The following is a 72,089-nucleotide window of genomic DNA, read 5'->3' as shown; positions in this document are numbered from 1 at the left end:
AATATTGAAATCCCCTCCGACCAAGAGTATGTCTGTGCCAGTGAGGGAGTCAAGAAAAAGCCCTAGATCCTCCAGTGTCCTTGAGGTTGCTGCAACTCCAACCGGTCTAGAGTATATATTTACCAGTCTCAGACCCGCCCCATTGGGCCAACGCAAGACGACACATAGGATATCCAGAGAGTTAGTTTCTACCACCTCGGCGGTGCAACCTAAATGAGAAGCAATCCATATTGATAGGCCACCAGACGGGCGACCCTTCCCACCCCATCTAGCTGGAATATCAAAAATAGCAAAACCGGGGTGGCTAAGATTTTCTCTAGACCACGTCTCTTGGAACATGCATATATCATGTTCTTTAATAAAGGTTTCCCAATCAGTATTACCTAACTTGTTGGGAAGCCCAGCCACATTCCATGACATAATCTCTAAAGCCCCCATAGTTCTAGTTACAGGCATAGAAGCCTCATGCGGGGTAGTTTCTTCTAACCTTAGGGGAGCACAGACCTCCCGTGCGCTTTGTACGTTGCGTGAGGACCCCTGTAGAACAAACACAGCGTGAGACGGCGCAGAACAATAAAAACAAACAATAATCAGGGATCAAATGATATGGATCAAATTAATACAAAAATAATTTGTCTTTTATAAATTTCAAAAATGATCCTGTGGTAGCCATAGGTAGTGATAGGCATGGAGATATGCCCAAATGGCGGTTGGCATGCTCCGCCGCCCAAATCGCAGTGCTTCATGTGAATGTATGGCACCCAAATCGCAGAAGCTACCGCCTGGCCCCAGCGGTGTGTCACCAGCACTCCCCTCTACACAAGTGCGTAGTGATAGGCATGGAGACATGCCCAAATGGAGGTTGGCATGCTCCGCCGCCCAAATCGCGATAGCGCCCACCTGGCTTCTGCGGTGTGTCACCGCCATGGAGCATGCCCTTACAGCCAATAGGAACCTTAATCGCGGTGGCATGATGCAATTTTGAAAATCGCAATAGGCGTGTTCCACCACCGCGGAGCCAGTCAATGGATGCTATTGAAAGATGCACTGTCGCGTTAGCGCACACCAGGCCCCAGCGGTGTGTCACCGCCATGGAGCATGCCCTTACAGCCAATGGGAACCTTGATTGCGGTGGCATGATGAATTTTTGAAAATCGCGGTAGGCGTGCTCCACCACCGCGGAGGCGGTCATTGGATGCATTTGAAAGAGGCAGACCTGGACTACCAATTGCTGCAGCTTGGCACCTTTGAAATGACCTCACGGGCTATATATGTGTGGGAGGGAGCCTCACATTGCCACTGCTCCCAGAGCCTGCTGCCAGAGACCCCTCACCTGCTGCTGCCTCCATGGACTGCTGCCAGTGACCACCCACCTGCTGCTGCCTCCAGGGACTGCTGCCAGTGACCACCCACCTGCTACTGCCTCTAGGGACTGCTGCCAGAGACCCCTCACCTGCTGCTGCCTCCAGGGACTGCTGCCAGAGACCCCTCACTTGCTGCTGCCTCCAGGGACTGCTGCCAGAGACCCCTCACCTGCTGCTGCCTCCAGGGACAGCTGCCAGAGACCCTTCACCTGCTGCTGCCTCCAGGGACTGCTGCCAGGGACCACCCACCTGCTGCTGCCTCCAGGGACTGCTGCCAGAGACCCCTCACCACCCAATTCCACCGCTGTTGGCTCATGTCCACAGTGATGGCAAGGACAAAGAAGATCCGTCCCAGTCCCTTCACGAGCAAGGAGCTCGAGGTCCTGGTGGACGAGGTGCTGACACAGTATCCAAGGCTATGTGGTGCCCCAAATGTCGTGGTATGTCCTCAACAGTTGGGGGGAGTGCAAGGGGAGCACACATGTAGTTAGACTGATGAAGTATGTGCCTGAGAGTGTGGGGTAGTGTCATGCACTGCCTAACATGCTGTCTCCAGGGGGAAGGTGTGTGTACCCAATGCCACAGGTTTCCCTGCCTGCACATGTATGTATGAGTGACCTGTGTTGTGTTGTCAGCCATACAGTGACGCAGAAAGTTGTTCATGCAGGAGTCAGAACAGTGATTGCTTGGCTGAATGGCTGTGTGTGCCCCTGTTGTCCATCTCAGTGTGAGCCCAGGCGGCCTGCACAGTCCCCGCCCACAAAGACAAGGACACATCACTTCACTTACAGAGTATTACATCAGTCTTTTCTCATTGCACTCCAGCTATCAGCCATCTCAGCACTGTAGATTGCACACGAATGGCCTTGTGATGCGGATTTTTGATTTGTGAGATCATGTCCCTCAATGTGACATCCATGACATAGTTATCTATTCACAGGGAAGGGACATTGAGGGCTGCGCAGACTTGGACACAGTGAGTCTACTCCCAAACACAGGTTGATATGTGATGTATGTGCTGCTCAACCTAAAAATGGACTGGAGATGTGGGCAGGCTACATACGGGATTCAGTGCTGGCATCCTGCATGTGTGTGAGATGTGCAGGGACTGTGATCCCCCTCACACCTGCATGCATTTACATCAGCTTTTCCCATGAGATGTATTCTTGTCTCTGTTAGACATATCTTTGGATTTGTGATGAGTTTGTATCTTGCTGCTGTACTGAGAGATGTAGGCACATAACACTGTGTCACTGATCATTTACCCCTCTTGTCTCCCATGCCTGCAGCTCGAGGTGCACCAGCGTAAGGCCGTGTGGAGGTCCATTGCGGCCAAGGTGCAAGCTCTGGGTGTCTCAAACCGACGGCGCACCCACTGCCGGCTGGCAAAGAACGTGGCAGAGATAACCTTGGTGCTGCTTCCTCGCACTGGGCGTTTGGCACGGCGCAGCATGACACCACTAATGGGCTGCATCTTGGCATTGACAGAGCCTGAGCTGGATGCACGTTTGAAGGAGCATCCGCAGCAAGCCAGGGGTGAGAATTTGGGGAGGGTGACTTTGGCTGGGAGTGGCTGCATGTGTACAGAGTCTGTGCCAGCGCTGGCCTATGTGATGTTGGTAGTGTGATGCAGTGGCATGTAAGTGGCTGCTGGGCTAGGTGCAGGTGTTACGCATTTGCCCTACCTGTACTTACAAAGGTAATTTGAGTACTGTGCATTCCCATTGCATTCTGAGTCGTGGTCTTCAGGTATCATCTGCATTTGGGTAGTCTGGGGAATCCCATGGGAGGGAACGGCAGTGTGCCCGATCTGAGTGTGCCTTCATCAATGCGTCCATTGCATGCACTCAGATTTGGGAGGCCTAGACATCTGACAGCAATGTGCACCATGACAAGTAGTGTGCCCCCATCATGTCCCTAGGTGTGCTCAGATCTATTTGTGTGTCTGGTTGAACGGAGCCACTAGCAGGGTGTTGTGCTGTGTGGTCATCACATGGCTCACTTATGCCTGAATTTCCAGTTTCCACGCACTGTTTGAGTCAATATAGTGAGTTAGCACAATGTGATTGCACAGGGTGGTGTGCAACATGTAGATTTAGTCATCTTTTGTTATGTAAATGTAAATGTAAATGTATGCGTCTTGTAAAGCGCACTGCTGCCCTGAGGCGTCCTGGCGCTGTAGACCGCTGGGGAACCCGTCCTGGCTATCCCTGTGAGATGGTCCCTCCTGGGTATCTCCAAGGTGAAACCAGGCATCCCCAGCGAATGTGGGGGGCTGTTGTGGAGATGAGGCAAGCTAATGCCCAGAGTTGCCGAGTGTGATCCCTGGTTAGAGTAGGCACGGAGGTGAGAATTATCGAGTCCGCTGGCCCTGGTCCACGACCTTGCTGCGTCGGGAATTGAACCCTGGTCCCGGGCCGTCCTCTGCTTCTGGGTCTGCTGCCTCTAACCAGTGAGCCACACCACTCCATAATGCTGTTATGCATTGCTTGCATATGTTTGTTCTGTTGCTGCCACTGAACTGACCCTACATCTCTCTCTCTCATGCAACATCTCCTGTGGTCACGGAGGGACAGGACACGGACACCTGCACAACAGCTGCACAGGAGCCCAGTGACAAAGATGTCACCAGCACCTCAGAGGGGGACAGGAGTCTGCTGGAGGAATCCCAGCCTGAGACGGAAAGTACCACATCATCCGATGCCAGCAGGAATGCATCCATGTTGGCGGGCACAGGGAACGGGGACTTTGCATCATCTTCCATCACACAGCAGCCAGTGCCCACCCTTCCAGCCACTTCCTCTGGTGCTGTTTGTGTTCGCCTCAGTAAGAGGGAAAGACTGTCCTTCACCCTGGGCACTGCTGCCCCTGCCCCTGTCCCCCTTGCGGCCATCAGTGCTGAGTCTGTGGACCTTTTGCACCAGCTGTGTGTAGGCCAGAGAGCTCTCCTCAATTCCTTCATTGACCACGACAAAAAATTGGCCCAGGTGGTTGCTTTCATGGAGGGCATACATTCAGACGTGGGTGGGCTGCACCGGACTGTCCAGGCTTTGTCCTCCACAGTGACATCAGCCCTTCAACAGGCACATACTCACAGTCCAGCTCTGGTCCCTGTGTCCACCCCCCTGGCACCGGCTACGTCTGACGATAGTGACCACAGTCCACATACTTCAAAGTCATGATACAGCACACGAAGCACAGAGCAGCAACAACCCAAGCGGCCACGGGCGCGGACACCATCCACACAGAAGACCACAGCCACCCCAGAGGGAAAGGACAAAAGCCCGTCAGGTGACACCAGGGGCACAAATGCTAAGAAGCAGACCTCAGGCTTACATGCATCAGTGCCATCCCCATCGAAGGACTCTCCTGTCCCTAAAGCATCTCGCAAAGAGAAGCATACAGTTTCTGTGCCCACCGAGAAGGTGGTGCATGCCAAGGGTACACCTAGGAAGGACTCCAACCACCTCGACTCCCATTCCAAGCCCAGTGAAGCAGGGGAAGGACGGCACTAAAGGGTAACCCCTAGTAAACAGGGGATGGAGGGGCAAAGGCGAAGCCAGGCAAAGCGTTCTGCTGGATCCAGCACATCACCAGAGAGAGTGCCAGCATCTGCACCTGATGCAGCGTTGGTGGTGAGTGTGCCTGTTGTGTCCATACCACTTCCCATTGATCCAAAGTCAAGCAAGCCAGTTAGGATCCCCAAGAAGTGGAAAGGCACCCTTCCACAATCTCCCAGCCACACCGTGTCTCCCGTCTGCATGACTCCGCCTCCACGTACCACTACACCACCTGGTTCAAGCAGCCTTCCGGCTTGCCAAGCCACTGATAGCTCTACCTCATCTGGGCCGCTCTCTTCCCGGTCAAGTGCCCCGACAGTCCCAGAGACACAGCCAGCTCCCAGTCCGCTTGACAGCCAAGTCTGAGTGGTAGTCATCCTCACACACCTGTCTCTCACACAGGTGGGCCTGTACTGCACATTGTTACCCCCTGACTGTGTTGCTGTCCATGGAAAGGTACAGTCGCACACATTCCCTGTGCAGCCTCTCCTGGACATACTCTGCACTTCATTTTTGCCACTGGCCTTGTTGCTCTTTGCTGTGTTCAAGTATTCCCTGTGCAGCTTTTCCTGGACATACCCTGCACTTCGGCTGTGCCACTGGCCTTGTTGCTCTTTGCTGTGTTGAAGTATTCCCCGTGCAGCTTCTCCTGGACATACCCTGCACTTCGTGTTTGCCACTGGCCTTGTTGCTCTTTGCTGTGTTCAAGTATTCCCCATGCAGCTTCTCCTGGACATACCCTGCACTTCGTGTTTGCCACTGGCCTTGTTGCTCTTTGCTGTGTTCAAGTATTTCCTGTGCAGCTTCTTATGGACATACTCTGCACTTTGCCCTGGCCACTAGCCTTGTTGTTCACTGCTGTTTTGCCCTTTCCTGTGCAGCTTCACATGGACATACTCTGCACTTTGCCCTGCCCACTTACCTTGTTGTTACCTGCTGTGTGCCCCCTGCCTGTGCAGCTTTGAATGGACATATTCTGCACCCTGGACTGGCCACTGGCCTTGCTGTTTTGCTCTTGCCTGTGCAGCTTCTCATGGACATACCAGAGTATCTGCACTTTGCCCTGGCCACTGGCCTTGTTGTTCACTGCTGTTTTGCCCTTGCCTGTGCAGCTTCTCATGGACATACTCTGCACTTTGCCCTGCCCACTGGCCTTGGTGTTCACTGTTGTGTGCCCCTTGCTTGTGCAGTTTCTCATGGACATACTCTGCACTTTGCCCTGGCCACTGGACTTGTTGTTCACTGCTGTTTTGCCCTTGCCTGTGCAGCTTCTCATGGACATACTCTGCACTTTGCCCTGGCCACTGACCTTCTCATTCACTGCGGTGTGCCCCTTGACTGCGCAGCTTTGTATGTACATACTGTGCACCCTGGACTGGCCACTGGCCTTGCTGTTTTGCCCTTGCCTGTGCAGCTTCTCATGGACATACTCTGCACTTTGCCCTGGCCACTGGCCTTGTTGTTCACTGCTGTTTTGCCCTTGCCTGTGCAGCTTCTCATGGACATACTCTGCACTTTGCCCTGGCCACTGACCTTCTCATTCACTGCGGTGTGCCCCTTGACTGCGCAGCTTTGTATGTACATACTCTGCACCCTGGACTGGCCACTGGCCTTGCTGTTTTGCCCTTGCCTGTGCAGTTTCTCATGGACATACTCTGCATTTTGCCCTGGCCACTGGCCTTCTCATTCACTGCGGTGTGCCCCTTGACTGCGCAGCTTTGTATGTACATACTCTGCACCCTGGACTGGCCACTGGCCTTGCTATTTTGCCCTTGCCTGTGCAGCTTCTCATGGACATACTCTGCACTTTGCCCTGGCCACTGGCCTTGTTGTTCACTGCTGTTTTGCCCTTGCCTGTGCAGCTTCTCATTGACATACTCTGCACTTTGCCATGGCCACTGACCTTCTCATTCACTGCGGTGTGCCCCTTGACTGCGCAGCTTTGTATGTACATACTCTGCACCCTGGACTGGCCACTGGCCTTGCTGTTTTGCCCTTGCCTGTGCAGCTTCTCATGGACATACTCTGCACTTTGCCCTGGCCACTGACCTTCTCATTCACTGCGGTGTGCCCCTTGACTGCGCAGCTTTGTATGTACATACTCTGCACCCTGGACTGGCCACTGGCCTTGCTGTTTTGCCCTTGCCTGTGCATCTTCTCATGGACATACTCTGCACTTTACCCTGGCCACTGGCCTTGTTCACCGCTGTTTTGCCCTTGCCTTTGCAGCTTCTCATGGACATACTCTGCACTTTGCCCTGGCCACTGGCCTTGTTGTTCACTGCTGTGTGCCCCTTGCCTGTGCAGCTTTGCATGGACATACTCTGCACCCTGGACTGGCCACTGGCCTTGCTGTTTTGCCCTTGCCTGTGCATCTTCTCATGGACATACTCTGCACTTTACCCTGGCCACTGGCCTTGTTCACCGCTGTTTTGCCCTTGCCTGTGCAGCTTCACATGGACATACTCTGCACTTTGCCCTGCCCACTGGCCTTGTTGTTCACTGCTGTGTGCCCCTTGCCTGTGCAGCTTCGCATGGACATACTCTACACCCTGGACTGGCCACTGGCCTTGCTGTTTTGCCCTTGCCTGTGCAGCTTCTCATGGACATACTCTGCACCCTGGACTGGTCACTGACCTTGCTGTTTTGCCCTTGCCTGTGCAGCTTCACATGGACATACTCTGCACTTTGCCCTGCTCACTGGCCTTGTTGTTCACTGCTGTGTGCCCCTTGCCTGTGCAGCTTCGCATGGACATACTCTGCACTTTGCCCTGGTCAATGGCCTTGTTGCTCACTGCTGATTTGCCCTTGCCTGTGCCACTTCTCATGGACATACTCTGCATTTTGTGCCTTGCTCTTCACTTCTCAAGGTGCCTATCTGTGCAAAATGTGAATAAAGACAGTTGCTCCTGTTGTCTATTTTGTCAGTGTCCTTACTGAATAAAGTGCTTTTGCTGTGTGTAAATGGTTTACTGTGCCACATGGTCTGTGTGGCACTTCAACATAGCCAATGTCTTGGCTCACTTACTCATTTTTTTCAGGGGTGACAGGGACTTCAGTTCTTCTTGACCCAGATATTTGTGGGGGCAATGATGTCAATTTCGAATGGTTAGCAGTAGTCATTTTCTTAATTAGTTCATGTTGGCTCTATTGTACACCTGTCAGGTTGGGGGGCACTGCCAGCACAGAGTGGGATTCTATCCACAGGATTGCAGGCAGGCTGGCCAGGGTCATCATATACGTGTATTCTTCCTTTATGTGTGCCCAGTGGTGTATGTGTGTGGTCATCTTGTGATGGCCAGTCATTCTAGTCCCATGGCTTACTTTCAATGTGTGCTCTTGGAAGGTCAGGAAGTGTGCAGTGTGAAGGAGGTGAGTTTGTCGGGAGTGTTGATGTGTGCATGCCCCTGCATTGTCAACTAAACACGTGTCACCCAGGAGTTGTATGCCTGTTGTTTTGATTGTTCAGCCCTGTCCATGTGGTTGTATGCACATGTGTGAGTTGTATGTGGTGCAATGTGCAGTGTGTTGGTGTGTCCTTGCAGTTCTGACTGACTCCTACTTTTTGTTTTTGTCACTTGTGAGTATGCAGAGTGTGTGACTGGCAAGTCAGTGTTGTGTTTTGTTGGACATCCATGTGTCTTGTTACTGTTTGTGGAGACTGTGCAAACCTGCTGCTCCACATTGCCATTGTGGTTGTGTTTTCTCATGCATTGCTGTCACATGGTGCCTTTTTGCCTCCAGTATGGCATGTTGTGTGCGGTGCCATACCATCCCCTATCTGTGCTTCAGCAGCCTACCCATTGTGAGTCAGCACTCCCTCTGTTTGTGTATGGTACACTCCTGCCATGTCCTCTACTGACATGCAGTACACTTCACTTTGATGTCAGCTGTCCCCTTGGTTTACAGGTGTGTGTGCCTCCCCATCACTTCATTTGTGACACTGTGCTGTGAGGTGCAGTTCTTTGGCCAGGATCAATGTGTCACTCAGGGCATTTCCCCAATGGGTTATATGTGCTGTTCTTGTGCTGTTTGGCAGTCATGGTTGCTCATATGCAGTTCAACTGTGTGTGCTGCCCAGTTCTCTGGTCAAGTTGTTTCCACCTTTCTGTCCCAGACTTGTGCATCTGTTGGTGTTGTGTTGAATGTATGTGTGTTAGCTGTGGTACTGCTTCACTTCCTGGGTGTGCTGTTGTCTTTGTGCTATGCTGATTGGTGTTGTGTGGGTTAATGTTATATCACTCATGTCTGTGTGTGGCGGTGTGCTTGGTGTCCACACACTGCTTGTTGTGCATGCAGTACTGTATGTGTATGTTGCCTTGTCATTGACTGGTGTGCATCCCCTGATGTCCTTCTGTGTTTGCTATGGTATTTTTTTGCCGGTGCATCTGTTGTTTGTTTGATGTGGCTGTGTTGTTCTGTGATTGTGCACTTCTTGTCTGTGTTGTGGTATGTTATCTATGCACTGTTCCTGGCTGATGAGGTTGTGCACTCCTGTTGTGTCTGTGCTCCCATTGCATTTCCACAGTTTAGCTGCACAGGGCATGTCTGTTCTTGTTGTGGTTCTGTGTGTGTTTATGTTGGGTTATGTGTTTGTCTGTTGTTTTTGTGCAGACATTTGTTCTGGCATCCTTATGTGTGTGATGTTTGTGGCTACTCCAGGGTGTGTGATTGTTTGTCTATGTATTGACTGGCAAGTATTGCCTGACTTCAGTGCGTTTGACACTGGTGTTGTGTGCTGCTGGTGTGAGGGGGGTATGTGTGTGGATTCCTACTTATGTTTGGCAGTCATGGAGTGTGTCAATGGGCCCTGTGTGTTGTGCTGCTGACATACTCCTGTGAAGTAGTTGTATACATGTGTGGTTGTTCACACTTTGACTTCAGGGCCTTCCTTTCATCCTTGTACCTATACATGGTTTGCCTTGCTATCTCCCTGTGTTGTTGCACTGAGCAGTCTGTTGTTTGACTTCACTAACTGTGTAGGAGAGTAGGATCTGCTTCACATGTTTACCCCCACTTTTTGCTGGTGTTTCACTGTTTTTCGACTTTAGTGTGGCTGGGACCTGGCTAATCAGGGCCCCAGCCTAGCTGCTTCCTCTCTAAAATGATTCCATGTACTTTAGGTACTGTTCAGAATGGATCTGAGGTGCCCTTATAAGTCCTTAGTATATGGTATTCTATGTACCCAGGGCATAGGCACCCCAGAGGCCTACCAGGGGCTGAAGCATGTATTATGCCACCCCTGGAAAGCTACTGCAGCCTGGGTCAGGTGGTGTTTGCACCCCTTACTGAGATATAGGTTTACTATATCTCACCCTATATACACACATATAAACCTATAAGTCTGTCCTATGGCAGGCCTTATCAATCCTGAAGGCAGAGTGCTTGGTTCTTATGTGAGAGGGTGCCCCTGCATGAGCAGAGCCCCTCTGCAGAGTTCGGAAACCCTTCTCGGATGTTGTTTGTAGTCCAGCCTGACCATATACTCTTAAGTGGATTATAACCAAACGGTAAATGCTAACTTTGGACTGGCTGCACGGAAACATGTCGTGTTTGGTGGCAAACACGTTGGAATCATCCCCCCACACCAGTAACTGGTGTGGGAGTATGATCCCACCCTTCTAGAGGGAGAGACATGACAGCACTGATATACCCAGTAGAAACTTAATAGAGCCCTGGCATCACAAAATGGATGCTGCAGTCACAGACACAGGTCTGGCCTCCTGCTGCTGACCAAAACTCCGGCAGCGGAGGCCTGAACAATAGGTTTCCTGTCACAGGGAGGTGTAACCACCTCCCAGACAGGCTTATGTGTATTGGGGCTGGGTGGGACCCCAGAGTATGACCAACCCCCTACCTTAGTATAAGTATGGGACCCCTGTCCTTAGGACTTTAGATTACCCGGACGAAACTCTGAAGCTGAATCCTGGACTTTCGACGCTCTGTTCAAGACCAGAGGACTGAAGAAATCTCCCTTGGGGTCAAGGAGTGACTCCCCTGCATGGCAGGCACCAATGAAGGAATTTGGCAGTCTGCATCTCCGAAGCTCCCGCCAGACTCCAAAGTATTTGCAGCCCAGGAAGAGGATTTCCAGACATCTCAGAGGCCGATCCAAGTCCCCAGCAAAGCTGAGACCCGCAGCCCTCGTGAGTAGCGTGGAACCGGAACTCCTGGTCACCATGCATTTCTTCAAGTGCATTGACTTCTCGATGTCTCTTGAAGTCGTGCTTGGGCTGACTTGTAGATCCCACCTCGAGCACTGAATCCACTGAAGATTGTCGGCCTGGTCATTCCGAGTGACCCGTGGGCCGCCATTTAGTGTTTTGTCTTGAGGTCCCTTTGCGATCCCTGGTCCGTTGACTGGTGGGTCCCTGAGGGTGCAATTTTGTATTTCCTTGGGCTTTCCTGGTTGCTCCAGATGTGCCCCGACTCCCTACCAAGTGGTAAGTCCCACAGACCTTGCTGGTCTGCACTGAAGCATCTTTTTAGTTTCTGCGTGGGTTGCTGTTGCCAAGGCTTGTTGTGTCCAATCCGGACACCGACGCTCCAACACTCGAGGGACAGCTCGAATCCAGCTCCTGGTGGTCCTCGACACCTCCTGATCCTCGTGGCTGAAGAGTCAAGCTTCACATCTGTCACCTGAAATCACCTGACATCGGTGGGCATCTGCCTTCCTGGTCACTGGCAAGTGACCCAGACTCTGTCCCCTCTGCTTTCAATTTCTTCTCATCTTCGATCCAGGCTTGGATCTCTTTGGACACTTCGCATCTTCACGGCAGCAGCCATTCTTCGCCAGCTCCCACTGAAATCGACGATGCGACCCGACACCAAAAGACACCTATGCAGCCGGCTTCCCTGGGTGAGGTAACTTGAGTATAGGGGTGGGCGGAATTTGCGAAATTCACTTTTGCAAATTATTGCGAAAATGTTAAAAATCTCCGCAAACACGCGGAAATATCGCGAAGACGCAGAAGTTTTTTTCCCACCCGTTCGTGGTATTCTCTGCGTGGTCGCGGTTCGCCAACTTACCCATGCGGTTGCTCACGGGCGCGGCCATCTTGTTTTCACTTGTCTCGCGGTGCATGATCGCGAGAAGAAAGACGTGATCGCGCGACGAATTACGTTACTGCGGGCGCGAACTGTCGCGAGACAGCGCAAATGGCTACCAACAATCCAACATCTTGTGGAGAACGAGACCGGATCGGGAAAACTTGTCGGCGAACGCGGGGATTCAGGTAAGGCGATCGCGCGCACACGAGAATGTATAATTTTACAGCGCGAGCAAGCAAAAAATTTCCGGTAAAATGCGGATTGCGGAAATTTTGACATTTTCGCGCTCTCCGCGGAACACGAAAATGTCAAATTATCGCAATTTCCGTGAGCGGAACGGAATTTTAGCCCAGGCCTACTTGAGTACTCCAGTGCTCCCATGGGTGTTAGCCCTAGAACTTCCTAAGTCCAAAAGGGTTGGGTGCTGACTCATTTCTAAGTGTCCCTAATCTTTAAAAATCTAACTGCGACTTTCCCCATAGAACCTAACGGGAGCTCGCGGCTATATTCACACACTGCACACGGCCCCTGTGGGTCCCCTGTATCACTATCTTGGGTGGTTCCTTGGGGTCCCAGCGATTCTACAGGCTCTAGGCCTTGTGTCTAGTTAAGTCGTGGTTCTTATACCACTATTTTAGTATATGGCTTGGCTCGCCCCTAGGGCCTGACGTGTATTTGTGCTATTTTACTGTGATTATTGAAGTGTAACTTATGTGTTTTGACTTCTAGTCTCAAAAAGAGACTAGGAGGGTGTGTTTAGTAATAAATACATATATTTTATATATATACCTGGTGTGGATATCTTTCATGTAGTGACTCAAGAGTTTATAGACTGGTAAAACAAGCTGCTTTACATTCATTCAAGACTTAGCCTGAAGGCTGCTCTCCATAGCTACCACTAGGATAGCTTTCAATAAAGGTTGTCTTTAACCTATAACCAATAAGGGGTTGTTTGGACTGATACAAGGTGCCCACTATAACTAGTGGACAGCATATATCAGGCCAACTTCTCACATTGGTGTGCAGCGTGTGGGATTCCAGCTTGCTATTGTTTTACCAGATAATCTCAATTGAGTAACTAACTGAAAATCACTAAAGGTACCCTAGGTACATATAACAGAAGCTTTAGAATACAGTAAGTTCTACTGAACTTAGAGTTGTGTGTTAAGGGATAGCACACCCTTTCTTCAACTCAAGAGAGTTTAGTAGGCCACACTAGAGTAGGTAGTGCAATACACCACACCACACTAGTAATGTCTTCAAGGCCAGGAACCAGTAGGTCCTTGCCAGAAGCCAATGGGCTTCAAGATTCCCAGTATGATAGACTCCCATTAATGGACCTGAGAGCATTATGTACAACTAGGAAACTGAAGACAGGCAGAAGTCCATCCACCCAGCCTCTCATAGAGGTACTCAGGCTGGATGACCTTATCAGATCGTTAGGATCTGAAGGTCTAGGCAGAGTGGGTGGGACAGCACCTGAGGAAAGGCCAGGGGATGTAATTCCCCATGACCTGACCTCTGAGGCTGGCCAGGCAGATGACAATGATCTGGACCTGGAAAATCCGGCTCCCCTAGACAGTGATGGAGAGGACCATAATGGACCCCTCTTTGTCCAGTGGCGGCTGGTTATAACGGGCGAAAGGGCCCTCCCTAGCATCCGAGAGAAAAGAGAGATTAATGTACAACACGAAGCAGCTTTAAATAAAGTGCTCTCTGCTTCGTGTTAACTAACTCTGTAACACAGATTCTGTTGCTTACTTGCTTATTTGCTTTAATAATGAAAATGAAAGTACTGAGGAGCGAGCCGAGAATGACGTCCTCGTCCACATGTGCTGGCTGGGGCGACGGCTTTCGCTCGCCCTTGAGGCACACACGAGGAGAGAGTGATGTAGCATGGTAGGAGTGGCCGGTAGAAGCGGAATGGTTAACCTTTGTATAGGGCGCTTATGCTGTGGCCCAGGCATTTTCAGCAGAGTGCCATTGAAATAAATGGTTAGGGGCAGGGCTAACCTACATCGAGGAAGCGAAGTGGGTGGCAACAACTGAAGGAATCCCTTCATGTTTGTACTGCCGTTTAACATCCTGATTGGATGTTGGAAGCTGGGGGAGTGGGCTGTGGAGGAGTTCGTCTAGGCAGCTCCGATTTCATTTTCGGGATAATCATTGGCTGCTTTAGCGTCTATAGTCAGTGAACGCAGAGCCAGAGGAAATGGGCATGTCCACGGGACTCGTGCATATTCACCAATCACTGCACGGCTTTATTGTGAAACCGTGCAGTGACTGGTTATCTGAGCCTTTCTCTCTCCCCCTCCCCTGTGCGTGCGTAGGTATACGCCATTACACATGACAACAGGGAGTGTGGAGAGAGAGAGAGCCGAGGGGCCTGAGCTCGCCGTCGTGATGACCCCTTCCCTGATTCAATGCCAGGCCTAGCACACAACCAGGCCTCACACACAACTTCATTAAGTTGCCCTTGGCTGGGCAATGTGCGTTGAAGATTCGGATCAGGATCGAGAAACGTGACGTCACGTGAGTAGATGTCGCATCATGTTGGGTCGCTACGGGGCTCTCCATTTTTTTACCCTCCGTGTGTAATAGACCAAACCTTAGATCCGCAATAGTACCAGTCACAATCTCTTTGAAATTAAATCAAAGGCAGTGACTGGTTGTGTACAGTACAACCCGTCACTTCATTTAACATAACTTCAATGAGACTCTCTTTTCGTGGAGCGCTTTACAGGCGCGCCAGTTACCAGGACACACCAGCAGTGACGGGTTGTACTGTACAACCCGTCATCACTGCCTTTGCTGTAACTTCAGAGACTCGTTTTTCTTGGAGCGCTTTACATGAGTACCAGTTACCAGGACATTTTACATTTTCTGGTAACTGGTGCTCATGTAAAGCGCTGCAAATTTGCGCCATAATAAAACCGAAAAACGAGTCTCTTTAAAGTTACATCAACGGCAGTGATGACAGGTTATACAGTACAACGTGTCACTGCATTTAATTTAACTTAAAAGAGACTCGTTTTTCAGTTCCAATATAGCGTGAACTTGGAGTGTTTTACATGAGCGCCAGTTACCAGGACCTATTATATGTCCTGGTAACTGGTGCTCATGTAAAACACTCCAAGTTTGCGCTATATAAACCTGAAAAACGAGTCTCTGAAGTTACATCAAAGGCAGTGACCGGTTGTTCTATTGCAGACTTAAGGTTTTGGACATATTTGAATCACAGGATGTTGAGCCGACTTGAGGCTCGAACCTGCTTTCTCAGCTCTAAAGTCAGTAGCTCTAGCCTTACTACACAACCTCGCCCACAAGAATGGAAGCATTTGCAATATATCATATGAAAAAAGTCATAGTAGTTGTTTATTTATCTTATGCAATTGATAGCCATTGACAAAGCCAATAGTCCTGTCTTGGTGTATGTAGGTGTAATGTTACTTGTGTTATAGATCTGGACGAATGGACAGAAGCAGCAAAATACCAGTGGGGCACACACTATGCTAAGCACAGAGTTTTAACTTAACTGTCTTAAGCCATGTCCTTCATTACAGCGGCAATGCCCCTATGCTCTCATACCCACTGTTCATCCCACTTAAAGCCCTGTGTGTCACTGAAAGAAAATGAAAGTGGGCACTCTCAGGGAGGCAGAGAGGGGAACCAATAAAAAAACTAATTTTTCAACATGTAACCAGGTCGTTCGGACTCGCTCGCTGTGGTGCACGCAAACACAAATTTTACGCCCCACTGCTTTCAAATTTCACCAGCCGCCACTGTCTTTGTCCCTCCTGGGAGAGTTGGTGGTGGGCCAAGAAGGTCAAGATCTTCCTCCAGGGAGTCTAACCATTCTAACTCATCTGTAGGGACCTTAATCTCCTCTCATAGGAGGGAAACCTCTCAGGAGAGAAGGGAGAGACTGCTTAAGTATGAGGAAGTTCTGATTGAAATCAGAAGAAAGCAGGTAGCCCTAGATAGGGAAGCCTTAGTGCTCTACAGAGCTAGAAAAAAGGTGGGACTAGAGTCCCATGGTGGCAGCAACATCCCTAGAGATAGGGAAAGGTCTTATGACCATAGAAACCTGAATAAGATTGCCCCTCCCTACCAGAGTGGGGATGACATCCACAAATGGATAACTGCACTGGAAAGGGTCTGTAAAGTACAGAGGGTCCCTCAGGAGCAGTGGGCAGCAATCTTATGGCTCTCCTTTGCAGACAAAGGTAGAGATAAACTCCTCACTGTTAAAGAAGAGGAGTCAGTTGATTACAACAGTCTGAAGAGTGCCTTAATTGATTGGTTTGGCCTAACCACTGAGCAATACAGGTTAAAGTTCAGGGATACCCAAAAGGCACAGACTCAGGACTGGGTGGACTTTGTAGATTGTGCTACTAAGGCTATGGAAGGTTGGTTACTTGGCAGTAAAGTGCATGACTTTCAAGGATTGTACAAGTTGATTATGAGGGAGCAGATCCTTAATAATTGTCAGAATCAGCTGTTGCACCAGTACCTGGTAGACTCAGATCTGACCTCTCCCCAAGAATTGGGAAAGAAGGCAGACAAGTGGGTCAGAACCAGGGTGAGGCAGAAGGTACAGAATAAAGGTGGTGAACCCAAGAATCAAGATCCTAAAAACTCTGATAAGGGTGGGGAGAAAGGTAAAGACAAGAAATCTTCTTCAGGTGGGGATTCACAGTCTACCAAGGGAAAAGGCCAAAAGAAACCATGGTGCAAGAATTGTAAACAGAAAACTCACTGGACCAGTGATTTCACCAAGTCCAAAGAATCTACTTCAGCCACCATTGCCACTAAGGCAACTGTTCCCCCTAGTACAGCTACAATTGGTGGTGGTAATGTTCAGAATAAGGGTGTAGTAGGGTTGACCCTGGGTTCTGAGATGGACTCTGGCCTAGTCAGAGTTCCAACTCAGGCTGTGTTAGTCTGGGATGGGGGCATGGATATATCCCCCTTTGTGAGTCCCAGTAATCTGGGCAAATACAGACAACAGCCTTTAATAAATGGAATAGAGGCTTTGGCATTCAGGGACACAGGTGTAAGTGTCACAATGAAGACAAAAGATCTTGTGGATCCTGGGCAGATTATACTTGGTGAAATGTACCAAGTGACCAATGCTAGCAATGTCAGAACAAACCATTCTCTGGCAGTTGTTAACTTCTCCTTGGGAGGGGTAACTGGCCTTAAGAATGTTGTGGTAAGTGCAGACCTACCAGTACAGTGCTTGCTTGGCAATGATCAGGAAACTTCAGCCTGGGCTGAAGTGGAGCTCAGGACGCATGCAGAAATGTTAGGGATCCCTGCTCATGTCTTTGCTGTGACCAGGTCACAGGCCAAAATGTCTAAAACTGAACAGGCCCTGGATTCTGGAATATTGGACCAGGTGCCTCCCAAAAGGAGGAGCAGTAGGGTTAAGACAGTGCCTTCCCACCTGAATCAGAATGCAGATCGGTCTCCTCAGGGAGATGATCTTGAGCCTGAAGAAGAAACTGTCCCAGAGGAGCTTGAACCTGACCAGGTTGAGTTCTGGGGGACAGGGGGCCCTTCTCGGTTTTATCTGAACCAGGAGCAGAAAACTTGCCCTTCTCTTGAACCCCTCAGAAAGCAAGCTGCTGATGAGGCTGCTGGGAATGCTAGTGGCACCCATAAAGTTTATTGGGATGATGGACTCCTTTATTCAGAGTGTAGAGACCCCAAGCCTGGTGCATCCAGGAGGTTGGTTATACCTCCGAAGTTTAGGGGCTTCCTATTGACATGAGCCCATGATATTCCCCTAGCAGGACTCCTGGGCCAGAACAAGACTTGGGCCAGAATTGTTCCTCACTTTCACTGGCCCCAAATGTCTGAAGACACTAAGGAGTTTTGTCGCTCCTGTGTTACCTGCCAAGCCAGTGGAAAGGCAGGTGGAACAACAAAGGCCCCCCTGATACCACTACCTGTGGTGGGGGTTCCCTTTGAGAGGGTTGGGATTGACATTGTTGGTCCCATGGATCCTCAAACAGCATCAGGGCACAGTTTTATACTGGTGGTGGCGGACCATGCCACCAGGTAGCCAGAAACAATTCCCCTAAGGACCACTACAGCACCTGTGGTGGCAAGAGCTCTCTTGGGTGTATTCTCAAGAAGAGTAGGCTTTCCTAAGGAGGTAGTATCTGACAGGGATGCAAACTTAATGTCTAGTTACTTGACTGCTATGGGGAAGGAGTGTGGCGTGAACTACAAGTTTACCACACCCTATCAGCCACAATGCAATGGTTTAGTTGAAAGGTTCAACAAAACCTTAAAGGGCATGATTAAAGGACTCCCAGAAAAGTTTAGGCGAAGATGTGACTTACTCTTGCATACAAGGAGGTGCCTCAAAAGGGGGTTGGTTACAGCCCTTTTGAACTTTTGTTTGGTCACCCTATCAGTGGTCCATTGTGTCTGGTTAAGGAAGGATGGGAGTTACCTCTCAAGCCCCCCAAACAGGACATAGTGGACTATGTACTTGGTCTACGCTCCAGGATGGCTGAATATATGAAAAGGGCAACCAAAACCATTGAGGCTAGCCAGGAATTACAAATAACCTGGCATGACCAAAAGGCTGTACTGACTGTCTACCAGCCAGGACAGAAAGTGTGGGTGTTGGAGCCTGTGTCCCCAGCAGCCCTCCAGGACAAATGGAGTGGCCCCCATACAATTGTTGAGCAGAAAGGGGCGGTCACCTATTTGGTAGACCTTGGAACCCCTAGGAGTCCCCACAGGGTACTTCATGTCAACAGACTAAAACCATATGTTGACAGGGCAGACATGGGCTTGCTCATGGCTACTGATGAAGGACAGGAGGAAGAGAGTGACCCACTCCCTGACCTGCTTTCTCAGAACCCTGATGATGGGTCAGTTGATTGGCAGGCAGCCTCACTGCCCAGCAGCAAACTGACTGCATAAAACTTCTCAGCCAGTTCAGATATATGTTTTCTCTGACTCCAAGTCACACCACCTGGTGCACTCATGAAGTGGACACTGGGGACAGTCTGCCTGTGAAGAATAAGATCTACAGGCAACTTGATCATGTCAGGGACTGTATAAGGACAGAAGTCCAAAGAGGTTGGATCTGGGTGTGATTGAACCCTCCGTTAGCCCTTAGGCTAGTCCAGTAGTCCTGGTGCCTAAACCTCACACCACAGATGGCAAGAGAGAGATGAGGTTTTGTGTAGACTACAGGGGCCTCAATGCAGTCACTAGGGCTGATAGATACCCATCTCATCCCCAGGGCAGATGAACTAATAGACACTTTGGCCTCAGCCAAGTTTCTAAGCACATTTGACCTGACAGCTGGCTACTGACAGATCAGACTCGCAGATGATGCAAAGCCAAAGACAGCATTTTCTACCCCTAGTGGGCACTATCAATTTGTGGTAATGCCCTTTGGTTTGAAGAATGCACCTGCCACTTTCCAAAGGTCGGTGAATCAAGTCCTTACAGGCCTGGAAGACTTTAGTGCAGCATATCTAGATGATATTGCTGTCTTTAGCTCCACCTCGGAGGATCACTTGGTCCACCTGAGGAATGTTTTGGAGGCCCTGCAAAAAGCAGGCCTCACTATCAAGGCCACTAAGTGCCATAGGGCAGAGTCAGGTTGTGTACCTGGGCTACCTTGTAGGTGGAGGCCAGGTTCAACCATTGCAGAGCAAAATCCAGACCATGATGGACTGGATTGCTCCAAATACCCAGGCTCAGGTGAGAGTCTTCTTAGGCCTGACTGGGTACTATAGAAGATTTGTCAAGGGGTATGGATCAATAGTGACACCCCTGAATGACTTAACTTCTAAGAAAATGCCCAAAAAGGTTCAGTGGACAGCTAGCTGTCAAAAGGCATTTGATGACCTGAAGCAGGCCATGGGCACTGCTCCCATTCTGCAAAGTCCTGATTACTCCAAAAAGTTCATTGTCCAAACAGATGCATCTGAGTTGGGGGTAGGGGCTGTACACAGTCACAGTTGAATGGTGAAGGTCAGGATCAACCAGTAGCTTTCATAAGCAAAAGGTTGACCCCCTGAGAGAAACGTTGGTCAGACATTGAGAGGGAGGCCTTTGCTGTGGTTTGGGCTCTTAAGAAGTTGAGGCCATACTTATTTGGTACTCACTTCATTGTTCAGACAGACCATAAGCCCCTCTTATGGCTAAAACAGATGAAGGGTGAAAATCCCAAACTGCTCAGGTGGTCCATTTCCCTACAGGGGATGGACTTTACAGCGGAACATAGACCTGGGAGTAACCATGCCAATGCAGATGGACTCTCCAGATATTTCCTCTTAGAACATGAAGACTCAACTGGTCAAGGTTAGTTTAATGTCCCTGCGTTTGGGGGGGGGGGGGGGGGTTGTGTAGGAGAGTAGGATCTGCTTCACATGTTTACCCCCACTTTTTGCTGGTGTTTCACTGTTTTTCGACTTTAGTCTGGCTGGGACCCTGCTAATCAGGGCCCCAGCCTAGCTGCTTCCTCTCTACAATGATTCCATGTACTTTAGGTACAGTTCAGATTGGATCTGAGGTGCCCTCATAAGTCCCTAGTATATGGTATACTATGTACCCAAGGCATAGGTACCCCAGTGGCCTACCAGGGGCTGAAGTATGTATTATGCCTCCCCTGGAAAGCCACCCAAAATGACACCACAGGTCTGCTACTGCCGCCTGGGTAAGGTCATGCACCCCTTACTGAGATATAGGTTCACTATATCTCACCCTATATAGACACATATAAACCTATAAATCACTCCTATGACAGGCCTTATCAATTCTGAAGGCAGAGTGCTTGGTTCTTATGTGAGAGGGTGCCCCTGCATGAGCAGAGGCCCTCTGCAGCGTTCGGAGACCCTTCTCGGATGCTGTTTGTACTGCAGCCTGACCATTTACTCTTAAGTGCATTATAACCAAACAATAAATGCTAACTTTGGACTGGCTGCACGGAAACATGTTGTGTTTGGTTTCAAACACCTTGGAATCATACCCCCACAACAGTAACTGGTGTGGGAGTATGATCCCACCCTTCTAGAGGGAGAGACATGACAGCACTGGTATACACGGTAGAAACCAAATAGAGCCCTGGCATCACAAAATGGATACTGCAGCCACAGACATGGGTCTGGCCTCCTGCTGCTGACCGAAACTCCGGCAGGGGAGGCCTGGACAATAGGTTTCCTGTCACAGGGAGGTGTAACCACCTCTCAGACAGGCTTATGTGTATTGGGGCTGGGTGGGAGCACTCTCTGAGTGCTTTGAAGTCCTGCACTGGGGGCACATTTGGTGTCCCTGTGCATTGTCCAGCTCAAACCGGTTTCATGGGCTTCCAGCCCCTGCTCTTGTGTGAAACTGGACAAAGGAAATGGGTGTAGCTACCCCTCTTCCCAAACCCTCCCATAGGTGGGTCCCCAGAGTATGTCCAACCCCCTACCTTAGTATAAGTATGGGAACCCTGTACTTAGGACTTTAGATTACCCTGGATGAAACTCTGAAGCTGAATCCTGGACCTTCGACGCTCTGTTCAAGACCAGAGGACTGAAGAAATCTCCCTTGGGGTCAAGGAGTTACTCCCCTGCTTGGCAGGCACCAACGAAGCAATTTCCTGTCTGCATCTCCGAAGCTCCCGCTGGACTCCGAAGTATTTGCAGCCCAGGAAGAGGATTTCCAGACATCTCAGAGTCCCCAGCAAAGCTGAGACCCGCAGTCCTCGTGAGTAGCGTGGAACCGGAACTCCTGGTCAACGGGCATTTCTGCACGTGCATTGACTTCTCGACGTCTCTTGAAGTCGTGCTTGGGCTGACTTGTAGACCCTACCTCGAGCACTGAATCCACTGAAGATTTTCCGCCTGGTCGTTCTGAGTGACCCATGGGCCACCAATTTGTGTTTCGTCTCGAGGTCCCTTCGCGATCCCTTGTCCGTTGACTGGTGCGTCCTTGAGGGGGCACCTTTGTATTTCCTTGGGCTTTCCTGTTTGCTCCAGATGTGCCCCAACTCCCTACCAAGTGGTAAGACCCACAGACCTTGCTGGTCTGCACCGAAGCATCTTTCTCGTCTCTGCGTGGGTTGCTGTTGCCAAGGCTTGTTGTGTCCAATCCGGGCACCGATGCTGCAGCACTCGACATCCTTTGTGGCACAGCTTGAGTCCAGCTCCTGGTCATCCTTGATGCCTCCTGGTCCTCGTGGCTGAAGAGTCAAGCTTCACCTCTTTCACCTGAAATCACCCGACATCGGTGGGCATCTGCTCATCGCCTTCCTAGTCACTGGCAAGTGACCCAGACTCTGTCCCCTCTGCTTTCAGGTTCTTCTCATGTTCGATCCAGGCTTGGATCTCTTCAGACACTTCGCATCTTCACAGCAGCAGCACTTCTTTGCCAGCTCCCATTGAAATCGACGTCGCGACCCGACATCAAAAGACACCTATGCATCCGGATTCCCTGGGTGAGGTAACTCGAGTACTCCAGTGCTCCCATGGGTGCTAGCCCTAGAACTTCCTAAGTCCAAAAGGGTTTGGTCCTGACTCATTTCTAAGTGTCCCTAATCTTTAAAAATCTAACCTCGACTTTCCCCAACGAAGCTAACGGGAGCTCGCGGCTATGTTCAGTAAAGTGGCATGGTGAATGGTGAAAAAACGGAGGTCTTGATACTGGGGAAAGACAAAGAGCTCTGGAGCCCACAACACTGGCCCACAGAAATGGGTGCAGTACCGCAGCCTTCCCATCATGTCCGCAACCTTGGCTTTATTATTGACGATTCACTATCTATGCGTCACCAAGCTACGAAGGTTACTGCAACATGTTTCACCATTCGGAAGTAGCTGAGAAAAATTGTGTGGATGCTTCCTAGCCCGATTCAGAGAACCGTAGTCCAGGCTCTTGTTACATCTAGACTGGACTACGGCAACATCCTCTATCTTGGAGCTAATGAAGATGTCATACGAAAGCTACAGAGAGTACACAACTCCGCGGCCAGATTGCTTTGCCGAACTCCCAGAACAGCTTCTATTTCCACCTCTTTGAGAGACCTTCATTGGTTAAGAGTTGAAAATCGTATTAAGTTTAAAGCTCTGAACTACATGTTCAGAATTAAGCATGGCATGGCTCCCATGTATGTGCAAAATTTAGTCCATCTTTATCTGCCTTCTTGTACTCTCAGATCCACCACTCAGGCAAAATTTCAATTGTCAAAGATCAGACTATCCCGCATGGGTGGGCGTTCTTTCTCCTATTTGGGCCCTGTTCTGTGGAATGCTCGTCCGCTGTCACTTCACACTGAGATGAATGGTAAACTTTTTCGTAAGTCTCTTAAAACTTGGCTTTTTAATCAGTAAGTTCTACTCCCCTATCTTCTGTAGCTTCCGCTGGGCGCCGGGAAACCCTTTTGGGTAGCTGTCGCGCCAAGATATAATTAAATAACATAACATAACATAACACACTGCACACGGCCCCTGTGGGTCCCCTGTGTCACTATCCTGGGTGGTTCCTTGGGGTCCCAGCGATTCTACAGGCTCTAGGCCTTGTGTCTAGTTAAGTCGTGGTTCTTATACCACTATTTTAGTATATGGTTTGGCTCGCCCCTAGGGCCTGACGTGTATTTGTGCTATTTTACTGTGATTATTGAAGTGTAACTTATGTGTTTGGACCTCTAGTCTCAAAAAGAGACTAGAAGGGTGTGTATAGTAATAAATACATATATTTTATATATATACCTGGTGTGGATATCTTTCATTTAGTGACTCAAGAGATTATAGACTGGTAAACCAAGCTGCTTTACATTCCTTCAAGACTTAGCCTGAAGGCTGCTCTCCATAGGTACCACTAGGATAGCTTTCAATAAAGGTTGTCTTTAACCTATAACCAATAAGGGGTTGTTTGGACTGATACAAGGTGCCCACTATAACTAGTGGACAGCATATATCGGGCCAAATTCTCACAAACTGTACCAGCCATGTGTGCTTTGATGGTCTAAGGGTGTTGTTCTCTGTTCCTTGTCTTGATGCGATGCACACATGCTTGTTGTTTGTCTCCATGGCCTTCCATTTGTGTGCACCCCACTTTGGCTTTCCTATTTGTTGTGCCCCATTTCTGTTGGCATGTGGTGTGTGTATATGTCTGTGTGTCAGTATGGGGTATGTCTGTGTGACTTGGCAGGCTGTGTGTCCAGTAGGATGTTTGTTCCTTGTATGTGTGTGTGTTCATTTGGTGCTTGTACTCATTTTTATGGCCCTGAGTGTGGTGGTGTTGTGGTGTGTGTGTTTCCCTGGCCCTGTGCTACTGTGCTGTGTGTTCCTCTGCAGCCACTCCTGCAGTGGCTGTCTCCCTGGTTGTTCGTTGTGTGGTGCAGGGTGTGGATTCGCCTGGCTTGTTGTGCATGGTGGTGCACAGGAGGAGCACATGGCATGTACCTTCAAGGGGTGTGCTAGTGTGTGGGTGGGTGGAGGTGTGGCCCTGTGCTCATGGTGCCCTGCCCATGCCTGGCGCTGGCCCTGTCTTCTGCATTGTGCGCATGTTTTCCATTGTCTTCACTGCTGCGGTGATGTGACCGGGACATTGCTGCATGGTCGCAGAAGATGTGTGTCCAGGATGCGGAGGGGTGACTTGGTGGCAGGTGGGTGATGTGTGGGTGCCCATGTGGATGTGTTCCTGTTCCCACCAGGGTGTCTGATGTGGATTTAGAGCCTGTGTCAGCCCATGTGTTGTGTGTTGTGGTTGTGTTATTGCGTACCTGCGGCGGCGTCTGCGGTGGTCCATGAGTTGTTGGTGATGTAGCAGGTACAACACCGGAAAAACATGTTGAGCTGGATCCATGGCGGTCGGGACCGGGTGGTGTGGACCGGGACTCTGGTTTCGCGCTCCGCTGTTGAGCTTCCGCCGTCTCTGGTTAGGCAGTTTCTCAGCTGTGGTGCGACTGGTTGTTTGGGGCATCCTAATTTGTGGAGCGGGGCGGACATTGGCTCCCACCGCCACGGTTGTGGGCGCATTTTGATGACGATTCGCGTCGCACTGCGGCAGACGGCAAATGGGCTATGTTTGGCCATACCAATATGGCGGGGTGGGTTCCGCTGCTCTCGGGCGGTAAAATGCATTTTTCCGCACCGCCAGCACCGCCATCCTAATAGACCCCTAAGTGTTCACCATAGGTTTCGCTTATAGGTTTCTCAGAGACACTGAAATCCACTACTCTCTAATAAAAAAAGAGATCTCAGCTTTCTGGTTGGCTATAAAGAAATTTAGGAGTTACCTACGGGGCCGACATTTTGGTCTGAAAATGAATCATGAGCCTCTGGTCGCAATCCTCAGTGGTAGCAATTCCAAAACCAGTACACCAAGGCTGGCAAGATTTAGGCTGCTCCAATTCCATTCCGATGTGCATTAGATATCAGGGGGAGGAAATATGAGAGCAGATTATCTATCAAGGTTTTCCATTAAATAAAAGGTTGTGGACAGTGATAACTAAGAAGATGAGCGTTGTTTAATTGCGGCTGTTGGGAAATGTTGGTCCGTTTTTGGAAAAAGAATGGACAAACACCACCAGCAGTGATGCAGTGTTCAATACGGAAGGCAGGTATATATTGGAAGGTTGGCCTAGAGACGAAGCAGTGAGGATGATCATGCAACCTTATTGCAAAATCTCTGAAGAGTTGAATATAGAAGATGGTTTAATCATGAGGTTGGACAAACTAGTGTCTCCAGAGAGTCTTAGAAACCTGATTTAAAATAACAACTGTATCAAGGACACTCAGGGCCCGATTCACAAAGGTAAACTGAGACTGAAGTCTAGCTTTGACTTCCGGTATTCACAAAGGGCATTTACGAGCCGTAAAGTAAGACTTTTGTCTCAATTAAACTTAAGTTTTGTTCTTCACATACATCTGGACACATCCAATATAATCAGTCTAAATTATAGACGTGCCGTAAGCTCCTTGGAGACGCAGGTGGAGAGATGGCTTCGTCTCCCACTGTCGATGGTGGGCAGGATTGCCATTCTCAAAATGATAGTGCTTCCTAAATGTTTATATCTTTTTAATAATATTCCCATTCCCCTCACTCAGTCCTTTTTTTTGCAGTTACGGCAACATCTTTTAAGATTGATCTGGGGTGGTAAGCCCCCTCGGTTAACTGGCAGATTTTGACTCTCCCATGTTAAAGGGGAGGTCTCTGCATTCACGATTTATATTAATATTATTTAGCTGCTCAGTGCAGTTATGCCTACGCTTGGTATCACCCGGACGCTCGAGTTCCTTTCCTGAGACCAGAGGCAGATTTAGTGCTCCCTCAAAAGTTGTCCACAGTGCTTCCCAGGGGTATCCCTAGAGACCCACTTGACATACAGATGGTATCCACCACTAGCTGGGCATGGGAGAAGCTTTGGAGACTTCTGGGGCTAGACCTACTGTCCTCACCGGCTTTGCCGCTCCCAAACTCTTCATGGCTCCCCATCACGGGTGAAACTCTAGTACAACGCACATTGGCCAAATTGGATATCCGAAAGATAGGCGATCTATTCCCGAATGATCATGTTTTCTATGTCAGAGGACGCCTGGTTTCAAGACAGCTCTTTTATGGATGCCTTCATAATGCGACACATGCACTCCACATTATGAGCAGCGCTCCCTACATACCCAGTTGCCCCGGACCCTGCGGCCCCATTAACAATGAGAATTGAGAGTGAGACGGGCACTCATCTCATCTCCAAAATGTACAGATCATGCACTAGTACACGTCCACTTACTGATGTCAAAGTACGCACTGCTTCGGAACGTGATCTAGGCTGACCCATATCGGATAAACAATGGGAAAAATGTTGCATGGTTACAAAAGAAGTATCCCTCAACAGCAGGCACAAACTTATTCATTTTAAATTCCACCGCAGGCTATACCACACTCCAGCCTGGTCACACAAAATAGACCCTTCTAGGCCGCACCATTGTTTGAAATGTAATGCCCCTCAAGCAGACTTTGCCCATCTTACATGGACTTGTCCTAAAATATAACCATATTAGGAACAGGAAAACGCGACTGTTGCAGCGTGGAACATCAAATTCCCCCTTCGTCGCAGACCAAATACCTCAATAGCAAATTCGCTCAAATACATTCATTGGTGGGGCCCATAACACCAACACTCACACTCCGTTGATCTGCTTCCCTAGAGGAATAGGCTTCCAAACACTGACATGAAAGGAATATCTTTACCTAAAACCCTAAATGCGCTGACTCCAACCTTGTGATATTCCCCTCATTAGGAGATGAATCATTTAGTTGTTTTGTAGTTTAGTGGAACCATTCAGCAATCTATACTCTTTATCCTAGTTTTCTTCTTCAAATAATCAACACAGCACTTTTGTCAATTAATCAAAACATTGTTTATTTAATTAAATTGCAAATTGTTAGAAAATCATTCTCCAAACCACAGAACATCATATTTACCTAATCTGGCTAATAGTCGTCCTCTAAGTCAGTCAAGTCGTGGAAAAACCTTTAAAATTCATCAAAGTCAGGCCGCAATTCAGTCTCTCATAGATTCAGGATAACAGCTGTCCAGCAGTGTCACCGTCCTCTCCGTCACCATAACGTCAGGAAATCGACTTCGTCAAAGAAGAAGAGTTTTTTAGTTCACTTTCCTACCTACTTTTATAATGAAATTAATGTCAAAATGTATCAAGATTGGGGTTTTGGAATGATCTGATTGGTGGACTTGGGGTCGTCCGGTAAAGTTCTCACATAGTCCGCAAAATGAAGTAATCGCACTTGCTGGTTCCGGTTTTAAGACAGTCCTTTGTATTGTCGTTGGCGAAGCTCCCAGAGCGTCCTTGACTAGAACATCATCTCCTGGGATCAGGACTAGGCCATTGTTGCTGGCGGTGACGCATGCGCACTTCACCCAGAACCTCGTGTTGTCAGGAGCAGTCACGTTAAGCGTCTCGTTCAGCCATTTTGGATTAAGCCAAAATGGTCAACTTAAGCAAAAAAACACAAAAACGTAATTAAAACATAGAAATGGCTAATAAAATGTTAAACCCTCACTAATTCCCTTATGTGTAAGTAATTATCTAGCAAAATAGCAACATTCAAAGCGTTTATACTCACTCAATGAAGCACAACTCACAAGTACATCACAAAAGCAACATTTATTATGCAATATTCTAAATTTCTACTATTAGTATGCGTACATATGTTAGTATACAATTAGTTTAGCCATGCAAAATGCAAATCCCACGTGTAATTCTTTTGTTAATATAGTTGGTTAGTCTTTCAAGCAAACAAATTAATAAGATTACTATTAGTTGATTATTCAGATTAATATAAACATGCAAAATGGGGGGGTATACAAAATGTTGTACTACCCGCTCCAGCACTACTTTGGGTGAGATGACTGCACTGTCTCTGACCCCCACTCCGGAAATCGCTCTCATGGGATACATAGTCAACTTTCCCAAGAAGATCAGGAGGTTTGCGGCACTTGGGTTTCTGTTGGCCATGCGGGAGATAGCGCTAGTATGGGGTAAGAGAACTGCCCCCACATTATAGGCCTGGCTGCGTAGCCTGGCATATTGTAATGTAAACTGTGAAATGTACGCCTCCCTAATGCCGAGCTCTTCACATCCCAAAGATCTATGGGGCCCATATGGGGCGTATGTTGATGAGAAGTGCAGGGACTCTGCTACACAGATTGAAAGCGGCATAGTCCAGAGGGAGTGGGTTGATGGGCTATGAAGATGTCATATGATTCTTGTTATTCAATGCGCCCTAAACTCATCTTTCTGTTAAGGACACGCCGCTTGGGTTGGAACAGACTCGCGATCTTGTAACTATTACATTGCATGATAAATTGACCTGTCTAAGTCTATCTTTACTACTCGTAAATGCCCTTTGTGAATACCGAAAGTCGTAAAGAGAGACTTTTTTCTCAGTTTACCCTTGTGGGTCGGCCCCTTTGATGGCACACTACCTGAGACTACGTACTTCCTTTTGGTTGCCACAAGTGGATAATGAAGTTGATCAATTGGTAAAACATTGTGTAGTGTGTGCTACACGTGCTACGTGTGATAACTGTTGGAAAACCTCTACTCCGCCATTAGTGCCAATAGAATGCAATCAGGTCCTTGGCAAAAGCTGCGGAGTGACTTAGTGGCCATTGAGTGCTCTTCCTCACCACTCATGATGTGTTCATGTGTTCGTGGATTATTACTCCAAGGGGCCTAATGTCAGGCTTGTAGGTGAGACAAATTCAAAAATGGTTGTGTCATTTCTAAAAGATATTTTCATGTGCTAAGGTTTCCCAGAGGTTACAGTCACCGATAATGGGGTACAGTTTGTGTCGGCTAAGGTCGAGGTCATTTTGAAGGTTAGTTAAGGCGTGCATTTGAAAAGTTCTCTACATCACCCATAAAGCAATGGCCTCTTTGAGGGGGATATGTACGAGTGAAGTGTTGGAGTGGGCGCCACTTCGGAAACGCAAGGCTGCACCATATTTAACAGGATATGGTGCAGCCTTGTGTTTCCCCCTGCGCTGGCACCACACTTAGCAGTGTAGCACCAATGCAGGCACCCTTGCACATAGTGTAAGGCTGTCAGCGTGCAGGGGAGGATTGTTTATGTGCAGGAAGGTGCCCTTTCCTGCACATAGACAATCCTGAAATGTCATTTTGTGACTTTCATTTGTGGCATTTATTTTAAAGATTGGTTATGTTTAGGAAGGGGAACCTTCCTGTACATAAACAATCTATGGCATGTTGCTTTTTCCATGTGTGCTGCACTATCAATCAATCAAACAACATTTTTAGAGCGTACTACATACCTGTGAGGGTCTCAAGGCGCCGGGGGGGGTGGGCCGCTACTGATCGAACAGCCAGGTCTTGAGTGTCCTCCTGAAGGTCAGCAGGTCTTGGGTCTGTCGTAGGTTCAGTGGGAGGGTGTTCCAGGTCTTGGCGGCGAGTTGGGCAAAGGACCTCCCACCGGTGGTTGTTCTTTGAATGCGCGGGACGGTGGCGAGTGCGAGGTCGGTGGAGCGGAGCTGGCGGTTGGGGGTGTAGAAGGAAAGTCGTTTGTTGAGGTAGGCTGGGCCGGTCTTGTGGAGTGCCTTGTGTGCGTGGGTGAGGAGCTTGAAGGTGATCCTCTTGTTGACGGGCAGCCAGTGCAGGTTTCTCAGGTGGGGGGGGGATTTGGCCGTGGCGTGATATGTCGAGGATCAGTCGTGCACAGGCAGCACACATGGAAAAAGCAAAAACAAGGAGAAAAAATGCATTTCTCCTCATTTAGCCAACTTAAGACCAGGTTTAACCTGGTCTTAATTTTGTCGCTACCTCCTATATACGCTGCCCTTGTACATAGGAGGCAGCGTCAAAATCAATAGGTGTTGCGGTGAAACGCCCAGAGCAACACTCACTGCCCACCCCTTTCACGCTAACCATAGCGTGAAAGGGGGCCTTATTTATAAGGCAGCGTTAAGCCACGCTAAACGCTGCCTTGTAAATAAGGCGCAGCCCCTATCGTCACCACAACGTCGATAAAAGTGACATTGTGGTGGAGATAGGGGCTTGTACATGTGTTTTATTGGCGTGTATTATAATGGGCGTTGTCTAATAAGCGTGTGTGTTCAATACAGCAGTTCAAATGATGTTGTGGTTTCACAGGACTGCACCTCATTCATCCACAGGTGTGTTCCATTGGAATCACTGAAGGGCACAAAGCCTGTGACTAGACCTGCCTGGATGTCAGGTTAGATTAGGATTCAGTCATCTAAAAAGAGATTAGATTCCATTGTGAAGTTCAATATTAATGATGCTCAGCGATTGAACTATGGTCTTGAAAGAAACCCCATTGTTGTAGGAGCCCAGGCAGGCATAACACAAAAAAACCCGGGGGCAGATTTATGACGTCTGGCGCATCTCTGCTAATCAGCAGAGATGCGCCAGAGGAGTTGCGACGCATCTGCCCACCCGTGCGCCAACATTGATGCGCCGCATTTATGATGCGGCGCACTGTGGCACTCGGATGGGCAGATGCGTGACGCATCTGCCGTCGTAAGGATGGCGCATTGCTGGAGTTGCGTCGCGACCGCGACGCAGCTCCAGCAAGGCTCTGGGTGCCCCTATCCCTAACATGCTGCGTCAATCCTTACGCCTGCTTCAAGCAGGCGCAGGGATTTGACGCAGCATGGCCGGAAAAGTGACTGAGTGAAATCTTGTAGATTTCACTCAGCCACTTTTCGGAGGCGTTCCTGCGCCGGAACGCCCCCCACTGTGTAGGTACGCCCACATGTGGCGCAAGCTTTACAACGTGACGCATCTCCCTAGATGCGTCACGTTGTAAATCTGCCGCAGCATGGCACAGGGTTTACGCCGCCGCTGTGTCACAAAAGTGACGCAACGGCGGCGTAAAAGTGGCGCAAGGCCGTTATAAATCTGCCCCCCTGTTTTTGTCCCGAAAGGTGATTCAGAACTCTCTGATTCCGTTTCAGTGGAAGAAGTGTGTGGAAGTGCTTTACAGGAAATGAGAAGCCATTGGTGGAATGTGGCTAAAGTTACGAAAATTCCAGCCAATCAGAAAGATGCGTCTCTGTTCGATGGTCAGAGAGACAGAGGACACCAGAAGTGAAGTATTCTACGTCCGGAAACACATCTGTGCAGGAGTCGAATGTGGCGAAGGTAAACAAAGTTCCAGCCAATCAGAAAGATGCGTCTCTGTTCGATGATCAGAGAGAGGGTGGAAACCAGAAGTGAAGTATTCTACTTCCTGAAACACATCTGTGCAGGAGTCGAATGTTGCAAAGGTAAACAAAGTTCCAGCCAATCAGAAAGATGCGTCTCTGTTCGATGGTCAGAGAGACAGAGGACACCAGAAGTGAAGTATTCTACTTCCTGAAACACATCTGTGCAGGAGTCGAATGTGGCGAAGGTAAACAAAGTTCCAGCCAATCAGAAAGAGGTCTCTATGGTTGATGGTCAGAGAGAGGGCGGAAACCAGCAGCAGAGGATTCACTTCCGGAATCACAGGGTCACAGGGGTGCAGGATGCCACAAAGTACCCTTGAGATATAGATAGTCTCCAATCTTTCTCAACATATTTTTATGTTACTGACGTGATTGTTTTACTGAGGACAGTTGTGCAATGTAGTATTGTGTAAGTTATATTGCTTATATTGGAATATATTTACTTATTGAGTTATTCATTTATCCACATATTTATTTAATGAAAACCTTTCAAAATGTATGATTAATTATTTTGTCTATATATCTAAATATGGTATACATCATTATGCTGTTTTAATATTTAAAAAAAAGAAAGAAGGAAACGGATGCAGTCTTCTTAGAGTGCGCGCACTTGCTACGGTGGTGTCGTAACCAAGGTTCCAATGTGCCAAGGATCCTATGAGGGTGTAGGGATCCCATAGGCGCTGGGGGTTGGTCAGTTGGAGCTGTGCCTGCGAGCTGCTTAGGGTGGCTCAACGATGCGTTCTCTTGTTCAATAAACCTTGACATTAAACACCTACACAGTGGTGTTTGAGACTCATTAGACACTACTCTCTGTGAGGCTTAAGGTGGGGGCACAGCAGGAACAAAAGATCTTTAGCCAAGAGAGAGGCCAAGGTCTGTACATCCTCAGCCCCTGGGACTCTGGTCAACCATTTGTAGATTTTTGCAGGAGCCACAGAGCCTGCTGCAGGGGCAGGTAACAGAAGATGATCTGAGAGCGAAGGGTGCCCAGTGGTTTGCACTCAAATGATGGCTTTATTTGTACTCCATACACCAGACAGTACATATCTGTCACACGTTTGAGACCATCTTCATCAAAAGAGGAGGCCTCGCTGTCATCCATAAATCCTCCTAGTCCTGCCCTCTGGGCAGCAAGTAACACTCAGTTCAATAGAGCTGCTGATATGCCATTTCCCTCTGTCTACTCCTCAGACTGCCATCTACCATCTCATCTGCAGCCTTCTGGGTAGAACAGCGACTTCATTGATTCATTCTCAGATCTCTACACCATCTTGTTCATCTGACTTGCCCACATCTCCCTCTTGAATGAGTTCAACCTCCTAGACATCAGAAGCTCTAAAAACAAGAGCCGCCCTCTTCAACCTCATGGTACAGCATGGCCTTCAACCAATGCACTGCAAACGCCACATCCTCAACCATGTCTTCTCAACATCACCAACAATCCAGTGCAAAGCACCCGCACCCCTGGACTGAACTGACCACTTTGCCATCCCTATCTCCATTCAACAAACCAAGATCAATACAAAAGAGAAGACCAAACCTTCAGGTCCTTCAAAGACTTCTCCTTAGAACACCCAATGCTTGGACTCATCTCTCGCTCTATCAACTGTCCGATGCCAGCACCCTTCCAAACAACTGCACCAGGTTTTTGGAAAGCTAAGTACATTCATGTTTTAACAATAATACACACGGGCAAAGCAAATAATCAGCACCCGAGTATCCTATAGACCTCGCTGACACTAATGCCCCATCCACAGACAGGGAAGAAAACTGGAGAAAACCAGAACTCCCATGGACCTCTTGACGCAGACATTCTGAGACTCAAAACTCAAAACAGCTAATCACATCAGTCCAAGCAAAGTGCTATACCACCACCAACAGTGAAGGCAACAACAGAAGCAAAACGCTGCTCAAGACAATCAAACAGTAGATCAACCCTCTATCGGACCCACCAATTCCTCACTCCACAGAAAAGTGCAAAGCCATCAACCTCCTCTGCCATGACAAAACGCAGAGGATCGGGCAGCACATCAACAGCAGCAAGTCTGCTTCGATTCTTACCGCCACCACCGCAATGGTCGGCCTTCAAAGCCCTATCTGTCCCAGATCTCGCGACACAGTCAACTCCCTCAAAAGGCACTTCGTATGATGATGATGTCTAACCATCGCCTTCACCAAAACTCTCTATGGAGACGCGCTCTTATGCCCTAATTTTCATTGTCAATGCCTCCCTCACTCAAGGCATAGTCCCAGAATTTCTCAAGACTGGCCTGATCCTCCCACTCCTTATGAAACCTACACGAGACCCTAGTGACCTCACCAACAACCGGCCAGTGCTAACTATCTCCTGTACAACTAGTCGTCTGGCTGCAAATCATGCGTCAGCATGTAAACCGCTACCTTACACATCACAGAAGATGCTCTCTTGATGGTGAGCCTTGAATTCTGATATTGCTGGACCTCTCCGATGGCTTTGGCTCAGTAAACCATCTCACCCTCGTATACTCCCAGAGTCTCGAAGACACACCTGCAGCCAGGACGCCATCAGACTGCAGACTAAGAAGTGTAAAAGAAGAAGGCCTTTTACATTTGTGCACCCACGATCTGAAACAACACCCCAGTGTCCAGCAACACCACAACGCTGCTCTAAATAATTTAGAAATAGTTGAGGACAAATCTCATTCAAAGCATTACATCACAGTGCATTAACCCTTCTCATTCCAGGCCAGCTCCATCTCGTCTTATCTGTTGACTTCATGCTCATCTTTGACCATGTACATTGCTCCACTGCCTTTGGCTAGGTACATGCTATAGAAATCCCATATACATATATGCAAGCATACATCAGAACTCAGATTTATATCACTACATCACATTGATTTATTTTACAGTCATGTTAATAAAAGTCAAGCTATTTCCAAATTTTTCGATTTCTTTCATATCTTTCGTGCTACAAAACATTCTGTGCCATGCACCTTAACTTGCACTGGGTATGTAGGAAACCATCTTGAAATGTTAGTCTACACTGGCCCCCCTTAAGGCTGTGGCACGCCTTTTTTAGGTTCTGAAAAATATTACCACATCATCCAACCCTGATGAGGCTCCACAAGCTGCTTTTGCCAGCCTGCCCACCTTCAAAACCAGCGGCATCATCTACATATCCATCATGACAGACACCGCTGCTTACTTGGCTCACAAGCTGACCACCTCCGGCGGCTCCTTACATGCCCACATCCAGGGCATCTTCAGAAGGGAGACAAAGAAGTGCAAAAAAATATGGTAAACAGCCTTCTCCAACTGGCGTGTAGTTCCTACTAATTCGTAGGTTCTGTGGGTTTGTTGAGCAAAATAAACTTTGGGTGAGGTGCCTAGACTGATGCCAAGCACCCCGCAGGATATGTTGGCCTATAGACAGACCAGCTAGCTCACAGTGCCACCATAAGCCCACCTAACCTAAACAGGGAGCGAATGGTTCCTAGCAACCACTAAACATGACTACCCCGGCCCCTCAGGCAATGTGGTAACAGATCAGAACCTCTCGCTCAGTCGCTCATGCTCTTTTGTTCTCAAAGGACATTTTAAATATATTTATTGAGCCAACGTTATTCTTGTATAGAACACATGCGCTGCGATAATCAGGAGACAGAAGCAGATGAAAGTGATTACAAGCACCAAACGAGTAAATAGTAGATACAGTTCTACCATGGTGCTGAAACAGTGTGTATATGCAGGCATATGATACAAGGCAGTAATCAGGCGTACTCCTACTATGCAACCCTACTCTGAGTGTACCTAGAGTGTGCGTAGGTGTGAAGCCAAGAATGGAATGCCCTTATGGGACGATCCAACCCCATTACCTGGTGAGACAGAATGTGGACCCCGTCTTGGTCACCAACGGCACACCCCTCACAGAGATGTCAGACAGCTGCTTGGTGAAGTCTCAGCATGCAGGGACCCTCCGTGTCAGATGAAGGGCTTCCTCTTCTAATTCTATGAGATGCTGATTATTTATAATAAAAAGCATCCTTGCAATGCACGTCTAGATTAACAATATCATGGATATGTAGATAGCCCTGTCACCACGTGGATGAAGATCGAACAAAATGTGTACATTCGTGCGTAGAGACCTTATACTTGGTGTTCGAGGCATTGTGATGTTATGCGAAGCCAGATGTGTAAACAGAAGTAGTTTCAGAGAAACGAATCCAATATTAGCCCACGCGGAATATGTGCAAAAGATCACAGCAGTAAAGTTATTGTGCAAGAGAGGACAATGTAAGAAATGAGCCGTTTCGCTGCATGTACCTAACCCGGCACATAGAACAACTATGCACTGAAGATCTGGAACAATACCCACATATCCATCCGAACAGCTTCAGTCAAGAAACTGCGGAATGACTCTCCTCTTTAACGTACACAACATCATGGTGCAGTAAGAGTCCCGAAACCAGCCACACCTCCTAACACAGATAAACTATGTGTTTGCCTTTGTCCCTGTACAGCTCGCCGCTGCTTTTCGGTCACATTTGCGCTATACAAACACCACACACACACAATAACACACTAGTCTGTAAAACATTTGTTAACATTGGAGTGAAGATACATGTTTTGGAGAAACCTCAGACAAGCGTTTCTACCCAGGGCGACTAATACAATGTATTTCCACTTAATAGATCTTTAAAAGATATTGACCTTTTTATTTGGGTCATATTTTATGTTTTTATTATTTTACTAATACTCGCACCATCAAAGTTATTTCTTGCAAAGTCGCTTCAAGAGTGGGAGAGGGTTCATAGTCAATTGTAGGGTCTTCCTGTGATGTAATTTCCAGTGATGTCACATCATGTAAAAACTAGAGGTGCCTCACTCTTTCCCTTTGCGCCTGGTTCCCCAAAAATCCTAGGACCGGCCCTGCCTGGAGATCACTCACTCATTGATCCATTCAGCCACCCACGCACTCACTCAACCACCTATTCACCTATCCATCTAGTCACTCACACAAGTTATCCGCACAAATGCACACATTCACTCTCTTAATCATTCATGTATCCACCAGCTTATTCACTCATGTAACCCATTCTTCTGATTACACATTCACCTATCCAGTCAGTCACTTTGACAGAGATTCACAAATCTTGATTACACATTCAACTATCCAGTCACTCACTTTGACAGAGATTCACTAATCCATGGATCCACACATTGATTTACGTATCCATCCACTGACTCTCCTCTTGTTGCATCTACACATTCACCTAGCCACTTGCTCCAACAGACATTCATCCATCTGTGCACTCACACGTTTATCCATTCATCCATGAACATTCTCATCTATAATTTAATCTGCACATCCACCTATCCACTCACTCTGGCATTTATCGATACATGCCTCACACATCCATGCACTATTTGAACATGGGTACCAAATGTCCCTCTACACTTACTCTAAATCCAGAGGTTTCTCTCTTCATCACCTATTGTACCTTTCATCTATTGTGTGAATCCAAAACGTATCAAAAGACGATGGGCCTTAATTATGAGGCCCTTACGCTGCTGTTGCTACACTTTTTGAGATACTGCTACGGCGTAAACAATGCGCCACACTACGCCATCTTTACTAAGTGAAGCATCTTGGCAGATTTGTCACTTTGTAAACCCTTGAGCTACATTATACCTGCGACAGGTATAATGTATGCAGGGTGGGCGTTCCGGTGCAGAAAAGGCTCATAGAAGAATCGCAACGAAATCTAAGAGACGGTCTCACTGCGTCAAATCCTTACGCCTGCTTGAAGCAGACATAAGGGCTGACGCAGGCCTTCTCACATGGAGCTTGCCCCTTGTGAAAAGACACATTGCTGGAGTTGTGTATGTTTCCAGGCACGCTCCAGCAATGCGCCATTTTCAGGATTCCTGACGTATCTGTCAATCCTTGTGACTCGGAGCGCCGGACAGTAAATATGGCGCATCCACGGTGTCGCAAAGAGGCGCACTGAAAAGTGTTGCGCCGCTGTTTTACTGAAGCGATGCAACACTTTTCATAAATGAGGCCTGCAATATTGTGCTGATGTGCAGCTGCAAATAGAAATCTTGTACAGAGGGTGAGTGCACAGAATGCAGCTGAGTGGTCTCAGGGCAGTCCTCGTGACGTCATCACACACGTGCACGTGATGCTGTCAATGCTTCTCTCCTATCACAAAGGATCAGGAGGAGGAAAAGTGGAACCCAAACTGTGCCCCAAATAATTTACCAAGAGGCTCTCCTTTGTTCTCTTGATCATTATATTAACTTCGTGAATATATTTAAAATGACAGCGGCAATGCAGTCGATTGTATGCGCAGGGCACGCAGCCCTTGAATTGTGCAAAGAAACAATAGATGAACCAGATTAAAAAGACGTAATCAAATAGCTGAGTCATTCCGACTAAGGAACACAGAGCTCTGCAGGAAAGAAACAAAGCCGAGTAAGTCTGATAATTAAAAATAACCCAACAGTGCAACCTTAACAAGTGAATTAAAGGGGGGCGCCGCCAAGAGGGCTCCGAAGCGATGGTTTAGAGCTCTGGCGACAAAAGAACAAACGTGCAAAATGACTTGAAAAGAGCACACATGAAAGGCCTTAGCGAAAGAAGACTCTGAAAGGAAAACAGGGGGAGGGTGTGTGTGTGTGTGTGTGTGAGAGAGTGTGGGTGTACGCGCGCGCGTGTTTGCGTATGGGCGCGTGTGTATGTGTGTGTGTGCGCGCACGGATGTCTGCGTTTGTGCGCATGTGTGTGTATGTGTGAGAGTGTGTGTGTGTCTGTGTGTGTGTGTGTCTGTGTGAGTGTGTGTGTGTGTGACTGTGTGTGTGCGTGTGTGTGTGTGTATATGTGAGATTGTGAGTGTGTCTGCGTGAGTGTGTGTGTGTGTGTGTCCGCGCGGGTGTGCGCGCGCGTGTGTGTGTGTGTGTGTGCGTGTCTGCGTGCATGTGTGGGTGTGAGTGTGTGTGTGCACGTGTGTGTGTGTATATGTGAGAGTGTGAGTGTGTTGGACCTGTCAGCCCTAGGGTGGTCTCCCCATCTATTTTTGATCGTGCCTCATTTTTTCCACCCTCATTTTTATGTTGGACTTAGGTCTCCGGGCGCCTTTTCATTGCCAACCAGTGTTAAGGTGCAGGTGCTCCCTTCTCCCAAGATGGCTGCCACAGGCCCCTGCTACTGTGGAGTGGTCTTTTCTAGTAGCACCCTAGCTGCCAGGAGCTGGCTGGAACCCCACAACAATGTTGCGACACCAGCCCGCCTTTTTTGTCACATAGGTAGAATGGGGAAGCTCCTGGAATGTGCTGGAACCTTCTAGAAGGGAGGTGTGGTTTTTACTTTTGCCGCCTTGGATAGAGGTCACCTGACCTAGGGATACTTAACAGAGGGAGGGAACATTTTCTAGTCAGTTGGCCAGTGGGAGTAAAGCAGACCTGGGGAAAATCCACGCAGGAGTGTAGGCAGTAGGGCCTAGCCAGGGACTTATGCCTCTGAAAGTGACAGGACTTAGGTACTGCCTTTTAAGTGAGTGAGGGATCCTGTACAGCCCACTGATCTAGCCCAGTGATAGGAGAACCCAGGGGCCATCTGCTAAGCTTGACTAGGAAGGAACTAGTCACCAACTCAATCCCTACCCCCAAGAAACAGAACCCCTAAGGGCGCCAGAGACATCTGCGCCACAAGAACTGAATGCTGAAACTGTATGCAAGAACTGAATGCTGAAACCGATCGCTGAAACTGCATGACAAAACTGAATGCTGAAACTTCACGTTACGATTGAATGCGAAACTGCTGAGGGATCAACCAGGTCTTAGCGCTGTGACCCCTGCGCTCCCTGACCTGGCCTGAGATTCCCTGCATCCATCCAGGTTGAGCGCTGAGCGCTCCCGCTTAATTTGACCCACCCCCCCTGACGCGCGGACCAGAGCGCGCTCACCGCCGCGGCCCGGAGGCCGGAAGCTTGCACCCTCACCACGTCGAGGCCCACAGAGAAGCCCGGTGCCCCATCGCTGCCGTCGCAGCTGCTGGCGGAGGTGTGAGAATCCGTGACCGGCCCCCGTCGCTGAGGGATCGACTGCGGAGTCCGAAGCGGCAAAGAACGCCTGCCGCAGTGAAGACTCCTCGGATGCCGAGATCAAGGTAACTCCCGGGGGCTGAGAGGTAGCGTGGCCGTGCGGAGGCCTGGGACTCACCCCCCTGCTCCCCGGGAGGCTTGGGAAGGACCCGGTGCGCCCCCTGTCGAGCGGGAGCGGCACCGCAATCTGAGACTCGGGATCCCCTCCACGGGACTCCCTCTGCGCATCGGAGACTCTGATTCCCCTCCGTGGGATTGCCCCCTTGCTGCTAGACTGCCGCGTTCCAGGGGACCAAGTGCATAAGGCCTGATTATTACGAGTAGCGCTGTATTCTTAAGCTCTGCTCACCAAGGCTAAATGGTTGATTATTACGAGTAGCGCTGTATTCTTAAGTTCTGCTCTCAAGTGCGTAAGGCCTGATTATTACGAGTAGCGCTGTATTCTTAAGTTCTGCTCTCAAGTGCTTGATGCCTGATCATTACGAGTAGCGCTGTATTCTTAAGTTCTACTCTGAAGTATGTAATGTTTAATTATTACGAGTAGCGCTGTGTTCCTGAGTTCTGCTCTGAAGTGCCCAATGCTGGATTATTACGAGTAGCGCTGTGTCCTTGAGTCCTGCCCTGAAGGGCTTAGTGTCCGATTAGTACCAGTAGCGCTGGATCCTCAAGTTCTGCGCTTAAGCGCTAGTAGCCTTCCATGTGTGGCACTACGTTCTCCAGCCCCATTTCAAAGCACTGATAATCGCTAGATACCGCGCAAGGTACCCACGGCAGATTGAAATGCTAGTGGTGGGAGGGGCGCAGCGCGCTGGTTAACCGCTGTGTTCACCGTTCCCCCAGGCTCGCCAGGTATTACCAATGGAACTATGATGAGTTGCTGATGAATCTGACGCCAATGTATTCAGGTACTGCATATTGCATCACAATGAATTGCTGGTGAATCTGACGCTAATGTATTCAGGTACTGCCTAGGGCACCATAATGAAATACTAGTGAATCTACTGTTAATGTATTCAAGTAATGCCCATTGCCATCTCATGAACTGCATTTGCATCTAACTACTTAGATAAACTTGTTTGATTTTCATTGAACCTACTGTGTGGCGTCCATTATTGTGTGCGTTTCCTGCTTCAGGGGATGTGTGTGTTGTATGGTCGCTTTACACTTAAGCCTTTGGGTGCCCAGCCGCTCGAGTCACGTTACCCCCTTAGGGCTTGGTGACCCCAGGTCTTACATTGTTGGTGTGAAGCGGAGGGCGCCACAATTAAACGCCTTGTGTATTTTAGCTCTGCAACTGTTATTACTGCACTGATTACATTCCACTGTCCAGACTGAGGGTGTAGAAATCCTGGTTAGCTTGCAACTGTCACCCATCTCCTAGAATTTTTCTTCTTCCTTAGTATCTAGGTCCCTACCTGTCACGATGAAGTTCCGATTAGCCGCCCTCAAGGGGTACACTGTAAGGCAACTGAGGGAATTCGGGCAGGGGATGGGGGTGCCTGGGGTGCGGAGGGCCAAAGGACTGGAACTCCGTACCGCCTTAAGGGCATGGGTAGAGGCCCACCCAGAGGGGAGAGAGGATGAGGGACAGGAGGCGCCAGATGCCCCTCAGGAGGAGAGCGCCCAGGAAGTACTAGACATACTAAATGTAGATGTGTCTGAAAATGTGCCCCCAGGGAGATGCTCTGGGGCCAGTAGTAGGACAGGGTCTAGGAAGAGCGCGTCTCCAGAGGAGTATGAGGATAGGAGGGAGGAGAGGCAGTTAAAGTGGGAGCTGGCCAAGTTGGAACAAGAGAGAGAAAGGGAATTGGCCAAATTGGAACAAGAGAGAGAAAACAAGAGATGGGCAATGGAGGAAAAGAAGCTGGCGCACGAGCTTCAGCTGAAGGAGTTGGAGCTGCGCGCCCTCCATTTAAATGTGTCCAATAAGGACAATGGTGGCAGCGTACCAAGAGAGTTCCAAGAGTCAAAATTTTATTTACCCAAAGAAGTCATTGCCAGCTACACAGTGGGGGACGATATTGCCAAGTGGTTGGAGGCATACGAGGTGGCCTTGACAGCCCATGGGGTTCCCAAGAGCAATTGGGGAGGGGGCTTGTATCGCTATATACCTCCCAATGTCAGGGACACCATGTTATTATTATTATTATTATTAGTTCTTATATAGCGCTCAACTCACCCTTGGGCATCTTGGCGCTTGCATAGGGAACCCGTCCTGGTTTTTTCCCTGTGAGATAACCCGTACTGGGCATCCCCAAGGTGAAAGCCAGGCATCCCGCCGCGGGTGGGCCGTTGTGGAGATTAAGCAAGCTTGTTGCCCAGAGCTGCATAGTGTGAACTCGAGTGGGCACCGAAGCGAGAATTATCGAGTCCGTGGACAATTGGGCTCCGGACCCTGCCGCGTCGGGAATTGAACCCTGGTCCCGGGTCTGACTCTGCTTCAGGGTATGCCTCCTCTAACCAGTGAGCTACACTTCTCCACATGTTATACTTAGCCAAGGCGGATCAGGTCAGGTATGCCCCCATGAAGGAGGCCTTACTCAAGAAATTTGGTCTCAACCCCGAGAGGTACAGGCAGAAGTTCCGTGGCAGCCATAAGCTGTCCACACAGAATTGGGTGGATTTTTTTTACTATGCCCGTAAGGCACTAGATGGTTGGGTGCGTGGCAGCGAGGTTCAGGACTACCAAGGGTTGTACAATCTTTTTTTAAGGGAGCACCTATTGGATAAGTGCTTTCCGGAGCTGCGCCAACATCTGGTGGACCGCAAGTTAACGGATCCCCGTGAGCTTGCGGAGGAGGCAGATATTTGGGTGAGCACCCGGGTGTCTCACAAGGGCCCCGGGGGAGATGGCTCGAAAGGCGGACAGGGTTTCCCCCAGAAGAAAGAGGGGGGAGATAAAAAGGTGGAGTTCTCGAAAGGCCCCCAAAATAAGTTTGGGAGAGGAGTAGGAACCCCACCCCCGTCCAATTCCACAAAACCCACTTACCCTGACAGGAGTCAGCAGCCAAGGATTGTGAGGTGCTACGAATGTGGGGAGATTGGACACTACAAAGGAGATCCCAAGTGTCGCAAGCGACCCCCAGCCCCACAGGGCGGGAAGAGCCCCGGGGTAAGTAGTGTAGCGCTTGGGGTGGAGCTGCCCTTAGATAGGGAAGGGGAGTGGACAGGCCTGACCCTGGTTTCACTCGGGGATAGAGAGGTGGTCCCCGTAGTGTCCCTGCCCCCGAACACTGCTAAATATCAGCAGAGGGTAAAAGTTAACAGGCAGGAGGTGGAGGCTCTGAGGGACACAGGTGCCAGCATGACCACTGTAGTGAGGCGGCTGGTGTCCCCAGACCAAGTAGTCCCCGAGGAGTTCCATCCGGCCGTATTGGCTGACGGCATTGTGAGTCACTATCCAGTGGCTCGTGTTCCATTTGAGTGGGGAGGAGTCAAAGGCCTACTGAGAGTTGCGGTGATCCCTGCCTTGCCTGTGGGGTGCTTGCTAGGGAACGCCCTGGAGCACACCAAGTGGAAAGATGTCGAGTTTCGAGCTCAAACCGAGATGCTGGGATTACCAGGGTGGACATGCGTAGTCACGCGGTCCATGGCTGCCCGGCACGGAACTCACCCCGGGTTGGAGCCTTGAATTAGGGCCCAACCCAACGCCAAGTGTGGAGAGAAGAAGGTGGTAGAGGACACGCCCCGTGAGATGGATGGGGAGGCCGCAAAGGTGTCCCCGGAGTCCGCGGAGGTGGATGTCATTCCCGTGGGGGACTTGCCGACCCTTGCCGACTGGCATGTGGAAGGAGGCCCTACCCGGGAGAAATTTTGTCAGGCACAAAGGGCGTGCCCCACGCTTGAAGGCATGCGGCGACAGGCCGAAGCCCAAGTGGCCAGTCAGGAGGCGGGCGGATATCATGTGTATTGGGAGGATGGTCTCCTGTACAGTGAGCCTAAGGTGCCGGTACATGGATCTTCGAGGGCCATAGTGGTCCCCCAATGTTACCGGGCCTTCCTGCTGGAGTTAGCGCACGAGATACCCTTAGCCGGACATCTGGGCCAGGACAAATTCTTTGCGCAGTTAGTCCCACATTTATATTGGCCCAGGATGAGGATTGCCTCAGACACCTTTTGTAAGACCTGTAAGTCTTGCCAGGTAAGTGGCAAGACTGGGACTAAATTGAAGGTCCCTTTGGAACCGCTCCCAGTGGTCGGGACCCCTTTTGAGAGGGTCGGCATAGACATTGTTGGGCCGTTGGACCCTCCGACCGCAGCGGGACACCGGTTCATTCTGGTCTTGGTGGACCACGCCACTCGGTACCCAGAGGCTATTCCTCTGAGGACCATCACTGCACCGGTGGTGGCGCGGGCACTGTTGGGGATTTTTACCCGAGTGGGATTCCCCAAGGTCGTGGTGTCGGACAGGGGCACGAATTTCATGTCGGCCTATATGCAGGCCATGTGGAAGGAGTGTGGAGTGACCTACCGGTTCTCCACTCCTTACCACCCCCAGACTAACGGGCTCGTAGAGCGCTTCAACAAAACCTTGAAGGGAATGATCCGGAGCCTGCCAGAGGGCTTGAGGCGTAAGTGGGATGTGCGCCTCCCCTGCTTGTTGTTCTCCTACCGGGAGGTACCGCAGAGGGGAGTCGGGTTCAGCCCGTTTGAGTTTGTCAAGAATTCCTGTCATACAAGGGTAACACGCCCTTATGTAAACAGGAGAGCTGTTACATAACTCAAGGGAAACACGCCCTTATGTAAACCGGAGAGCTGTTACATAACTCAAGGGAAACACGCCCTTATGTAAACAGGAGAGCTGTTACATAACTCAAGGGAAACACGCCCTTATGTAAACAGGAGAGCTGTTACATAACTCAAGGAAAACACGCCCTATAAAGGGAGGAACCGGGAGGTACAAGGCTGTCGGATATTGTGTTTACACCGACGTACCTGCTTCGTGAAGAGCAGTGTTCCGGAGTGGTGCTCCAGTAAGGCAAGAACGGAGGTAGGTCGAGTCGTTACTCCCTGGGCCGTGTCTTGCCCCATCGTCACCTGTGAAGGACCCGGAAGCTCTACCGGTCAACCATTGAGCTTCGCTTTTTGACTCGGCTGAGTCCAAGCGCAGTGGCGCTTTTGCTGGTTGGAGTCGTAACTCCCAGCCCGACCAGAGACACAGGGACTGCCAGCTGTAACGCACACCAGGAGGTGTTTACCGCGTTACAGACTCGGAAGTCCACAGGATCGATCGAGCGGCTGCTCTCGGTTCAGTCTTCTTGCTTGTGATTGGGGTATCGGTGACGCATCACCAGGAGGTGACTCCGCGTCCCGGTGCAGTCTGAGGAAGAGGTTGAGCGGCTGCTCCCTTCAGGTAGAGACCCCGGCTGGGTGTTTCCCTGACTCCTCGATTCTCCCCAACACTCTTCGTGCCCCTCACAGCCTACCGATTGGCATTGTCGGCCATTTCATTTCTGCCCTCTGTTGGCATACGCCGGGATCGGCGTATATGCAGAGGACGGTTAGGACCATCCGTGCTGTGGGCTGGTAACGTACTTAGCCTGGAGGATTCCAGTGACTATAACTTTTGTTTGTTCTTTGTATTTTATTTGCCTTCATTAAAAGAACTAACCCTTCACAAGTGGTTGCGTCCTCATTGTCGTGTCTGTTAAACGATCCTGAGACGTTCAGGGCGTTACAAAATATCCGACCTTAAAAACACTAACTGTCTCCCGGTCGATAACAGACATGGCAACACTTGATGATGTGCTGGCTGCTTTAGCGGCCATGCAAGTTGAAGTGGCTGCCTCTAGGCAAGAAACAGCCGATGTAAAAGCCAGACTGGATGCTATCCAATTGGACCCGCTCACGCCCAGCACCTCCCTCACGAACCAGACCCCTGCGGTAGTAGTGGAAATGCCGGTAGCCATCCCCTTGGCAACACCAGAGAGGTACAGTGGGGATCCTAACACAGTGCAGGTATTCCTCACACAAGTGGCGCTACATTTATCGTGCAAACCAAAGGCGTTCCCCACGAGTCAGGCTCGTGTGGCTTTCCTTATATCCTATTTGGCTGGAAACGCGGCACAATGGGCCGTACCTCTGGTGAGCAGGGACGACCCCCTCTTATGTGATTGGGGTGCTTTTCGCGAGGAATTCCTGAAGGTATTCGACAGAAGGGCTGACACGTACACGGCGGACCGTGAAATGCTTGAGTTGAGACAGGGATCCAACGACCTGGTGCAGTATTTCAACGCGTTCCGAAGGCTGGTTGCGGAAACCAAGTGGCCTGTTGCTAAACAGACGGCGCTCTTCCATCAAGGGCTGTGCGATGAGCTCAAGGACGCCGTGGCTCATATTGACCCTCAACCCAAGACATGTGAGGGCCTTATCAACCTGGTATTACGGCTGGAACATAGGCTAAGTGAAAGAAAGGGGGATCATGGGAGAAAAGGAAAATCCCTTCCATCCTATGTGACGGTGGGAAGTCCTGAAACTTCCACCGCATCCAAGGGAGAACCCATGGACATCAGCGCAATACGAGCGAGCCTCACAGCCACGGAGAAAGAGTCACGCCGTAAACAAGGATTGTGCCTATATTGTGGCAAAAAAGGCCACTACGTACGTGAATGCCCTGCCAAACCGAAGACGTCACGTTATCGGGCCAACCGGTCGGTAACAGCCGTGGTGGACATACCGGCGGAAAACTAGAGGACTCCAAGACCAGAGAAGGGGCATCTCGGAGTCACTCATCCATCCCTTCACTTTCCAACTCGGTCACTAAGGGACAACGACACCTGTTTATCACGGTGCACGTGGGAGTGCATGACCAGTGGATACCCGTTGTGGCCATGGTGGATTCAGGGGCCACTGGCATGTTTATGGACCACAACGAGGCATGCAGGCTAGGGCTAGTGCTTCTTCCCAAAGCAGTACCCGAAGACGTCTATGCGGTAGACGGAAGGCGATTGGTGACGGGGCCCATCGGACAGCACACGGGGGTCCTTCCGATGAGATATGGGAGGAACCATTTGGAACAAATCGATTTTAACATCATCCGAGCGCCCCAATATGGCGTCATATTGGGATTGCCGTGGCTACAGAAACACAACCCCTTTGTGGATTGGCCAACACATCGCATCGAAATGACGTCACCGTATTGCATCCTGCATTGTGGAATAAGAACGGAATCCCTTGACGCAGATGAGAGCGGGAGTCAGACGGTGGCTACAGCGGCAGAAAAAGATGTGGCTCTCCCCCAGGCTTATCACAGTTTTGAGGATGTATTTGATGAGGTGAAGGCGGAAGTGCTACCACCACATAGACAGTTTGACTGCCAGATCGACCTGGTGCCAGGGGCCAGCGTTCCCAGCGGCAGGCTGTATGCCCTGACGGAGCCTGAAAACGTGCATCTCCGGGGGTACCTGGATAAACTCCTCAAGCTAGGATTCATCCGCCCGTCCAAGTCTCCGGCCGCCTCGCCACTCTTCTTCATCCCGAAGGCTAATGGGGAGCTGAGAGCCTGTGTGGACTTTAGGGCATTGAATGCGATAACCATAAAAAATCGGTACCCCTTGCCTCTCATCAGTGTACTTCTGGAACAGGTCAAGAAAGCTCGTATCTACACCAAGTTGGATTTGAAAGGGGCATACCATCTGGTGCGCATGAGGGACGGAGACGAGTGGAAGACCGCCTTTAAGACCAGGTTCGGCCTTTTTGAGTACCTCGTCATGCCGTTCGGTCTGTGCAACGCCCCGGCAGCCTTTCAGTACTTTTTGAATGAGGTATTCAGAGAGGAGTTGGATATCTACGTGGTCGTATATATCGACGACATCCTCATCTATTCGTCCAGTGTGGAGGAGCACGTACACCACGTCAAAGCTGTGCTCCAAAAGCTGAGGGAAAACATGCTGTTTTGTAAACTCAGCAAGTGTGACTTCCACGTCACATCCGTGGAATTCCTCGGAGTGATGCTGAGTCCAGAGGGACAGGAGATGGCAGAACGAAAGATCAAGGCGGTGAAAGAATGGCCGGTGCCCCAAAGCGTGAAGGACGTCCAAAGTTTCATTGGCTTCGCCAACTTTTACAGGCGGTTCATAGATGGATTTTCAGGAGTGGTGGCCCCAATCACACAGCTACTGAGGAAGTCCAAGGAGTTTGTCTGGTCCCCTGAAGCGAACAAAGCCTTTGAGGCCCTGAAAAGCGCCTTTGGTAAGGCGCCGGTGTTGGCTCACCCCGATCCGGATCTCCCCTACGTGGTGGAAGCGGACGCGTCGGATGTGGCGCTGGGGGCTATCTTGTCCCAACGCAACAAAGACACAGGGGTGCTTCATCCCGTTGCGTACATGTCCCGCAAACTCAACGACGCCGAACGCAACTACCATATAGCGGAGAAGGAGCTTCTCGCAATCAAGGACGCCTTCACCGAATGGAGGCATTGGTTGATGGGGGCAAGACATGTGGTATCGGTGTACACGGACCATCGGAACCTACAGTTCATGACGGCCACTAGACACCTTTCTCCCAGGCAGCTGCGGTGGATGATCTTCTTTGCGGGGTTCAACTTCCGCATCACATATCGGCCGGGGACGGAAAACCGGAAGGCGGACGCCCTGTCCCGTCAATCTGCAGTTAAGGAACCATTGCCTGCAACCGAGCGTTCCATCATTTCCCCGAGGATGGTATTGGGGGTTATCCAACCGGATACTTTCCTGAGGGGAATAAAGAGAGGGATCAGGTCATTCGCATGGCGGAGGTGGCTCCTCAGTCACAGAGAATGGCAGCTGAAGGACGGGATACCCCTGAAGGGCAGGTGCCTATTGATACCCACGCCTAGGCTAAGGAAACAAGCATTCATCTGGTGCCATGACTCTCCATGCGCAGGTCATTTGGGCTTTGAAAAAACGGTGGCTAGCATGGGACGGCATTTCTGGTGGCCAACCATGAGAGTGGATGTCAGGAGGTGGGGACAGGAGTGTCCTACGTGTGCTACCATGAAGGCCGACCATGGCCGAACCCAAGGGCTCTTACATCCACTTCCGACCCCGGATAGACCATGGGATAGCATATCACTGGACTTCGTGGTGGGCCTACCGGTAGACCAGGGGATGACGGCAATACTGGTGGTGGTGGATTACTTGACGAAAATGGGGCACTTCATCCCCTGCAAGAGAGTCCCTACGGCCGGGGAATTGGCGTCACTACTCCTAAAGAATGTGGTACGACTGCATGGATTACCTGGGGTGATCGTGTCGGACCGAGGGTCGCAGTTTACTGCGCAATTCTGGAAGACTTGGTGCACTGCGCTGCATGTTAAGACCGCCCTGTCCACCAGCTACCACCCTCAAACGGACGGCCAAACCGAGCGCCTGAACCAAACGCTCAAACAGTATCTGCGATGTTTTGTGGACCAGGGCAGGGAAGAATGGGTCGACTTGCTATGGGTTGCAGAGATAGCCTATAACAACGCCACTCACAGCTCCACACAGTCATCTCCGTTCTATAGCAACTATGGCCAACATCCCAGGTTCTTGCCATTTCTACATCCGTTCAGAGAGGACAGGATTCCCGCCACAGCGGACAGGGTGGCACACATAAAAGACACGTTGATGCGCTCAAGGGCTGTCCTAATAGAGGCCATGAGAAGATACAAGGCTGCGGCAGATAGGAAGAGAAGGCCCGGGCCACTGTACCGCACTGGAGACTACGTCTGGATATCCACAAGAAACATGAGGTTTCGAAAGAACAGTGTGTTCCATCCCAAGTACATGGGCCCCTATCGAATTACCAAGTGTATGGGTCCCGTGAACGTGAAGGTGTGCTTGCCCCAGTCATTGCGGATACACCCTGTCTTTCATGTATCATTGCTCAAACCAGCACCCTCCAAGCCGTCTGGGACACCTAGGCCGGTATGCGTGGAGTCGGAGGTGGAGTATGAAGTGTCGGGCATACGGGCGTCCAAATGGCGCAGGGGGAAGCTGTGGTACTTGGTTGCGTGGAAAGGCTATGGCCCGGAGGAGCATTCATGGGAACCGGCTGAAGGGGTTCATGCTCCGCGCTTGGTCTCCTTGTTCCATCGGCGTTTTCCTGCCAGCGCTGGACCCGTGGGGAGCCGCTGAGAGGGAGGATGTACTGTCAAGAATTCCTGTCATACAAGGGTAACACGCCCTTATGTAAACAGGAGAGCTGTTACATAACTCAAGGGAAACACGCCCTTATGTAAACCGGAGAGCTGTTACATAACTCAAGGGAAACACGCCCTTATGTAAACAGGAGAGCTGTTACATAACTCAAGGGAAACACGCCCTTATGTAAACAGGAGAGCTGTTACATAACTCAAGGAAAACACGCCCTATAAAGGGAGGAACCGGGAGGTACAAGGCTGTCGGATATTGTGTTTACACCGACGTACCTGCTTCGTGAAGAGCAGTGTTCCGGAGTGGTGCTCCAGTAAGGCAAGAACGGAGGTAGGTCGAGTCGTTACTCCCTGGGCCGTGTCTTGCCCCATCGTCACCTGTGAAGGACCCGGAAGCTCTACCGGTCAACCATTGAGCTTCGCTTTTTGACTCGGCTGAGTCCAAGCGCAGTGGCGCTTTTGCTGGTTGGAGTCGTAACTCCCAGCCCGACCAGAGACACAGGGACTGCCAGCTGTAACGCACACCAGGAGGTGTTTACCGCGTTACAGACTCGGAAGTCCACAGGATCGATCGAGCGGCTGCTCTCGGTTCAGTCTTCTTGCTTGTGATTGGGGTATCGGTGACGCATCACCAGGAGGTGACTCCGCGTCCCGGTGCAGTCTGAGGAAGAGGTTGAGCGGCTGCTCCCTTCAGGTAGAGACCCCGGCTGGGTGTTTCCCTGACTCCTCGATTCTCCCCAACACTCTTCGTGCCCCTCACAGCCTACCGATTGGCATTGTCGGCCATTTCATTTCTGCCCTCTGTTGGCATACGCCGGGATCGGCGTATATGCAGAGGACGGTTAGGACCATCCGTGCTGTGGGCTGGTAACGTACTTAGCCTGGAGGATTCCAGTGACTATAACTTTTGTTTGTTCTTTGTATTTTATTTGCCTTCATTAAAAGAACTAACCCTTCACAAGTGGTTGCGTCCTCATTGTCGTGTCTGTTAAACGATCCTGAGACGTTCAGGGCGTTACAGAGTTGCTCTATGGCAATCCCGTTAGGGGTCCCCTCAGTTTAGTGAAGGAGGGGTGGGAGAAGACTTCGCAGAAGCTTCCCCGTGACATTGTCAGCTACATGCTGGCATTCCGCAGCCAGATGGCCAAGCTGTGGAAGGCGGCCTCAGAGAACCTAGAGGCTAGCCAGACCGTTATGAAGGAGTGGTACGACTGCAACGCTCGGACGGTCTAGTTGGACGTTGGACAGAAGGTGTGGGTCATGGAACCTGGGGAGCTTTGTGCCCTCCAGGACCGGTGGACTGGCCCGTATGACATTGTGGAGCGACGAGGCCAGACCACATACGTAGTGGATCTAAAGACCCCCCGACAGCCCCTGAGGGTATTCCACGTCAACCGCCTGAAGCTGCACCATGAGCAATCAGAGCTTGCTCTCCTTATGGTGACGGATGGGAGCGAAGAGGAAGAGAGTGAAGCTCTTCCTGACCTTCTAGCAGTACAGGAGAAGGATGGCTCGGTAGAAGATGTAGTCCTTTCCCCATCCTTGACCCCAGAGCAACAGAGGGACTGCCGCCATGTCCTGGGACAGTTCGCCTCGTTGTTCTCCCTCACGCCTGGAATCACTCATCTGTGTACCCATGATGTGGACACAGGGGCCAACCCCCCAGTGAAGAACAAGTCTTACCGGCTCTCTGACTGAGTGAAGGATAGCATCCTGCGTGAGGTAGCCAAGATGTTGGAGCTGGGGGTGATAGAACCTTCCAGCAGCTCGTGGGCTAGTCCGGTGTTGTTGGTGCCGAAAGCGGCCCCACCGGGTACCACACCGGAACTTCGGTTTTGTGTGGACTACAGGGGGTTGAACTCTGTCACAAAGACAGATGCTCACCCCATCCCACGTGCAGACGAGCTGGTGGACCGGCTGGGAGCAGCCCGGTACCTCAGCACCATTGACCTGACATCCGGATATTGGCAGATTGCCATGGCCCAAGGAGCAAGGGAGAAGACAGCATTCTCCACCCCCGAGGGCCACTTTCAGGTCCGAGTGAGGCCCTTTGGACTCAAAAATGCTCCGGCCACATTCCAGCGGTTAGTGAATCAGGTACTATCTGGTCTGGAGTCCTTTTCAGTGGCATACCTGGATGACATAGCTGTCTTCAGCAGCACCTGGGAGGACCATCTGCAGCACCTCCAGGAGGTATTGCAGGCGCTGCAACGCGCTGGCCTAACCATTAAAGCCAGCAAGTGTCAGATTGGACAGGGATCTGTCGTGTACCTGGGACACCTGGTGGGTCAGAGGTAAGGTGCAACCCCTCCAGGCCAAAATAGAGACCATCTTGGCTTGGGAGCCCCCCAAGACCCAAACAGAGGTCCGAACTTTCCTCGGCCTCACTGGGTATTACCGCCGGTTCGTCAAGGGATATGGTACCATCGTAATCCCCTTGACAGAATTGACCTCGAAGAAGCAACCTCGCAAGGTCATATGGACAGCTGCTTGCCAGGAGGCATTTGACACGCTGAAACATGCGATGTGTACCGCTCCAGTACTCGCAACTCCAGATTTCAGTAAGGAATTCATTGTACAGACAGACGCCTCAGAGCACGGCATAGGTGCGGTGCTCTCGCAACTCAACACCGAGGGCCAAGATCAACCAGTGGCCTTCATCTGCAGAAGACTCCTCCCTCAGGAACGGCGATGGAGCACCATTAAGAGAGAAGCCTTCGCGGTGGTCTGGGCTCTGAAGAAGTTGAGGCGATATCTCTCTGGAACTCACTTCCTCATTCAGACCGACCACCGCCCCCTTCACTGGCTCATGCAGATGAGAGGCGAAAACCCCAAGTTGTTGAGGTGGTCCATTTCCCTACAGGGGATGGACTTTCGGGTGGAACATCGGCCCGGAGTTGACCACGCCAATGCTGACGGTCTCTCCAGGTTTTTCCGCCTTAGCGATGAGAACTCCCTAGAGGTTGGGTAGCTCTCCCCTCTTTCGGCTGGGGGGGACGCTTGTTGGACCTGTCAGCCCTAGGGTGGTCTCCCCATCTATTTTTGATCGTGCCTCATTTTTTCCACCCTCATTTTTATGTTTCCGGGCGCCTTTTCATTGCCAACCAGTGTTAAGGTGCAGGTGCTCCCTTCTCCCAAGATGGCTGCCACAGGCCCCTGCTACTGCGGAGTGGTCATTTCTAGTAGCACCTTAGCTGCCAGGAGCTGGCTGCAACCCCACAACAATGTTGCAACACCAGCCCGCCTTTTTTGTCCCATAGGTAGAATGGGGAAGCTCCTGGAATGTGCTGGAACCTTCTAGAAGGGAGGTGGGGTTTTTACTTTTGCCGCCTTGGATAGAGGTCACCTGACCTAGGGCTACTTAACAGAGGGAGGGAACATTTTCTAGTCATTTGGCCAGTGGGAGTAAAGCAGACCTGGGGAAAATCCACGCAGGAGTGTAGGCGGTAGGGCCTAGCCAGGGACTTATGCCTCTGAAAGTGACAGGACTTAGGTACTGCCTTTTAAGTGAGTGAGGGATCCTGTACAGCCCACTGATGTAGCCCAGTGATAGGAGAACCCAGGGGCCATCTGCCAAGTTCGGGTAGGAAGGAACTAGTCACCAACTCAATCCCTACCCCCAAGGAACAGAACCCCCCAAGGGCGCCAGTGACATCTGCGCCGCAAGAACTGAATGCTGAAACTTTATGCCAGAACTGAATGCTGAAACCGATTTAGGAGGCGTTCCTGCACCGGAACGCCCCCACCTGCCCTGGAACGCCTACATGTGGCGCAGGGCTTTACAACGTGACGCATCTCCCAGATGCGTCACGTTATGAATACCCCGCACCATGGCGCAGGATTTGCGCCGCCGCTGCGTCACAAAAGTGACGCAACGGCGGCGTAAATGAGGCGCAAGGGCCTCATTAATCTGCCCCAGTAAGTCTAGGCATTTGGCTGGATAAGTCCTTTAAATTCGACCACCAAGCAGTGAAATTGGCAGAAACCTGCTATGGCATTCTCAGATTGCTTCAGAAAATCCTACCTCTCCTTCCCATGATGGCCCGGAGAATCATGGTCCAGGCTTCGATTCTTTCCCGTCTGGACTACGGAAACTTCCTCTATCTTGGGTCCGAAGTCAACGATAAGGAAACTGCAAGTTGTGCAGAACTGTGCAGCTCAGATGCTGCTTAACATTCTCAAAACTCAGTCTGCCAAGCCGGCCTTGAAGACCTGACGCTGGCTGCCAATTAATTAAAGAATAAAATTCAAATCTCTATGTATAGCCTCAAGACCCTCTGGGGAAAGGACCCCAATCAATCGCTGTCATCACTTTCCGTCATCCCAGGAAACGCTTACATTCTGCTAACTTATTTCTAGCCTCAGAACCTAAAATGAAACGGGTGAGACCTGGAGCCGCTCCTTTTCACGCAACACTGCTAGAATGTGGAACTCCCTTCCTCCACAGCTCCGCTCAGTGACCCACCACCTCTCCTTCCGGAAGCTCCTTCAAACCTGGTGGTTTCAAAACGCTGCCCCTGCAACCACCAAGCCTCCTGTACCACCTGATGCTCCTAGCGCTGGGATGCCTCCGGGTAGCCATGCGCTCAACAAATGCTGGATAATAATACGCACAGCATGCGATGCAGGGCCGACAGAGGTGCTTTGAATATTTACTAGAACTTCTAATTAACGCCTTTACTCGGATTCCCTCTTCTGGCTCCACTCATTCCTGACCAGAAGCGGAGTTCACACCCTGGTGTCTAAGTCCAGCTTCAGAAACAAGTCGCCCTCTTTCTGCGCAAAGACCATAAAGTGTTATTTCACCCCAACAGCCTTCCGCTGATGGCTGGTCGAAGCCCAGAACATCATCCCAAGTAAGACACAGCACAAGGTGGTGCACGGAAAGCAGTGGAATTGGTTTTTATTTGTTATATTGATTTATTTAGAGTATTTCTATAGAGCAGCTGTATCCCCAGGGGCAGGCGCGTGCTTTACATCAGGCATCAACAGTTATAAGACCAGGCTAGCCAATGGGGGACCAGGAAGAAAAGGGAGGTGGCAGGAAAGGTGAAAGAAGCAGAGGTAGAAAACCTAGAGACGAGGGATTCGAAAGGAACACGAGAAGAGAGCTTCAACAGTTAAGGAGTAGATCTTCATGACATTTTTTTTTCAAAATCTAGTAATTTGTTTTTAAAATATACAATGTATTTATGTAGCGAACATCTGAAACACAAAATACAGGAGGTTTGAGGAGTGAATCATATAGTGAGGGATTAATTAAAGCGTTCCTTCTTCGTCTACCTCTTTGTCCAAGCCCTTTTAGTAGAACATGGCCAAGGCAACTGTGCGCGCTCCGACCGCTGCGTGTCCCGCATTAATAAAGGTATTTTCCGATTAAGAGCAGAATAACAGCCACACTGAACCAACAACTGGCATTAATGACACAAAGCCCTGGACTAAATCCTGCAGAGGAGAAAGCAACCCCTTCTAATAAATTCTGCAGAAGAAAATAAAGCCCCTTCTTAGAAAATCTGCTGAGACGAATGTATGCAGAGAAAACTCTACTAAATCCTGTTGAGGAGAATACATCCCTCACTCTACTAAATCCTACAGAGGTGACTACAATCCCTCTTCTAAATCCTGCAGGTATTAATACAATACTTATCTAGAAGAGAATGCACCCCCTCTACTAAATCCTGCAGAAGAGAATGAAACCCACCGTCAACTAAATCCTCAGGAGGGGACTAGAACCCCATCTACGAAATCCTCAGGAGGGGAATAGACCCCATCTACGAAATCCTCAGGAGGGGAATAGACCCCCCTCTACTAACTCCTCAGGAGGGGAATAAAACCCCATCTACGAAATCCTCAGGAGGGGAATAGACCCCCTCTACTAACTCCAGAGTAGGGGAATATACCCCCCCACCAACGAAATTCTCAGGAGGGGAATAGACCCCCCTCTACTAACTACTCAGGAGGGAAATAGACCCCTGTTGGAAGCCGGAGTGACAGTCCCGCAATACTGTCACCAAATGCGTGACACGGGACTCCCCACTCAAGTTAGGCCAAGTAAGGACACCGTTTGAGATAACCCTGCTCAGCCCCTTAGTTTCTCGGCACGAGCAGCCAGGCCTATCTCCAAGGCACAAGTGTACAGTATGTGCAACCACGCCCACAGCAACCCACTGGTGACACCACAAATGGACTCCACACAAGTTTGATAAAACGAGTACAAACTTTATATAAAAAGATTTACGATCAGACCACACGATACAATAATCAACATATAATAAAGTATACTATTTGTTCCGGCTGGCTGGTAGGTTCAAATCCCAACCACCACTTTCAAAATGCTGTGCTGGTCGTAATGCTAGAATCACACACCTTTCAATGGACAGACAATAGTGCACTGCGTAACAATACAATCCTGTGCTGAGCAAAGGAGAAATAATACAATGCGCACCGCTACAAACATGTACTGCGCAATGAAAGAATAATACAATGCATCACACCCCAATCACGTACTTTCCAATGAAGAAATAATGCAATGCGCACCGCTACAATCACGTACTTTGCAATTACAGAATAATGCAATGCGTAGCTACAATCATGTACTTTGCAATGAAGAAATAATGCAATGCGTAGCGCTACAATCGTGTACTTCGTTATGAAGAAATACTGTCAGGCGTCATAAGACAGTCCGGCAGTTCGTTAGCAGCAATGTTGGCAATGTGTATTACAACAGTCAGCCTCTTCAATAACAGTTGCCCCCACACGGATCAACGATGACATAAATCACATCTTCTCACTCTGGCCCCAGTACTGCCATCCCTTTGGTCAGTATGGGCCCCACTCTGAGCCGAAGCAAAGGCTCACATCGCAAGAAGGACTGAGAGGCCGAGAGAGTGTCCCTCCGAGCCTGCACCCCGCCCAGGCAGTGTTCCACGATACCTGGGGGCGCGACACCACTCTCCTCTCCTCCTTCAACGGACTGGGCCTTCCGTGTAGAACTTCCTCAATGGGCCTCAGCGGCTTGGCCGGGCAGCTCAGCTCCTCCGGGACTGCTGGTCCGCGCAGGGACTGTTAGGAAGGTCTCAGTGGCCGCAGCGCGCACGTACCCCACGCACCTAAGATTACGTTACTCCGGCTGCACGTTCACCACAGCACCCTCTGGGTCTCTTCTGGCATGAAGCCACACACACACACAACGCTGATGAGTCCTTACGTTGACTCTGAGTACATGTTCACCAGGCACTCCTTTCTGCAGTCTCAGTTGGCACCAAGACACGCACACCGCACTGCAGAGACTCACTTTCTTCCGGTGCACATGATGATCAGCCGATCACCTCCACAGCCCCAGGTTGCACTAAAGCACGCACACTGCTTCACTGAGACTTACTCCAACTCTGGTGCTCCAATTTCCAGGCACTCTTCACCAACGCCTCCAGCCACACTTTGACACGCTCACCGTGTCCGAGCCTCACTCCTCCTTCGATGCACGCGTCAACCAGGCGCTCTTCACCAGCGTCTTCAGTGCACCATGACACATACCCTGCTTCTCCTTCGATGGATGCGCTGACAAGGCGCTCTTCACCAGCGCCTGCAGTGCACCACGACACGCACCCTGTGCATCTGAGATTCACTTCTCCTTCGATGCACGCGCCGACCAGGTGCTCTTCGCCAACACCTGTGGTGCACCACGACACAAATCCAGTGCATCTGAGACTCCTCCTTCGATGGACGTGCCGATCAGGCACTCTTGACCAGCGCCTGCGGTGCACCACGACACGCACCCTGCGTGTCTGAGTCTCACTTCACCAGCGATGCACACGGTGACCAGGTGCTCTTCACCAACGCCTGCGGTGCACCCACCGCGTCCAAGGCTCACTTCTCCTTTTGTGCACACGTTGACTAGGCCCCCTGTGCACCACGACACACACCCACCGCGTCCGAGGCTCACTACTCCTTTTGTGCACACACTGACTAGGTGCTCTTCACCAATGCCCCCTGTGCACCACGACACACATCCAGAGCGTCCGAGTCTCACTTTTTCTTCCGTGTGTCCAAGATCACAGAACACACCTTCCAAGGGTCTCAAGCTGCCACAACACACGTCCACCGCGTTGCTTGAAACTTCTCCGGAAACTGTTATGTTCCTGTGTTTCCAAACAGGGAGCCAGATCACCTCGGGCCCTTGGGGTTATAAGACACAGTACAAAGCACAGTCTTCTTCAAGCAGGGGGACCCAGCGCAAACAACATAGTCCCAACAGCATCTTCCTTGGTTAAAACAGCAAACTACAGACCAGCCCCAGATCGCGAAGCAAGGGTTGGTCCTTCCCAGCAGTCTCTTCAGTTGTTCCTTCCTTAGCAGAGGTTTCTCTTGACCACGAAATGGGTCTAAGCCTTTTCAGTCTCAATCCATTTCTATTCCAACATTCAGGGGCCTCAGCTCCCATAGTTATACCCCTAAATGTCTTTAAAGTTCGTTGTGCTCAGGGGTCCCAGACCCCTGCCTAAATCAGTTCTGGGTGTCTCCCTCCCAGTGTCACCTTTCTCCCTTTGATACTGGGGGTCTAGTTCCTTAATCACTCAGCAGGAGATGGGTCAATTGGTTCATAGCACCAGCCCAGGCCTTTTCACCATCCGGGCTTCTCCTCCCCCTACTCTCCAGATGCAGGGCAGCCTGGTGCCATCTCAACCCCTTCCTGGGTCAAGACCTCTCCCAGCTCCTCGTACCTCTCAGTTCCAGACAGTCAATCCACATTTAGAAGAGACACACAGAAATGCTTAAAGCACAAAACTCAGCCACTTTCTAAAAGCTTGGTTTCTGAACAGACAGTGACAAAACCACTTTCATAGAAAGATGTGTTATGACACTGTGAGTTCATACATACTAAACTTCACCTCTCCATTCTAAACATATAGGAAACTAGGCTAGCAAACACAATACCCTGCCTCCCCCATTCTGTCCTGTGGGCAGAATGGCCTTTCACCAGTAAAAAACGAAATGGAGTGTTGTTCACTGTCAGGACATAACACACACCTCAGTATATGTCCTACCTTTTTACTTACACTGCACCCTGCCCAGGGGTTACCCAGGACCAACCACAGGTGCCCAATGTGTACGCAAAAGGGAAAGTAAGGCCTGACAAGTGGTTGCACTTGTCAGGACACCATGCTAACTTAGCACTCTGCGCGCAGGCCCTACACTGCAGGCCTCAGTTCCCTTCTCTGCACGCCTTTGCATTACGAGCCCTTGCATGCACAGTGCATATCACTAGGGACTTTAATAGTAAGGCAAACATACCAATCATGGCCAACCAATTACCATCACACTTTACACAGGGAACATTTGTACTTAGACACTGATCAGCAGTGGCAAAGTACCCAAAGCATCTAACTTGGCAACTTTATGTCAAGAAAACAGTCTAGTGGGAAAGCAAAAAGTTTAGGGAACTTTAGCCAAAAAGGCCAAGTCCTACAGCCTCCCTCTACTAACTCCTCAGGAGGGGTATAGAACCCCCTCTAATAAATCCTCAGGAGGGGAATAGACCCCCTTCTACTAACTTCTCAGGAGGGGAATAGAACCCCCTCTACTAACTACTCAGGAGGGGAATAGAACCCCCACTAATAGATCCTCAGAAGGGGAATAGATCCCCTCTACTAACTCCTCAGGGGGAATAGAACCCCCTCTACTAACTCCTCAGGAGGGGAATAGAACCCCCTCTACTAACTCCTCAGGAGGGGAATTGAACCCCCTCTACTAACTCCTCAGGAGGGGAATAGAACCCCCACAAATAGATCCTCAGGAGGGGAATAGAACCCCCTTTACTAATTCATCAGGAGGGTAATAGAACCCCCTCTAATAAATCCTCAGGAGGGTAATAGAACCCCCTCTACTAAACCCTCAGCAGGGGAATAGAACCCCCTCTACTAACTCCTCAGGAGGGGAATTGAACCCCCTCTACTAACTCATCAGGAGGGTAATAGAACCTCCTCTAATAAATCCTCAGGAGGGGAAGAGAACCCCCTCTACTAACTCCTCAGGAGGGGAATAGAACCCCCTCTAATAAATCCTCAGGTGGGGAAGAGAACCCCCTCTACTAACTCCTCAGGAGGGGAATAGAACCCCCTCTAATAGATCCCCAGGAGGGGAAGAGAACCCCCTCTACTAACTCCTCAGGAGGGGAATTGAACCCCCTCTAATAGATCCCCAGGAGGGGAATTGAACCCCCTCTACTAACTCCTCAGGAGGGGAATAGAATCCCCACTAATAGATCCTCAGTAGGGGAATAGACCCCCTCTATTAACTACTCAGGGGGGAATAGACCCCCTCTATTAACTCCTCAGGTGGGTAATAGAACCCCCTCTACAAACTCCTAAGGAGGGTAATAGACCCCTCTCTACTAACTCCTCAGGAGCCGAGTGGCCCCCCTCTACTAACTCCTCAGGAGGGGAGTAGAACCAATAGACCCCCCTCTACTAAATCCTCAGCAAGGGAATAGACCCCCCTCTTTTACTAACTCCTGCTAAGGAGAATACAAACCCTTCTGGTAAATATTGCAGGTGGGAATACAACCCTATGTACTAAATCCGGCTGAGGGGAATATATGCACTGAATGTAACCCAATGACGTTGTACTACAAAATACATGATGTTGCTGGAATTTGTAACTCTTTTCAAAGCAAAGCTGCAACTGCAGCAAATACACATTCTCGACGTAAGGTCCATATGGTATATAACCAGAATATCATATTAGATTATTTTGCTCTACAAATATAAGATGCAAATTCGGTATTTACGTATTTGTACTTACTATTATGATAATGCCGTAGTCAATATTTTGGTGACAAGTTTTTTTAAACATAATATTTTTCTAAATGATAATGTGACAAACAGCAGGTCCGGGTACGACCTATAAAAGTGGTTCAACCCCATCACCCCTGGAGCATTCTCTGAAACCACAAAAGCTGTGGCTGAATAAAAAAGACAACACTGCATACATTTTAATGGTGAAGAACCAAAAACTCAGCTTCTGACCTTGAAGGACAAGTGTGAACAGAGTCTGCAGGGGACAAGCCGAGAACCGCATTTTAATGCTTCCCAATATATAAAGACAAGGGACCCAAAGATTAAATTTCCACAACCCTTTCAATATTCTAAAAGTGCAGCGAGGAGGGAATTCTCCAGCAGTCTTATGTGAGACCTTCTGGAAGTCAAGGAAGGCCAGGGCTGCTAATAGCCACGCTGAGTCTTTGCAAGGACCCTGCCCCTACCAGGCAGATGAGGCTCGCCAACTGCAGATTTCGCAGGAGTAAGCTTGACCGGGGCTGCTTGTGCGTACAGTGGGGTGAACAGATGCTGGAGTTCATTGAAGCAGCACTGCAGTGCAGCCGTGCAAGAGTCAACATCCAAGCCGTGAGCGGCATCTTTCCGATCATAGAAGAGGACCTCTGTCTGGACCCTGGTTCTGCTCAAGGGAAACTGATCCCAGATCAATGTCCTCTTATCACACATGACATTGAATGATAGGGCACCAAACCAGCTCTCGTTCTGCCTCCCAGACCAACAGCAGTGTCATCAGGATAGGCGCCACCAAATCACCCAGGCTAACTCTAACTCAAAGAAAACCCCAGCAGTGCGAGAAGTGCAGTCTGCAGTCACTGACAGAACAGGCTCAGCAAAGGCAGCAATTAAGCAAATATCCTTCAGACCCACAGAACAGGCGCAGCACACCTGGGAAAACGCATGCGGAGCACTACAGGTAGGATTCATGGAGCAGACTACAGGATGCAGAGACTCTCACCACCCTGGAAAATACAGGGGAGCACTACAGGGTGCAGAGTCACACCCCCTAGGAGGGTTCATGGTGCGGACTACAGGATGCAGAGAGTCTCACCACCCTGGAAAATACAGGGGAACACTACAGGGTGCAGAGTCACACCACGCTGGAAAATACAGGGGAGCACTACAGGGTGTGGAGCCACACCGCCTAGGAGGATGCAAGGGGCGGACTACAGGATGCAGAGAGTCTGACCACCCTGGACAATACAGGGGAGCACTACAGGGTGCAGAGTCACACCGCCTAGGAGGGTTCATGGGGCGGACTACAGGATACAGAGAGTCACACCACCCTGGAAAAGACAGGGGAGCACTACAGGGTGCAGAGTCACACCGCCTAGGAGGGTTCATGGGGTGGACTACAGGATGCTGAAGTACTGGGTTTTTCAGAACCAACCCAGCGGTGCCAGGGAACACACCCGAAGACTTCGAGTTCTTCCTGTTTCAGACTACAGAAACACAGAGTCTTCTAGGTGAAGTCAAAGATCGTATTTTATTGGCTGCAGACCAATCACAGGTATCCGAGAAGTACAACACGGTGTATGTTCTCGAGAGACTGCTCCCGAACCAAAAAACAGTCTTTACTTATATACACAAAATTACGCTCTGGGAAACACCTCCCCTATTTGCAAGTGGTCATTCACATATTTTCGCTTCAAAGAAACAGTAAAGTCATGATGATCATCCCACATTTCAGCTCGTTCAGATCACAAGTATTTACCCAGCGAGGCTCAGAACACTCATCAGATATCAGCGGCCCTCACATAGTTTCGGCACCTCCTCCTCGTAAAGTAGGCCATAAAGTAGGAAACAGAGTCAGGTGTGAAGGAGATTAGTCCGGGTTCGTATGGGAAGAACGACTTTACGATGTGTCAAGCCCTGATGCTAATCCCATTTGGCCGCAGTAAAAGGGACCGGCCGGACATGAATGACCTCGGGCATTGGAGTCAGTTTGCACAGGTCACCAGAAGGTGTACGTGTCTTTTAGGCCTAAGCATGGCCTTCGTGCACAGCCTATGTGAGGGCAACCACAAAATGGATGCCGCTTTAAAATGGAACCCGAGGGTCCGATATATATTCATCGTATACACGGTGAATTCATCAGTAAAACATGACGAAAACACTCATGCATACCGCGTTACTCATTTGCGGTTCGCTGATACCAAAATCGGTATGGTGGGGCCCTGCCACCGACATGGTTCCGAAATTTACAGACCCTCCTTTTGCCCTTACATAGGCAATAACTATACTAATCTGAGTCCAGGTCTATGTTCATGAAGTCATGGAGATGTTGCTGTAGAATCATCCTATTACTTAGCTCGTCCCTTGATACAGGTCTCCTTACACATGATGTAACACAGAGGCTGCTTATTACAGGAGCACACTGTATACATAAACAGAGCAGGAAAAGCATGGCTAAGATCATCCCAGTGACTACTAGAATCTTCCATCCCCAAGCTGATATCAGTCCCCAGAACCACCCCATCATCGACCAATCTCCTTTATCCACGTGAATGGATTCAGAAATCTTATGCAGTTTGGAGATGGCTTCATAGACTGTCGGAGCGTTATCTGGTATGAAAATACAACAGCTTGATTGGATGACCTTACATACCCCACCATGGTCTGCAAGTATTACATCTAGTACCATACGGTTCTGCAACGTCATAAGGCGATCCGCTTGGAGCTCAGCTGTCAAATTACCAAGGGCACCAGCCGTTACATTAACAGTGGTTTCCACTACACGAGTCAGTTGTCTCAGGTTCCTACTATTGACCATTGGTCCCCAAAATGGCAGGAAACCCAAGAAGAAGTCTCCTGCTTCCTGACCGGCAGTATCCTCCTTACTGACGACGCCTCTCACAACTCTGGTCTTGTGATAATCAGAGGCGGCAGTAAATGTCGGCGGTAGCAAATTCGCAACATAACACGTGCCCGAGAAATCAAGGGGCAACCATGTATATGCTCGATCATTGCAAACAAAGTATGTACCCTTGGCAGCCAGAAACGCAGGGGAAAACTGTGATGAAAAGGTGTACGTTTCAGTACAGTCACTTTTCTCTAGTTGAGCTCTTGGATTCTGACCATTGCCTTGTAAACAGAACCGACCTATGTGGGGTACGACCCAAATTGGGGATGAACTCTTATGCTGTTTCTCGCCCAGACTAATGCTATACCCCGTCGCGTTCCAACCTACATAAGCTTGCAACTCATCCTTGGGAATAGACGAATATGCATCGATGTCTCTGCTCATATCAGCAACTCCTTTCATCAAGGCTTTATTGTTCGTGCTAGGTCTAGTGGAACGCGGTGGTCGCGGGGAGTAGGTTTCGAGCGCAAAAAGAAACATAGTCTGGAATGCCCATGATGAACCATTATAGCTAAACGGCAGCACTAGATATGGGATACCCTTGTTAATGGTATGCGGCATCAAACCACACACCCAGCAATTTTTTGTATTCATAACTAGTTGGTGCTGGTGCAGAAGTTGAATAAACGAATTGTTTACGAACTCAGAACGTCTAGCTCATTCGTGTTCAGGGAGAGGGTGGAAAGAGTGTGAGGAAACAGTAGGAGGAGGTATGGGCTGTATAGTGGGTGCAAATGATACTTGAAAAGACAATAATACATAACCTACAGAAAACATCACCATACTAAATAGTACAAACAGACATAATATTACAAAACGTTTGCTATTCATTACTTTACATATTCTGCTCTTAAAATTCATTTCCTTATCAGGTCTCTCCATCTCGAAAAACTCCATCCTCTAATCGTGCTGTTCGCGGCGGATGAGTGTCTTCCGCTAAGGAGTACACCTGTCAGTCCAGGGAACGCCCTAGACCAACCAGAACCTTTGACCTAACGTCTCTGGCTTGTACCCCAAAGTCTTGGCACCGCGACCCTACAGCTGAACCCGGATGGTGGTTCGAAAAAGCAAAAATAAAAAAGTTTTCCAAATGGAAGAGAGAGCTGCACTTCTACAAAACAAAGAAATAATTTTTATTTGTCCATAGTTCTCGGCCTCAGATTGTAGCGAGTTCTTGTAGGTACTGTTTGGTCTTGAAACAAGAGTTCAGGCTCGGTGGTGTCCAATCGGACAACAGCTTCCTGCAGAATGTCGTCGTTCTCTTGTTCTGAAATTGTTCCTTTTACACGTGCATCGCTAAATGGCACGAAACGGGGCACAGTGTCAGTTTCAGAATCAGCAATACCCTCCTGGACCCACTGGTCATACGGCAGAGGCAAAGGAACTCTTTTACAATGCACGCCGTGAATCCAGTTCTTTTTCCCTTTCACTCGAACCGCTGATCTTGTCGAGATAAGGACGAGATGAGGGCCGGTCCAGCGGGGCTCATCATTTTTCGTTCTTTTGAAATTTCTGATCAGCACCCACGATCCAGGATTGATAGGATGTCCTGGAGCTTCAGAGGCCTGAGGCAGAGTATCCGTCAATTCATACAGGTAATCAAGCAGTGCTGGATGTTCGATCTCACTGAATTTTGTCGGCCTTGGCACTCCCCATAAATTGGCCGGACGGCCAAACACAATTTCATACGGACTAAGTCCCACTCGTGAATGCACAGTCATTCTCGTTGATAGAAGTGCTAAGGGTAGCGCGTCAGGCCATTTGAGATCAGAACTCGCTTGGATCTTGGCCAATTTGAGCTTCAATGTGCCATTATAGCATTCCACTAGTCCAGCTGATTGGGGTGATTTGCAGCGTGGAATTTCTGCTTAATGCCTAATCCCTCGCATACATTCTTCATCACTCGTCCCACAAATTCACTCCCATTATCACTCCAGACCATTCTCGGCATTCCAAACCTAGGGAAGAATTCTTTGACAAGGGCTTTAGCGGTGGATAATGCAGTATTGTCTTTTAGGGGATAAGCTTCTATCCACCTTGAAAAAGCGCAGACAACAACAAGTACATATTTCAAATTGTTGCACCTTTCCATGTGGATGAAATCTAGCTGCAAAACCTCGAACAGATACGTTGGAGGTGCCAAATGATCAGCTGGAGTTGGGGTTCCCCTACCAGGATTGTATTTCAAACATACCATGCAATTTGTGACCACATTCTCTGCACACTTGGGAATTCCAGCATTCTGCCATACTGGGGCTAACAACTTACAAATCCCTTTCACACTGATATGTGCCATTCCATGTGCCATCGTGACCACTGGAAGCACATATGCATCAGGTAACAACCATCGCCGGTGCTCTGACAAATCAACCCAACAACCATTTTCATCCAATCTACCCCTACTTTCTCTCCACATGCTCAATTCTTTCTCTGTGGCTTCAGCTTGAAGGGACTTCACACTCCCTATTGTGTCTTCACACATTCCAACATCACCAACCCATCTTGCGGGGCCTGCAACATACATTCGATTCGTCACATCTTTTGCTGTTTCTTTCGCGATTTCGTCAGCAAATGCATTACCACGACCAACATCATCAATAACCTTCTTGTGTGCACTGCATTTCACAATCGCAACTTGTAACGGTAGGGTCAGCGATTCAAGGAGATCATTCACCAACTGACCATTCTGAATCTTAGTTCCATGCGAAGTCAGGAACCCATGTTCTTTCCACAAGCGCCCAAAACTGTGGGCCACGCCAAAAGCATACTGGCTGTCAGTATATATGTTCACTTTCATTCCTTTCAACAACATGCATGCTCTGGTAAGTGCAATTAATTCTGCTGCTTGAGCCGAATTATGTGGTACACGTGCAGTTTCAACAATCGTGTGCAAAGTCGTGACAGCATATGCAGCAGTCGTATCACCATTCGGAAGCTTGAAACACGAACCATCCACCCATAAGGTACCATCACACTCAACCAGGGGAGTATCTTTAAGATCCACTATCCCTTTTGTTTCTTCTTCTGTTCTGAACAGACAATCATGCTGTTCAATCTCATCTGTGTCTGCTGAAATCGGTAATAATGTAGCTGGATTCAACGTATTGCACCTCTTTATGTGCACATGACTCGCTAGCAGCGTCAACTCGTAACCTGACAATCGGGCACTAGTTAAGTGCTGTGTCTTGGTCCTATTTAACAATGTGTCCACTGCATGTGGAACCATTACAATCAACGTGTTATTCATTACTAACCCAGCAGACTGTTGAATAGACACAGCTGCTGCCACTGTGGCTCTCAAGCAACTTGGCAATGCCTTAGCTACTGGATCCAAAGTCGACGAAAAATATGCGCATGGACGCTGTCTGTCTCCAAAAGACTGTGTCAACACTGACAACGCACAACCTTCTTTCTCGTGAACATACAATGTAAAAGGTTTACTGTAGTCGGGGGTACCCAACACAGGAGCTGAACATAATGCCTTACGCAATTCCGAAAAACTTTTCTGACACTCTTCAGACCATGGGACGGGATTCGGTGTGTCTTTGCATGTTAATGCTATCAAAGGTTTTGCCAACAAAGAAAAACTTGGGATCCACTGCCTACAGTATGAAGTAATACCTAAGAAAGCACGCACTTCTCTCTGTGTTCTTGGCACGCTCAATTGTACAATGGCCTGAATTCTTTCTGGGGTCAGTTTCCTTCCCTCCTTTGACAAGAGATGACCTAAGTAGGTCACTTCTTGTCGACGGTATTGCAATTTTGAGAGAGATACTTTGTGATGCAAGGCAGACAAATGACGCAACAATGACAATATAGCTTCTTTACAAATCTCCTCAGTATCCGCGGCGATTAGTAGATCGCCAACATACTGAATAAGGGTAGGACCACTAGGTAAAACAATTGCATCAAGCTGCGCTTTTAAAGCCTGACTGTATATTGATGGACTTTCACAGTAGCCCTGCAGAGTGCGTTTAAAGCGGAAGCTGCGACCTCCTAAACTAAAACCAAAAATATCCCTGCTTTCCTCTGCAATCGGGATGCTAAAGAAAGCATTCTTTAAATCAATCACTGAGAACCAAGCAGCGGAAGCTGGGATCATAGTTAACAAGGCAGTTATATCAGGGACAACTGGAAACTCTGGCACAACTATCTTATTGACCTCCCTGAGATCGATCACAAACCTGTAAACAGGTGGCTGAGAAGGGTCAGTACGTTTTAAAACAGGCAAAACCGGACTATTGCAAACGTTGCCTCTTGTCTCTTCAATTACATCCTTTCCAATCAAATCATAGATGATTGCTAACAACGCCTTCTCACCTTCATTAGAGATCTTATACTGAGGAATGCGTGGCAATTTAACATTGGCTTTCAAAGTGACCACATATGGCGGTATTTCCAAGAGACCCACATCGTTAGGGCCAGTAGCCCAAATGTCATCCGGAAGAGACGAAAATTCAGCTGGCAGTTTATTCTTCGACAAATACATGGGAGAAATCACTTCCCTACCCAGTGTACTCCCGAGGGGGAACAATATAATGTCGCATGCAATCTCTTTAACAAATCCAATCCTAACAGGTTTTCGCCACATCCTGTCGTTAGGATAAGGGGTGCGTTCAGCTCACAAGGTCCAACAGAAAGGGTCCTAGGACTAGAGATCGGGTTCCTAACCGGGGCGCCAGAAAAACCTACTGAAACATTCATTTCGCCAGAAAAAGGTGCGCCAGGGAGTTTTGAGTGCATAATTGAACTCTTTGCAGCACCAGTATCCAACAAAAAAGGCTCTGACACACCCGCTGTAGTCAACTTAACATACGGTCCACTCTGATCCACTGGTACTGAAACAACTCCCTCTCTTTGTCTATGGCTATCCTAGTAATCATTACCTTCTGCATTTCCATCTTCTGCATAATAGTCGTTATTATAGTACTGAGCTGTCCCACCAGTTACATTGGCCTGCTGATCAAAGCTATTCATCGTATTTTGAGGCGGAAGAGGACGTGCGTTCTGGGGAACATTCCCACGCCCTCTACCTCTAGGAGCCTGCTGACTACCTCTACCTCTCGCGCCATAAGCATTATTCGTGCGCTGCAACAATATAGGACAACTATACTTAAAGTGACCTTCCTCTTTACAATACGAACACTGATTGGGACCCACAGGAACACGCGGTTGGGAATACCCAAACCTTTGCGAGTTACTCTGAAACTGTTGGGGTTGTTGATAGATACTCTGACCTTGCTTATAGTTATTCTGATCTCCACGCGGCGGGTAAGCCTGCTGTAAAAGAACCTTCGTCTTAAATTCTTTTGTTTTCTTGTCTGCTCGATCCTTCTCATCTTTATCCCTATTTTCGTAATACTGTGCCGTAGCCAGTATTTGCGCTGATGAGGAAACAGCCCAAGAACTCTCTGAATCTTTTAATTTCTTACACAACTCAGGAAGCAAATTATGCACAAATTTGTCAACAAACAACCGTTGGCCACCTTCCGTACTCATGTCTTGACCACTGTGATCGATAAATGTTTCTTCAAACCTGGTGAAGAAATCAGACACTGTTTCATCTTTCTTTTGTTTGCATGCGGATAATTTATCCCAATTCACACGCATCGCCGGCATTAAAGTTTTCATGTAGTTAATAATTCTACCAGGGAGTTCTGCTACTAAGGGCTCAGGTTTTGCACCACCAACTTGTGCAGTGTCTGTAGCAATGATATTAGCCCATGTGTCACCTAGTTCTGCAGCATGATCTGCATTACGAATCACTCCCCATAAAGGCTGCGGAACAACATTCCCGAATAACACATCTATGTCAGCTAGGTTAATGACATACGATTCTGCAGTCTGTGATAACTCCTTATAATATCCTGCAGGGTTTTTACGGGGGTCAGGCAACGTCTGCTTAAGCGCTAAAACTTCTGATCGCTTCCAAGGAACATGTACCCAAACACGCTGAAAATGTGGCTGAACAGGTGGGACAGCATTCGCATCACCAGGTCTCCAAACTGGAGGAACCTCACGCATCGGATATTGGCGCGCTTTTACCTGTTTCCCTACAGGGAACTCCTGTTCAAACAACGACTGATGACAATCCCCATTCCTGAAAGACAGCAATGTCGCTACTGCTTTCTCAACATCAGAACCCACAATCGCGCCTTTTCCAAATTCAAACCTTACTTGACACAACTCCTGCAGGCTTACGTCTAAACCATGATCTTCCAATTCCTCACAGAGGAATTCACACATTTTCTCAAAGACGTATCTTTGTTGTGGTGCTTCCCACTGATGAAAAACATTCACAACAGACTCTACGTCATCTCTAGAAGGATAAACAATCCATCTACGTGCCATGCGGTCCAGTTCTTCTTTCTCTCTCGGACCAGGTATTTGACTCCGTAACTGCTTACGTTGTGGACCAGGGGTCGTACTAGATGACCCAAAGAGAGGTGATGTAAGGCTAGTGACCACACTAGCTATTCGTTGTCGTGTAGAAGGAGAAGGTGAGGCAAGAACAGGGGGAAAGTCGGAGGGAAGAAAACCTGGTGCAGATACAGGTACTAGGGTCGTATCAGGAAGAGCGCCAAGGGAGGCAGCTGATGTACTAGGTAAAGTTGCAGGAAGCGCAGAAGAGATAGGCAGCGAAACCGGCGGCCCTTGAGAGAGGTGCTTTGTAGGCATAGGAGCCGGCTGAGGAAGAGCTGGCGGCTGCGGAAAAGCTTGCGGTGCATTAGCTGGAGGCTGTACATTTAAGGGTTGCGGAGGCGCTGTAGCACTCTGTACATACGGGGGTGGCGAACTCAGCAAATGTGACATTAGGGAGTCTTTCTCCTTTTCTTTTGACGTGTCCTGCTGAAGGGGTGGCAAAACTGGGTAGCATTTATCAATCACTAGTTTACGTTGCCTGTGCAGCTGCTCATTCATTTGTTCTTCTTCATTATCTTTAAACTGTAAAGCTGCTTGCATTATCAACATACCTTTCTCTCTTTTATTTTTCTTTGCTAATTTAATTTCTTTCTGTTTGGCTTCCTTTCGCCATAGGCGGAAAGAATCAAACATCGCCGGCCGGGCTTTCTTTTTAAATAATTTAACTTCTAAGTTATCTAGGACCTCTGTGTCGAAACTACCATTTTGGGGCCATTTTAAAACACCATCCTTCCGAGTGTATCGGATCCATACTTCATTATACGCAATGGGGCCCACGCCATGTTTTACATAAAGCTCATAAGTTGGAGTTCCAATTGGAGGAACCGGACACGAATCCTCCAATCGGGAGTCCCTATTACAACCCAAACAAAACAAATTTCCAAATATACTAGAACCAGGCATCATCGCTCACTAGTCTAGTTTCAAACTTCAAAGGATTATCGAATACGACAGTCTCGTGAATACACGAGTCCTTCGGCTTTGGCACTTGCAAGTTCAAAATCAAAGCGATCCCGAAGGGATACCAAACTAAGAACCAAACCAAGAAACTGGGAGACGCTCCACTTATACTTAACTGAGGTATCGATGACGTCACCAGAAGACTCGTTAAATCGTTTGGCTTTACCAAATCATCAAGGGTCCAAAACAGGGTGATAGTCAGGGCAGCAGTCCTTTGTAGCCGTCGGGATGCGGGGAACCTCGCAGCAAAGACTTTCGGACCACGTCGACATACAGGGGTCGATGAAGTGGCGGCCTTCCTCCAGAATTTTCACACGAAGCTCCTCACGAACCTCTGGCTTGGACCGGTACCGCTGAAATCGCCCAACGCTGGGCGCCAACTGAAGTACTGGATTTTTCAGAACCAACCCAGCGGTGCCAGGGGACACACCCGAAGACTTTGAGTTCTTCCTGTTTCAGACTACAGAAACACAGAGTCTTCTAGGTGAAGTCAAAGATCGTATTTTATTGGCTGCAGACCAATCACAGGTATCCGAGAAGTACAACACAGTGTATGTTCTCAGGAGACTGCTCCCGAACCAAAAAACAGTCTTTACTTATATACACAAAATTACGCTCTGGGCAACACCGCCCCTATTTACAAGTGGTCATTCACATATTTTCGCTTCAAAGAAACAGTAAAGTCATGATGATCATCCCACATTTCAGCTCGTTCAGATCACAAGTATTTACCCAGCGAGGCTCAGAACACTCATCAGATATCAGTGGCCCTCACATAGTTTCGGCACCTCCTCCTCGTAAAGTAGGCCATAAAGTAGGAAACAGAGCCAGGTGTGAAGGAGATTAGTCCGGTTCGTGTGGGAAGAACGACTTTATGATGTGTCAAGCCCTGATGCTAATCCCATTTGGCCGCAGTAAAAGGGACCGGTCGGACATGAATGACCTCGGGCATTGGAGTCAGTTTGCACAGGTCACGAAGGAGTCACCAGAAGGTGTACGTGTCTTTTAGGCCTAAGCATGGCCTTCGTGCACAGCCTATGTGAGGGCAACCACAAAATGGATACCGCTTTAAAATGGAACCCGAGGGTCCGATATATATTCATC

Source organism: Triturus cristatus, chromosome 11, assembly GCF_964204655.1.
Source record: "Triturus cristatus chromosome 11, aTriCri1.1, whole genome shotgun sequence".
Taxonomy (NCBI): Eukaryota; Metazoa; Chordata; class Amphibia; order Caudata; family Salamandridae; genus Triturus; species Triturus cristatus.
This window is presented reverse-complemented; position numbering follows the sequence as displayed.